This window comes from Mesocricetus auratus, unplaced genomic scaffold (assembly GCF_017639785.1).
Source record: "Mesocricetus auratus isolate SY011 unplaced genomic scaffold, BCM_Maur_2.0 Super-Scaffold_6723, whole genome shotgun sequence".
Classification (NCBI taxonomy): domain Eukaryota; kingdom Metazoa; phylum Chordata; class Mammalia; order Rodentia; family Cricetidae; genus Mesocricetus; species Mesocricetus auratus.
In genome coordinates, this window is record NW_024429183.1 from 11,719,093 (window position 1) to 11,791,181 (window position 72,089).

Here is a 72,089-nt window from a genome sequence, read left to right on the forward strand (position 1 = left end):
TAACTTGATTACTTCTTTAGGGATTCTTTAAGGATACTGTCGCAGTTGGAGAGATGGGTCTATAGATACAGTGCTTGCAGGGACGTGAGTTCAGATCATCAGAACCCATGTAAAAGCTGGACACAGCCAACCTGTGAAGCTCATTGACAACCAGCCTAGCTAGTCAACAATCTTCAGGCTCAATGAGAGGCCCAACCTCAAAAGAAAAAAAAAGGGGTAGAGAGTGATGGAGGAAGACATCCCAATGTCAACCTCTGGCCAACCTGCATGCACATGTGTACACACAGCAAACATGAACACATACATGCACACTAAATAAATAAATAAATAAATATGCTGTCTCTACCTGCAGTCATATTCTGAGATACTGGGATTAGGATTTCAACATGTGGACTTGAGGAACACTCTTTAGGCCCCAACCCTGTGTCTTGTCACTCATGGGAACACTGACCCCTCTGTCCTATTCTGAGAGCACTGAATGTTGGAAAGCTAAGTTACCAATCTATAGGATTCACATTTCTCCCAAGCTACATGAGTGACTTAAAAAGCTGATGATTATCTGCCTGAAGCACTTGGAACAGTCATATAGGGAGAAGAGGATTTCAAAAACAACAACAACAAAAATAGATGAGAATCCCTGTTTTCAAACTCATGTGACATGAATGTCAATTGAGAAAATATCCCAAAGTGTATCTATCCATCATAATAGCAATAGAAATGGCACTTATTTCTGGGAATTCTGCTAGGCAAGAAAGAGCTCAGAGGCTAGCAGTCTGGGAATAAGTAGGAAAAGGCAGCCTCACTCCCTAGAAATATTTAAAATTCATGGTCCTCTTAATTGGGCATACAAATGTCGGAATAATTGTAGCTTTACTCACATGTCCCCAAATACACGCCTAATAGAGACATGTTGATCACTAGCACATACTTTTTTTTCTTATTGTTAGTGATTCTTTTCACCATTCATAACATATTTCCAAATGTGTAAGACCACAAATGAATTCTAAATTAATCTTATAATTTTTCCATTAAAAATATGTTTGAAGATTTATTTTCTTTTATGTGTATGCCTACTTGTACATATATGCACCATGTGTGTGCAATGCTCAAAGAGGCCAAGAGAGGGCACTAGGTCCACCAGAACTAGAGACACAGACCATGGTGAGCTGCCAATGGGAATGCTGGACACTGAACCTTGGTCCTTGAATGAGTGGCAAGTGGAGCTGTCTTTCCAGTCCCTAAAAGATGGTTTTTATGGCACTTTCCTTCATTTGCTTCCTAACCTTTTTTTCTCTCATAGGCAATACCATCAACCATTTCCTAACATAAAGCCAGTATTTGCCAATTTTTATTATTAAATATGTACTCAGAAAACCATCTCTTTCATTACACAATTTTCTGATATCCAATCCTCTTAAACAAATGTAATTGTCAGACATATGGGTTTCTTATGTTCAATGTGGCTGATGCACCAGGCAGTTCCAGAAGTCCTGGAAGGGTCCTCTCTTTTAGTAGGGCCATACACAGTGACTTCAGTAGTCACAGTATGTTTTGATTGTCTGGGATAATTCTTTCCACGTTCAAAGTGCCTTTACAGGGTTCCTAAAATAGCTGCAAACTCTGGTCCTATTATTCTTTTCAAAACTAATGGACAGCCTTAAATTTTCAGTAACAATTATAGAAACTAAAAATGGAGTCTCAAGAGATGACTCAGTGGTTAGGAGCACAGGCTGCTCTTCCAGAGGACCCAGATTCAATTCTCAGCATCCACAGGAAAGGTTCACAGCTGTCCACTAACTCCAGTTCCGTGAAATCCAACACCCTCTTCTGGATGCCTCAGGTACTGCACACATGTGGTGCACAGGCATACATGTGGACAAAACACCCATATACGTAAAATAAATATAAGTTATAATTGTCGAAACATTAAAACTAAAAATGGTCTGCTCTTATCATATTTCTTTTTTACTCCAAGATTCATAGTCAGCTGCCTTCAAAGAAGCCCTGAATCTTTCACTAAAGAATATAAGGAAGCAAGACATAGTCGCATATGGCTGTAATCCTAGCACTAGAAAGGCTGAGATAGGATTGCTAGTTCAAAACCAGCCTGGGACATACATAAAAATCATCCTGTTTCAAAAGTAGGGGCCAGGAAAGGACACAGTCAGAAAGACGAAAAGGCAGCCCACAGAATGGGAAAAAATATTCACTAACCCCACATTTGACAGAGGGTTGATCTCCAAAATTTATAAAGAACTCAAGAAACAAGTCCCCAAAACACCAAAGGATCCAATTAAAAAGTGGGCTACAGAACTAAATAGATAATTTTCAATAGAGGAGTCTAAACTGGCTGAGAGGCACTTGAGAAAGTGCTCAACATCCTTAGCCATCCGGGAAATGCAAATCAAAACAACTCTGAGATACCATCTCACTCCTGTCAGAATGTCTAAAATCAAAAACACCAACGACAATTTATGCTGAAGAGGATGTGGTAAAAAGGGGAACACTCCTCCATTGCTGGTGGGAGTGCCAACTGGTTCAGCCACTTTGGAAATCAGTATGGCGATTCCTCAGAAAAATGGGAATAAACCTACCACAAGACCCAGCAACTACACTCTTAGGCATATATCCAAAAGATGCCCATTCATACAACAAGGATGTCTGTTCCACTATGTTCATAGCAGCATTATTTGTAATAGCCAGAACTTGGAAGCAACCTAGATGCCCCTCAACCAAAGAGTGGATAGAGAAAATGTGGTACATTTACACAATGGAGTACTATTCAGCAGAAAAAAAAAACAATGGAATCATGAGATTTGCAGGCAAATGGATGACACTAGAAGAAACCATCCTGAGTGAGGTAACACAGTCACAAAAAGAGAAACATGGCATGTACTTTCAAATAAATGGATTTTAGACATAGATCTGGAGAGTGCCAGCCTACAATCCCATGGCCGGAGAGTCTGGGAAACAGAACCTTCATTCAGTGGCTGATGGAAGAAGAGGCAGACTCCCATGGCTAAGCACTGAGCTGAACTCAAGAAATCCAGTGACAGAGAGGGAAGACTGATGACCAAAGGCATTAAGACTGGGCTGGTTTAACCCCCAGAAACAGCTGACCTGACAAGGATTAACTCTTGAATCCCAGGCTGATGCCTGGGAATCCAGCATGGGACTGATCAAGACCCCCTGAATGTGGGTGTCAGTGAAGAGGCCTAGATAATCTACTGAGCCTTGGGCAGTAGATCAGTATTTATCCCGAGTATACAAATGGACTTTGGACTCCCACCGAACAATGAGAGATACACTCTCACCCTGAACTCTTGGGGGAGGGTCCAGGCCCTGTTCTGGATGAAATGACAGACTATGGACACCCCCAAGGAGGACCTCACCCTCCCTGGGGAAATGAGGGGATATTGGGGGACTTGGGGAGAGGGCACAGGAGGAGGGGAGGGAAATGGAGAGGGACCTGGAACTGACTTGTGAAGCAACCTTGTTTCTAATCTAAATCTAAGCTTAAAAATAAATAATTAAAAATTTTTAAAGAGAGTTCTTAAAAAGTAAATAAATAATAAATAAAGTAGGGGCCAGGAAGATGGCTCAGTGTGTAAGAGCACTTGCTGTATCTAATATGAAGACCTGAGTGGCCACAAAAAGCCAAGTATAAACACATACACATATACCACAACACACACTGTACACCATACACAATACACAATTTTAATTGATTTTTCTTTTAATAATAAATCCTGGAGATCATTTCACAGTAGTGTTTAAGATGCACAATACACAATTTTTTATAGGAGAAGGGAATGGTCTTTGGTATGGTCTATGCCCATGAAATGGATGGCATTGTTTCAATGGTATGTTTGTATCTTTGCTGTGTGTGCCACGGTGCACATATGAAAGTCAAGAGAGCCATTTTCAGAGCTCAGTTCTCTCCTTCCTGGGGTCCTGAGACTTGAGGTCAAGTTGGTGATGAGTAGCTTTATCCACTGAGCTGTCTCACCTGGCCCATTTCATTGGCGTTTGATCTAAGTGTCACAAAGGGGATCTCTTGGCCTTTGTGACATCATAGGGTCAGGCATGATGTCACAGAATCAGGCAATGATACCACAGGGTCAGCCTTTGGTTCTTACTTTAACCACAACTGTCCTCTGCCTGGCCAGGGCTGCTTCCATGTCAATGTGAATTCCCTTTTTGCTCTTTTTTCTTTACTCTGTGTGTATGGGTGCTTGCCTGCATGTATGTCTGTGCACCACGTGTATACCTTCATGGTGCCCACCAAGGCTAGAAGAGAACATCAGGTCTTCTGGGACTGAGTTACAGATGGTTGTGAGTCACCTTGCAGGTGCCTCAAGTCAAGCCCAGGGCCTCTGGAAGAGCAGCCTGTACTCTTAAATGCTAAGCCATTGCTCAACTGTATCCCTCCGCACCTTGACCTCCAATCCCATCCTAAAGAGAATGATGGGCCATGCAATATGTTCTCAAACCAAACAACTCATTTCAAGCATGTTGGCCAGAGTGTTGGAATAGTAGTCATATGTTTTCTCTTTGTCCTTCAGCTCGGGATGGATGGCCTTCAGACCCAGTTTTAATGGTCCTCCCTGTCTATATTACTTGAATATAGCGCCAAAATGTTTCTTGTTAAAGGAACACATTATTCTTACCACAAAAGGAACACTGATAGAGACAGGATATATGTCATTATTGTTGTAAATAGATGCTGCATACATTTAACACTTGTGATAAAAGGAAAATGTAACACAATGTTTGAATATCCTGATGGTAATGATTATACTTTATCAAAATTAAAAATGCATATTAATAAAAATGCACACAACATTCATATCGCCAAAATTTCCACGCTTGCTCATGGGCACTCACACAGTGTGATGTGAAGTGCTTGCCCTCAGAAATGAGACCTTGAAATGATAGAACGAGATAGGTTCCTGTCTATGTCAGAGATGCAGATGAGAAAAAAGAAAAGGAGCATGTTATCCTGGGAAGTCTAAGCCTCAAGAAAGAAGGAAGAGGTGGGAGGGTGTCAGGAAGGATTTGTGTAAATGACAACATTTCTTTGGAGAAAGAGAACTATTCAACCAGGAAACCTGAATGCATTTCACGCATGATGCCAGCCTACTGCTGCTTCTACAAGTGAAGTTTTAGCCACAAATGAATAATGCAGGATATACTAAAATACAATGTCTCTCCCAGTTCCTATTGGCCAGCACAGTTGTGTGGTGGTAGTAATGAGCCCTGAGTGGAGTGGGGTTCACCCTCCAGGAGACCTTCCTATACCAGCCTGGGTGGCTACATGCTGCACAAACATCTCCCCTCTCCCTCCTCCCCCATCCACCTTTCCCCTCCACCCTCCCTATCCAGGGACCACCTCCAAGGACAAGATAAATTATATCAGATGAACAGTAGCTCAATTAGAATATACATCTAGTGTGTGCAAACTCTTGCGTCCAGTCCCCGGCACTGCATTAAGCAGGAGCAGTGGGGCACACTTGAAATCACAGCAATCAGAAGGTGGAGGCAGGAGGTTCAGAAATTCAAGGCCAGCCTCTACTACTTAACAAGTGTGAGGTCAGCCCAGGACACATGAGACCGTATCTGGGGATTAGGAGGGGGGGGGAGAAAGAGAGACGGAGTGGGGGGAGCTAAAAATGAATTCTACTAAAACATATTGAATACAAGGAACAAGACTTCTATACACACATGTGTGCACACATCTGTGTGTGAGTATGGGTCTGTATGTTCAACAGGCATATGTGGAGGACAGACTACAACATCCAGTCTCAATCCCTGCAGAACTACTGTATTCCTGATTTTCCGTTGAGTTAGTAAAGACAAGAGATTCACATAAGAATTATATCCTTGAATCCATCTTTGTGCCCCAAGGGAAAAAATTACTGAGTTTTGGGGTCAGCCTGGTCTCCATGAGACTTTGTTTTGTTTAGGTTTTTGTTTTTGTTGTTGTTGCTGTCATTTTGTTTTTCTTTTTTTTTTTTTTTTTTGGTTTTTTTGGTTTTTTTACTCAAGCTTTCTTTGAGAATTTGTCATGATGACTCACTATTCACAGACTTAATTCTCTCACTGCCTCTTGAAATAGAAAACCAAACACCCTAGCAAGTTGACTGAGGACTTCACAGGGGAGAAAAGGCCTGGGACACTGTCCTTCTCAGTCTGGCTGATTGGCTTAACATAGCGATTTCCAGTTCCACACATTTTTTAGCAAATATGATTTTCTTCTTTTAATCTTTTTACATTTATTTACTCTGTGTGTGTGTGAGCTTGTAGGGGGGTGTCCATGTGTGTGTGTATGTGTGTGTGTATGTGTGTCTGTGTGCTCACCCACAGACATATAACACAGCACATATGTGAAGGTCAGAAGAAAACTTGGAGGATTCATCTCTCCTTCCACTCTAAGGATCCTGGAGATGAAAATCAAATCATTAGCATTGGCAGTAGTCATTCTTACCCACTGAGATATCCTACCAGCCCCAATTTTGTTTCTCCTTATAGCTAAATAATATGTCACTATGTGTATACACCATATTTTTCATCCATTTGTCTGCTTCTATAACTTGGCTATTGTAGACATTAGCATAATAAACACTGTGTAGATATCTCTATTGTATCTAGCCTTGGATTCCTTTGCAGCCAGGCTGAAAAGTGGTATAGCTAGACCCTACAGTGTTCTATTTTTAGGTTTTTTAGGGCCCTTCATATCGGTTTCTCTGCTGTCTGCACCAGTTTGCATTCCCACCAGCACTATATAAGTGTTCCTTTCCCCCCTCATCCTCTCCAGCATCCATGTTTGTTTTCTCGATGACCACCATGCAGACTCAGCTGAAGGAGGATCTCAACATAGCTTGATTTGCATTTCCCTGGTGGCTAAAGGTGTGAAATTTTTCATGCATTTTTTGGCCACTTGCACGTCTTTTGAGAAGTGTCTGTGTGGTTCACTCACCAGCCAACTGAGTCCTGGAGGTTGTTCACACTCAGTCTCTCTCTGTACACGGTGCTGTTGGTTTGGTGCTTCCTAGATGTGAAAGCCAAGTCAGGATCAGTGGCCCTGCTGTTCGCTGAGGCACATTCCTGTGTCATATGGAGAGAAGCAGAAGGTAGGGACTGCTTCAGAATATGAACCAGGACCACAATTGTGAAAGCAAAGACTAAAGGAAGAGCCTGACCCACGGCATGGCTTTGCAAGAGCCAAGCAGAACTATGATCAAAAGCTGCTTGATACAGGAACAACCTGTTTTGGGAAAAATATGGAATGACACCAGATTCATCACCATGCTCAGCCATGGATGAGAAGCAGCCTGGGGATACCTGGTCCAGCATGAGTGAGGAGTCAGGGCAGCTGGTGCTGTCAGCCAAGCATGCTCTCAACAGTTGGTTCTTTTATGTAGGTCTTAGCAGGATTCTTCCAGAGTCCCTCTATCATCACAGAAGACATATGTGAAAATGTCATGGAAACTCTGGAGCAAATGCTGTCCTTTGCTTTGACATCTCAAACATGACAAGAGAATAATAAAAATTTGTAAAATATATTAGCTGAGCTGCTTTCTTAAATGGACTATGCAGAACATAATTTAGCATTTGATAGCTTCTTCAGTGCCTCTGTTGTAGGATTAATTATGAGACCCAGGGCTTCAATGATAATGCCCTCCAGGACTTTGTCATGTGTGTCAAATCTTCTGTCAAATAATGTAAATCTAACAAAGCTGTTGGAAACATTTTAGTCATTTTGTAGTTTTGTGACCACCACCCGCTACATTATCAGAAGACCACCTACCATTGATTTCTACCATTAACTACTCCTACCTCTACAAAAGAGTTTATTTTTAAAAATCATTATTGACTTAACAAGCAGAAAGAATGGCATGAATGAATGATTTCTGTACAACCACACAATTACTGCCATAATGATTCACTGATAGTCCACCCACATCCCTCAACTATAAGATTAGAATAAATTCCTAGACATCATGCTAATTCATCTTCAAATATTTCAGTTTGTCTTTTCTTAAAATTAACATCATGACTAGAAAGGAACCATGTTATGGAATATTATTTTAACTGGGAAAAGATGTGTTACATTTGTTTATGCTGCAGAATGTTACTTTAACTGTGTAAAAGTGTCTTACTTTTCTCTATGATACATTTATTTAATTATGTAAAGATGTGTTGCATTTGTTTCACCTTGACTGCCTAAGGCATTTTATTGGTCTAATAAAAGGCTGAATGGCCAATAGGAGGAAAAGGGTAGGCAGGGCTGGTGAGCAGAGAAAATAAATAGGAGGAGAAGTCTAGGTTAGAGAGGAGGAAACAGAAGGAGGAGGAGGAGAGAACAAGAGCGATTCCCTGGGGCAAGAAGCCAGGCAGACACCAGACAGAGAGACATACAGAAACAGTAAAAGTAAGCTATACAAAAAGAAGAAAGGTAAGAAGCCCCAAAGCAAAAGGCAGATAAAGAGAAACAGGTTAAGTTAAAAGAGCTAGCGAGAAATGTGCCTAAGCTAGGCCAAGCATTCAAAATTAATAACAAATCTCTGTGTCATGATTTGGGAGCTGGTTGGTAGCCTAAAAGAAAAAAGCCTGGTACAGCACTACAATGATATCATCAAGTATTTGCAATCATTCACTATCAAATATCCAGTCAATATCCCCTTTTGTTCAGTAGGTTCATAAACTATACATTTGCTTTCTCAACAAGGAGCTGAATCGCCCTTATATTCCAAGTCTATTGTGTAGCACTTTCCTCCTGTTTTAAAACCCTCTGACTTAGAGTGAAACTCATATGACGGGGATATTAGAAAGGAAGTAAAACAATACAGTGTTTTAAGTGGAGTTGAAACATCTACTCTGCAGGGAAGTTCTTCAAGCTCAGGAAGTGAATGGCTCAAAGGCTTCAGGAAGTCCCTGAAACAGACCAGATTCACTAAGCCCCTCCCTTTCTCTCCAAGCATATATAAGCAGGAAAGACTGATGAAAGACACTCTCAGAGAAGTCCAGCTGTCTACAATAAGTAGAGACTAGCTAGGCATCTGGAAGAAGCTCTGACCAACAGAGCTACCTGGAAAGGACACTTTCCAAACCACTGAGCTACCTGGAGGCTGTGCAGTCCACTCCAGTATTGGTTACTCATGCCAATCTACCATAGGATCCAGCTCTCTGACGACTGAGTGTAGCCCAGAAAATGAAATCAGCATTTCATAGAGACACCTTCATATCCATATTGCTGCAACACTGTGCATGATAAAACAGATATGGAACCAACTCCCATCAGGAGATAAAGGGAAAAAGAAATGCAATATTGAGACACAACAGAACACTATTTGTCCATCAAAAAGAATGCATCCTACAACTTGCTGTAAAGTAAATGGGGTTGGAGGGCATTGTGCTAAGTGAAAAAAAAAAGACAAGAAAGACATATAGTACATGTTCCATCTATATGTGGGTGCTTTCTGTTAAAAGGTCAGTCTGAATGTAGACTATTAACTGGAGTGTTGGAGGAGGAATGTAGAGGAAGACTAGATAACAAGTACAAAAGCACAGCGAGAAGGACAGTAAGATGACTCAGTCGAGAAACGCGCCAGCTGCCAAGCCTAACACATCAGTTTGATCACCAGGACCCTGTGTGGTAGAAAAAGGGAACTGACTGCAGCAGGTTGTCCCCTGACCTCCACACACATGCCATCACACATGTATACTTACACACATACACACTAAATAAAAATAAATAAAGCACATCTAGATAGGAGTAATAGCAAAATAAGGTGAGCACACTTCCTGGAAACTTGCTATATATTATGCATAGCTAGAATAAAAGAATTCTCAAATGCTTCAAAACTAAAAACATATAAAAATGTTAATTTTTCTGACCGGATCAGTCCACATATATACTGAAATGTCATACTGTAGTTCATACATATATAAAATGACCACATTGATTAAAACAGTTTTCAGTGCTTAAGGAGACAGAAATGTTCATGACTCCAACTTAATCATTATGTTCTCTATCCAGGTACAAAATGATCACTCTGAGCAAACCGGAGCCTGGTGATGCAGACATTTGCAGGTAGAATTGGATGGTGTTTAGAAATGATGTAGATGCAGAGTGGAGGCTGTGTGTGATCGTGGTAAAGGGGAAGAGGCATGCGTGATGACCTTTGGATTTCGGAATAGCCAGGACTGTGTCTGTCTTCTTCTACTCGGTTGTCAAGAAAACAACAGGAATAAATGAAGAAAACAAACTATCCTCCAGTGAAGCTCAAAGGGAAGAGGCAAGTGAAGACTGAGGGGGGCTATAGGCAGATGGGAAACGTTTGTTATGGACAGACAAGAACCATGGTTGGACACTAGGAACATGTGAAGAAACAAAGTCATAGGCAGAGCACTAAAGTGTGGGTCTGGGGAGATCCCTCAAAACTATGTGAAAGACTTTCTGATTCCTGAAGCCTTTCAAAGGTGGGGCCTAGTGGGAGGGTTTAGTTCCCTGGGAACAGGCCCCTGAAGGAGACTGTGGGACCCTGGACTCTGGTGCTCATCTGCATCCCAGGCATGAAATGAATGGTTTTGTTATGTGTTGTCACCAGCTGTGTCATCAACAGACCTAAAGCAATGTACCAGAACCTCCAAGACAGTGAGCAGAACTAAACCTTTCTTCCCTACATGCTGGTCTTCTCACCTATGCATTACAGTGACAGAAAGCTGACTGACTCCCAGAGCAGAGGGGAGGCTCTGGAAGAGCAGGCGAAGAGGGAAGAGAGCTGGGTCAAAAACATGGGCAATGGGATTTGGGTCACACGCACTCAGGAAACTGTTTCTTTTCCTGAGATGGGAATCAGTAAGGACGCTGATCCTCTCCGGTGTGACAAGCATCACAGGCAGCATCCGCATACTCTGCTCTCTAATCTTCACAAGACAATGTCTCTGACAATATTGATATCTACACTTTGCCCATGTACATGTTCTAAAATTCTTAATCACTCTTAACTTGAACAGTAACTGCCATGCCCCAATCTCTCATCTCCAAAACAAACAGTTAAGAAGTGTTAAGGTTTCCTCATGAAAAATGTTTCGTAAGTAAATAGACTGAAATATTTATGAGTAATGTATAAGGTCCACCATTTCTTGTGTGTCTGTGTGTACATGCATATGCATGCTTGCTGTGTGCACATGCATGTGTGTAGGCCAGAGGTCAACCTCAACTGCCATTCCTTCTGCACCATCCACCTTGTGTGCCTTTATTTGCCTTTCTTCCTCCCCTTCTTCCTTCCTTCCTTCCTTCCTCCCTTCTTCCTCCCTTCCATTTTTCCTTCCTCCCCTTCTTCCCTCCTTCCTCCCCTTCTTCCTTTCTTCCTCCCCTTCTTCCTTCCTTCCTTCCTTTCTTCCCTCCCTTCTTTCTTCCTTCCTCCCCTTCTTCATTCCTCCCCTTCTTCCTTTCTTCCTCCCCTTCTTCCTTACTTCCTTTTTCCTTTCTTTCTTTCTTCCTTTCTTCCCCTCTTTCTTTCTTCCTTCTTTTTTCCTTCCTTCCCTTCTTCCTTTCTTTCTTCCTTCCATCCTGCCTTCCTTCCTTCTTTCCATCCTTACTTCCTTTCTTCCTTCTTTCCTTCCTTCCCTTCTTCCTTTCTTTCTTTCCTCCATCCTGCCTTCCTTTCTTCCTTCTTTCCATCCTTATTTTCTTTCTTCCTTCTTTCCTTCCTTCCTTAGTTGAGACAGGGTCTATCAATGGCCTAGAGCTCACCAAGTGGGCCCTGACTGGTCAGTGAATGCCAGAGTCCCACCTGTGTCCCCGCTCCTGAACTGGGGCTATCAGCATGTATTACCATCCTGGCTCTTTCATGTGGATTCTGGAAACAGAACTAGAGTCCATGCTTGCAAGGCAACCACCTCATTGACTGGACTAAATCTCTAGACCCTGACATTTTCTTTTTAAAGTCAGTGAAACAGGACTGGACACCAGTTGAAGCTGCTTAATAGAACTTGAAAACTCAGCATCTACTGTCTCTATATTTGTATGGGTTAATGTTTTTCTCAACTAAACAGGTTGTTTTTGGTTTTTCGAGACAGGGTTTCTCTGTATTGTTTTGGAGGCTGTCCTGGAACTCACTCTGTAGACCAGGCTGGCCTCAAACTCACAGAGATCCAGCTGTCTCTGCCTCCTGAGTTCTGAGATTAAAGGCATGCAGCACCAATGCCCGGCTACTAAACAGTTTTTAAATAGTTTAAGGAAAATAACTCTCTAATAAGTGTGCTCATTCATAAGCTATATGTGGCTTCCACCTGAGGTTGAAAAGACTCTAGTGTAGGAATTCCAATTATGCTATTATCACCACCAAATCTTATTATTATTATAAAATAAAGTGTTTATTTTTATAAAAGACTAAAAATTCAGAGGTTAGTGAGATAGCTCAACAAATAAAAGCATGCTCCAACAAGCTTAATGTTCTGCATCTGATGTCCAGAACCCACATAAAAAACCTAACGTACAGGCACACATCTGTAATCCCAGCACTCCCACAAGTCAGGAGATGAGGACTACATAATCACCCAGAGGTTCGCAGGCCAGCTGTGGAGAGTTGAGTGAGAAATGTCTCCATAGACTCAGGTAACTGAACACTTGGTTTCCAGTTGGCAGTGCTGTTTGAGAAAGCGATACAGTCTTGCTGGAAGAAGGATGAATCTAGAGGCGGCTTTGAGTGTTTGTAGGTTTGGTCTACTTTCAGTTCTTGCAGTTGAAGATGTGATCTCTCGGCTTCCTGCTACTATGCCTTCTTTTCCATGATGGACTCTCTCTCTCTGGAACCATAAACCAAACTAAACAATTCCTTCTGAAAGCTGCCTCATCATGGTGTTCTACCACAGCAACAGACGATAACTGAGAGCCAGCTGGCCAGGAATAGATGGTACAGTAGAAACAAGAGAGATCTCAGGGTTTAAGGCCAGAGCCAACTCATAAAAGCTTGTCCTCTGACCTCCACACATTGTCACAGTACACACACACACACAACACACACACGCCACATACTGATAATAAGCATTTTTAAAGACTAAAAGTTCACTGCTGACACCATATTAGAGTTGAGAAAGTCATTTTTATCACCCAGAAATTTCAGTAGTAAATTTGCTAAAGACTGATTTTACTTTACTAAGAAGCCTCATCACCAAAAGTTACTAAAACATTTTTATTAAGACTTTCAGCTTCTTACTCAGGATTTGTGTATGTGCTCACACACACACACACACACACACACACACACACACACACGCACGCGCGCTTTGTTCTATGATTTAACACTTTTCTAGATTTTACCCAAAGAAATTCCTCCTTATCATGCTTACAGATAAGTCTATCAAAATTTAAATGAATATATGTTGTTATCAAAACCAGCAAGAACATGTTACAGAACTTTTCTAAAACTCCTACAACAACTAAACCCCACGTGTAGCAAGAAGCAGAGATCTCTGAAGTCCAGCATCATCTAAAACAAATCTTAAACGATGAGGCTAGGGCCGTGAGCGGGCAGCCAACCATGCACACAACTCGCTTGGAGAGGTTCCGGTTTGAAAAGAGCGTTGTCAGGCTGACAGAGCATTTGTCTCAGTAAATATTCTTCTTCATCCCGGTGCCACTGGAGCATGAGAAGGTGAACACAGACAGCAATCGGAAAGTCTCTACTGAGTACTTGTATCATGTGGGCTGGAAAACTCTGGTCTTCGTGGGAAACTCGGGCTGAAGAGAAGGGGCTAACATGAGGAAGAAGCCTCTACTTCCAACCACAATGGGCGGATGTGCAGCAAATTGAACCTCTCATCCAGGAAAATCTTTGGAAAATGGATTAAGTACAGGAAATGTATGGGGAAGATCTAGAAAGATAGCTAGGGCTCAAAGACATGGTTAGTGATGCGACGCCCGGAAGTGAAATCAACTACGGGGGCCATGTTCCACTCAAGCATGTGGTAATTCATAAGCTACACAGGTAAAGGGGATGGTGTAGGTGCATGCGCACTGTAGACCCAAGACCTCCCCATTCTAGACACACATTTTTTCAGTGAGCTACACCTCAGGCCCCAAAGTATTTCTTTTTTAATATCCGAAATAAAAGGGAAGCGTGTGCCAATTTGTTTAATGAGGCCAGGCTAACTTTCCTATTAAAACTTGAAATGGATCTTGCAAGAAAAGTGAGTTAAGAACTAATAATCATCAGGAACATAATGACAAAACTGATTTCAATATAATTTAACTTTTATTTTTAAAAAGATAATATGTTGCAGCCAAGTGGAATTTATCTCAGGATTCAAGGTTGACTCCATGTTGGGGGATGAGAAATTAATCAATATTTTTAAAGTAAAATAAAAATATAATAACCTTTGAATAAGTTCCAGAAAAAGCATTGAAAATTCACTGTAAAAACTTTTGACACAGAAGAAATAGGAAAATTTTGCTTTGATTTGATGTTGAGATTCTACAAAATATCTGTATAAAAAATTACATAACGGTGAAGTATAGAAACCTTATTCACAAGGGACCCACCACTGCTGCTTCTGTGCCTTATTGTAATCTAGGTAAGAAAACTGCCAAAGTAGAAGAATGAAAAACACAAACCTGTGACTAGTCAGACATAGCATTCTATGGTGCCGATCCAAATAGAATCCACAGAAACACTCTTTAAGTGAATCAAGTGAGATTTCTCAGTTAAGTCAATATGAAAAGCTCGTATTGTTATTTATCAGAAAAAAATACAAATGAACTTTTGCCTGTGTACTTGTGCATGGGGTGTGTGTGTGTGTTTACACATGTGTGGGGACACGTGTGGCGTGCATGTGTACCTGTGGGTGCTCACATGTGGGCGGCACTCAACACCTTAGATATTGAAGCAGGGTCTCTTGATCCTGGAGCTTGTTGGTCTATAGTCTATCCAGCCTGCTCCAGAAATCTGCCACCACTTCTCAGTTACAGGTGAGCTGCCACGCCTACTTGGCACCTACATGGATGCTGGGAATGTGAGCATTCATTCATTCTCTGGCTCACCCAGCAAGGGTTTTACCCACTGATCCATCTCCTAGACCCCTGGAAATTAATTTTTGTAATCATACTCACAAAAACATAAAGAACATGTAGGTACTGAATATTTTTAGTACTAGCCAAATTGAGTACGTTCAGTTCTTCACAAAACACTGAACATATCACTGAGAGAAAATACTAGAAATGCAAACAACCAATATTCATGTCTATGAATTCCCAAGCAAAATATTGTGGAGATAATATTTCCCTTGAAACCCATACAAGTACTTAGTAAAATCTGAATTAAAATCTTCATCTGAATTCTTATATTGTGGGAGTCGAGATGCTGATAGTAAACTGTATAAGGGAGTGTAGAAGTCCACAAATACCCAAGACAATTTTGCGAATGAATAGAGCTGAAGACTTCACACAACTAGGTATTGAAACCTTTATTCTAAAAGCACAGTAATTAAGATAATGTGGCATGGCTCAAGGATGGAAAAATGAGTCCAGCTCAGAAGAGAGTCCCAAAGCAGAACTTCACTGACAGGCACATGTGGATTCTAACAAAGGTGATGCTTCAGGGATGAGCAAGAAAGAATGGGCATTTCAATAAAAGGTGCCACGTCCCTCTGGATTTCAGTGTGGGGGAAAAAATGATGTGTGACCTTTCCTTGCACAATACACAAAGGGTGTTCAGAGATTTTGAAGATCCAAATAGCAATGGTAAAAATAATAAAACTTTTATGATAAAACTTGGGAGAAAATATTCATGACTTCAGGGAAGCAATCACAAATGATTTGTATGCAGAACAGTTCTAGCTAAATGTGCACATAACTGCTAAAAAATGGACAACACAATAAAAGTGCTTTTTACCTAAAACAGATATGCAAATGTTTAAAAAATTAATAGACGTTGAACCTCACCAGTCATCAAGAACAAAGGGGCTAGAGATGGTTCAGCAGTTAAGAGCATTAGTTTGAGCCGGGCGTTGGTGGCGCACGCCTTTAATCCCAGCACTCGGGAGGCAGAGGCAGGCGGATCTCTGTAAGTTCGAGACCAGTCTGGACTACCAAGCGAGTTCCAAGACAGCCTCCAAAGCCACAGAGAAACCCTGTCTCGAAAAACCAAAAAAAAAAAAAAAAGAGCACTAGTTCGTTCTTGCAGAGGACCTGAGTTGGGTTCCCAGCATGCATATGGCAGCTGAAACTGCCTGTAACCCCAGTTCTAGAGGATCCAATGCTCTCTTCTAGCATCTAGGACATGAGGTACACATGTGATACACATGCATGCATACAGCAAATATACATAAAAGAAATAAAGCTTTTTTAAATAACACACAAAAGGTAAAATGTTAATACATCACTTTGCCAAGAGACTAGAATGGCAACACCCCACACTGATGGAGGGACTCGTGATTCGTGTAAATACTCTGGAAAACTCTTTGACAGTATCAGATAAACTAAAATCCTTGTGTGTATTATTGCCCCAAACAAATAAGTAATATAAGTCTTGGGAATTGTGTTTCTTACTATAAAAGATATGAGAAACATGACGTTAGAGAGATGGTTAGTGGTTAAAAGCGCTTCCTTCTCTTGCAGAGTATCTGAGTTTAGTTCCCAACACCTACATGGCAGTCCAAAAGCATCTGTAATACCAGTTCCAGGGGATCTGATGCCCTCTTCTAACCTCTGTGAACAGCAGGTACACACATAGTATATACACATACAGACAAGCAAAACACTCATACACATATGGCAAATAAATAGAAACGTGAAAGAAACAGGTGATCCTGAGTGGTTGCACTGAAATTAGAAGTTAAAAGAAAAATGTATTAGTGGTAGTGTTAACTATCAGCTTGACAGACTCTAGAATGACCTATGAGAAGCACCTCTGGACATTATACAAATTGTGCTCTGACTGCAGACACAATGTGACCAGCTGCTTCAGGCTCCTGTTACCTTGATTTTTCTGCCATGATGGCCTGGACCCTGGAACTGTGGGCTAAGATGAACCCTTTCTCCCTTAAGCTGCAACAGAAAAATAAACTAAAGCAGTGTGATGGGGGATGTCCTTCTGTATATGTTTCTCTTATTGGTTCATGAATGAAACACTGATTGGTCAGAAGACAGACAGGAAGGATAGGTGGGGTTACAAGATGAGGAGAATGCTGGGGAGAGGACACAGAGAAGGGCCACCAAGAGACGCCATGCTGCCGAAGGAGCAACATGCTGGGTTACAGATAAGCCACAACCTCGTGGAAATACATAGAATAATAGTTATAGGTTAATAAATAAGAGAGTGTCAGTCATTGTGGGATGGGCACCCAAAGTCAAGAGATGTACTCTCACCCTGGACTCTTGGGGGAGGGTCTAGGCCCTGCCCTGGATGAAATGACAGACTATGGACACCACATGGAGGGCCTCACCCTCCCTGGGGAAATGAAGGGATATTGGGGAAGTAGGTGGGAGGGTGTGGGAGGAGGGGAGGGAAAGGGAGAGGGACCTGGGATTGACATGTTTCTCATTTAAATTTAAATTTAAAAATAAAAAAATAAAAAAGAGAGAGTCAGTCAATAAGAAGCCTGAGTCATTGGTCAAACAGCTTAAAAATTAATATGTCTCTTTGTGTTTATTTGGGGCTGAAGAGTCTCGGGACCTGGCAAGACAAAAACTCAGAGTACAGCAGTGTGCTTTCAGGATCTACCATTAAAAAGATGCAGAAGTCATGTATTTTCATAGACGAGATCCTAGGTCCTAGTTCTTAAGTTTCATTCACCTCTCAACAGATATGAGTTTCCCTGGGAGAATGACATAGTACTTACCACATAACATAAGAATGTCTTACATTGCCAAAAATCACACCGTGCCTCAAAAAATGATGGAGACATGTTCGTGGGATCCAGAAGCTTAAAGTATCTTCTGTTGTCCAAATCTTGGGTACTTTGAACATCAAATAAATTAAGAATGTAAGAGGTTATGACCGAGAGAGTTCAGTAAGAATCATAAACTCTTTCTGAGGACACAGAAGCTCTGTGTGTGTGTGTGTGTATGTGTGTGTCCAGCTTAAATCTATTGAAAACATTTTGAGACTTAAATTTAAGTTGCAATGGAAAGTAGGATGCTTACCCAGTTGTTGTTTTTTTCTTTTTCAGTATACCCCCACTCCTTTTAATTACAAAATAAAATAAGCATGCAATGCGAAAAGCAGGTATGCAGGAGACCAAGACTAAATTCACAAAAATAGGCAAAGCCTCAACAAAAAGAACCACAATGTGCCAGACATGGTATAGCACATGCCTTTAATCCCAGCACTTCAGAGGCAGAGGCAGGTGGATCTCTGTCACTTTGAAACCAACCTGGTCTACAAAGGGAGTTCCAGGAAAGCTGGGGCTACACAGAAAAACCCTGTCTCAAAAAACAAAAGAAGAAGAACCACCATGTACTACCTTGAAATTATATCTCAGTTGTGATTGTCAAAATGCTTAGGTAGTATCCCAAATCATAATGCATAATCTTAATCCATGTGTGATGAAACATCACAGAAATACAAATTGAGGAATATGCTATAAAAATCTGTCCTGCTTCATTTTTTTAATGGAAAACAGTTAGGTTGAGAAGTAAGAGTTTCATTTGAGTTCTCTGGAAAGCATTGCTCCAGGCTGAGGTCCAACAAGACAATGCCCTGTGTCCTTGATTCAGTACTCCTCTAGGCATCACCCAGGCAGCAGGACATAGAACCCCTGCCTCTCCACCCCAGTTTGAGCCCCAGTTTTGTCATTTGTGAGTGGAGCAACCCCACACAAGTCAGTAAACACTTAAGAAATCTACTTTTTCTTTTGAAAATAAAGAGAACAGAATCGACTGGCTTATAGGATCTAAGTTTTTTTGCTCCCTAAAGTCAGTGCCTCAGGGTTTGCAAATTCAGTGATGGTGGGGACTTCATAACTACCACCAAAAATAAAAGAGAGAGAGGAAGGAAGGAAGGAAGGAAGGAAGGAAGGAAGGAAGGAAGGAAGGAAGGAAGGAAAAAACTATGATAAAGTACAGTCCAATTGTTAGCACAAACACAAATGATTGAATGCACAAGTACACAGAGAACAAGGAAGAAATTCCTGTGCAGAAACTCAAAAAATCTGTAGGTTCTCTTCCCTAAAGGAGATGAAGCCTAAATTTCTGCTTGTTATGTGACTTCTTCCCCAAAGTTTAGTACTGAATGGAGAAAGAAGAGTTAAAAACAAAGAGGACCAGTGAGATGGCTCAGTGGGTGAAGGCACCTGCCACCAAGCCTGATGCTCTGAGTTTCATCTCTGCAACCCACATGGTAGAAACTGACTCCTGAAAGTTTTCCTGACCTACACACACACACACACACACACACACACACACACACACACACACACAAATAAATAAAGCACTTGCTGTTCAATCATGAGGACCTGAGTTCAGATCCCAGCACCCACACCAGGCAGCTCACAGTTACTAATAACTCCAGATCCAAGGGATCTCATGCCCTCTCCTCCAATGGCACCTGAACATACAAGTAAACATACACAGACACATATACACACATACACACAGACAGACAGACAGACAGACAGACATACGATTAAATAAATCTTTGAAAGAAAAACAAACAGGACAGACAAATGGTGTGTGTGTGTGTGTGTGTGTGTGTGTGTGTGTGTGTGTGTGTGTGTGAACCTACATGCATATGTGTAAAGAAATACACATTTGGTTGAATCTGAAACTGAGGAGTCTACATTTAATAAAATATGGACCTTATGACTAAGAGACCAGCATGGGACTGATCCAGACCCCCTGAACTTGGGTGTCAGTGAGGAGGCCTTGGCAACCCATGGGGTCTTGGATAGTAGATCAGTATTTATCCCTGGCATACAAATGAACTTTGGGAGCCCATTCCACATGGAGGGATGCTCTCTCAGCCTGGACACATGGGGGAGGGCCTAGGCCCTGCCAGGGATGATATGACAAGATTTTGAAGATCCCCCATGGGTTGGGAGGGTTGATGGGAGGTGGGGGAGGATGGAAGGGAGAGGGAGCTGGGATTGACATGTGATGCAAGCTTGTTTCTAATTTAAATAAAATAAAATATGGATCTTAACCACAGTAAACCAATGTTAGCTCACTAATTATAACAAATGTTACATTTTAATGTAACAGAAGAAACAGAAGGTAGTTATACTAGCTTCTTGATTTTGTATAATCCTAGAACTTTTAAAAAATATTTTATTATAAAAATTACTTTCACAAAGAATTGTTTGTAGTTGACACATAAACACATAAGTTAAACAACCAACAGCAAAGTAGCCCCACCACTGTCTTCCTGGGGGACTCTTGTCTTATTTACACACATGCTTTTGAGATAGGGTCTCACACAGCGCAGGTTGGCCTTGTTCTCCTCCCACGCGTTTTCCGCCTCCCACGCGTTTTCCGCCTCCCACGCACTGGGATCCTAGGCTCACACCACCACACAGGGTTCTGCAGTTTTCCCTTCTCATGGAGTATGAAGACAGAAAAGTAGAGGGGGCTCTTGCTGCTCGCTCTCAGTCACGTCACCAACAGTCCACTTTCCTCTCCATCTCTAAGGCCCACCATCTTTACACACGGTGCTCACACTCCTGCTAAGAATTTAGCTGTTGCCGCTCTAGACATCACATCTGCGTTCTAAAGAAAGAAAAGAAAAGAAAACAGGGAAGATAGAAAAGTCCCATCTCTTTCTTTTAAAAGCATTTTGCTCTTAAATATGTGTCACACAGACTGGAGTAACTGCAGGAATTTAGGGGAATGAATTGTGTGCTGAAGTTAAGAGCAATTCTCACAGGATACAAAAAAATGAAAGGCTGGAGAACTGTTGGAGACAAGGCTGCAGGGTTGGGCATATGGCTCAGCTGATGGAGTGACTGACTGTTCAGCATATCAAAGGCTTGGGTTCCATCCCCAGCTTGCAGCCTCCAGAATGGAGGCTGAGTCTCACTGACTAGACTGAACTGCCCTAGGATGCCACTGTGTGAATTCTACAAGATTCCTAACACTAAAGTGAACCTGTCCAAAAGCAAACTCAGTGTTTAGCCCTAAATAGGACATCTATAGCACATACCTCCCCCCCAGAGTCCAGGGATCATTGTGGAAGGAAGGGCAGAAAGAATGTCAGAGCCAGAGATGACTCCCATGAAACAGTACTCTCCAGATACAACAGGACACTTGCACATACAAACTCATGGCGATTGTGACCGCTCGCACAAGATCTGCACAAACTCAAGCCACACAAAATCCCAGAATGAACAGCAGGGCAGGGAGCATGAAGTCCTACCCTTAGCTGAGGAGCTACTGGGATTTGGGAGCTGCTGGGAGAGAGTCGGTTTTCTTTACGTCTGTGACCCTAAAGAAGGTTGTCACGCAGGAGAGGCCGCCCACCCAGGAGTATTTGGGCAGCACAAGTTGGACTCTATTGGTACTTGCAAAAAGAGAAAGAGCGTGAAGTTAGTTGTGTATGGGGTAGATCTTGGGGAAGCTGAAGGCGGAGGGTGACTATAATCAAAGTAAGTTATATGAAATTCTAAGAGGCTTAATCAAAATAACGTTTTAAAACCCTGAGGGCTGGAGAGTTGTCTCGGTCTGTAAAGTGCTTGTCATGCAAGCATAAAGACATCAGTTCAGCCTCCTAGAACCCACTCAAGAGCCAGGTACAGTGGTCCTCACTTATAATCCCAGTGCAAGAGACAAAAACAGCATCCTGGAGGATGGCTATGCAGTCAGTCTAGCTAAACTGGTAGGCTTGAGGTTCAGTGAGAGACAGTGTGTTAATAGATAGAAAGTGATTATAGTGGGCACTTGACATTGACCTCTGGCCTCCACATGCATGGACACACACAGACACACACACACCTGGCATATAGATTTATAAAACATGAACCTAACAAAGGACTTATTTACAACTAGAACCTGCAAAGAACTATTACAGCTCAACAACACAAAGACAATTAAGGCTTCTTCAAAACTAAAAACATTTCTCAGCAAGAAGACTCTGTTGAGAGAATGAAAAAACAGCTACAGAAAACTAAAAAACAATATTTGCAAATACCACTTCCAGATTATATAAACAACTCTCAAGCCTCAACAATAAGAAGACAAGCAATGTGATTTTTTTTAAAATTGGCCAAAACACTGGCATAATATTTCACTAAAGAAAATGTACAAGCTCACCAAAATATATGCTGACCATTTTTACTATTCATTAAGGAAATGCAAATTCTATGGTTTTGCACAAGATACTATGAGGCACTCAGCAGAATGACTAAAGCCTTTCGATCTTTATCCTCTCAAGATTTGGCAAGGAAGAGAAAAGCTGACCTGAAATCTGGTATACTACAGGTAAGGATGTAAGTGGTGAAACCACACTGGAAAACATCTGGGCAATTTTTCAAAAGCCTTAACTACATTATCATATCCCATGCTTTTCTATTTTGAGGGATTTACCTTAGAGAAATGAAAGACAGTCGAGTGAGTAAAGTGCTTGCCTCACTACATGTGTAAAAGAAGTCAGGTGTGCCCCCTTTACCAGCTGCAACACTCAGGAAAGTGGGCCCTGCATCTCGCCTGGGTAGCACAGCAGAGCTACTCCTATTGACAGGGGTACAGGTGCACTGTCCCTAGCTGGGAGATCTGGCCCCACCCCTCATAGGCCATGTGATGGGGACGGGGAGAGGGCATCTCCTCCACTCCAGCCCCATCCATCCGCCCCTGTGGTGGGTGGGAGAGATGACCCTGAGGTCATAAGAGCAGGAGGACTGTCCCTGCCCCTGACCAACTGCAGCACTTGGGAGAGTGGCCCCTGCACCATCTCTGGGCAACACAATAGAGCTGGCCCTGATGGTCCAAGTGTGGAAAAGCCTACCCTGAGGGTGTGAAAAGCAGAACTGGCCCCACCCCTTGCTCATTGCTGCTAGTGGTGAACTGCCCCCCACCTCCACCACCACCATTACTCCCCCCCCCCTGCAATGCTGGAAAGCTCCCCCTGGTGATGAGAACAGGGGAGAGCTGGCAGGCTGGCCAACCTTGCAACTACCCAGGCCCAGAACCAGGGTTGTTAGTTGGCTCACCCTAACATCCACACAATCTATGGTCTGCTGGAGCACATGGAGGGACTTGACCCTCAGATCCAAATCTGTAGGATGCCCACAACTCAGGGCAATGTCAGGATAACCAGGAGGAGTCCCAGTGAGAGCCCAGCATTCATAGCGTAGCAAAAACCAGAGACCTCAAACCAGACCAATGACTCATTGTAATGAACACTTGCAAGTAAAGATGTATGAACAAAAGGATATACTGTGTGACTCACACTACAGCTTTCATGATATTTTTTTCTTTTCTTTTTCCTTTTTTCTCTTAAACTTCATTCTGTTGGCAGGGGATGTTTCAAGGACAAAGGGTGGAATACAAAGAGACAGGGACATGAATGGGATTGAAATGTGTGATGTGAAAGACACAAATAATAAATAAAAGCAAGTTTTTTTTAAAAAGCCAGGTGTGTGGCTGGTTTGCTATATCAGCCCTAGTAGGCAGAAGCGGGAGGACTCTGTAACCCGCTGGTGAGCCATCCCTGACCCTAAGAGGCAAAAAGAGGAAGACTCCATAGCCCACTGGTGAGCTATCCCTAGTCCTAGAGAGGCAGAGGCAGGAGGACTCTGGAGCTCACTGGTGAGTCATCCTAGCTTATTTGGTGAGTTTGAGACCAATTAGAGACTCAGTCTCAAAGACAAGGTGGATAGCTCCTGAAGAATGACACCTAAGGCTGACAACATCTGGAGTGTGCACTGATGCATGCGCGCATGCGAGCACACACACACACACACACACACACACACAGCATGCACTCACGGCACTCGCACATGCAGGTTGATGTTCAGAGAAGCTTTATTTGTCATTGTCCCAAATATCCATCAGCAGCATTCCCTAGATAAACAGTCTCTGAAGCCAGAACTCCCTGACGGGTGGTAGTGCCTATAAGTGTTGCCACTGCTCTTAATAGTGGCTGGAGTCTGGAGTGCACCCCAGCTTCCTGAGTAGCTAGATCCTGGCAGTCTCTTAGTGCTAGGGTTTGGGTGCCAAGCAGCTGGACCCCCCGCAGGAGAGCCAAGTTTCTGGGTGAACCTTTCCCAGAAGCCTGGCTAATTGGCAGCAGCTGGACAATGTTCCTCATTCACATCTGTCTGTTGATGGAGTCATATCATCACAGCATGGTGATATTGGGACTTTGTTCAGAATTATGTATTGGAAAAGCAGCCAGCCGCTGGGCAAATAGCTCAATTTGTAAAGTGCTTGCTTTGTACCATGAACGCCTGAGTTTAATCCCTAGAACTCATGTTCCTCTGAGGGTGTAGAGACAGGTTCCTGGGGCTCACTGGCCAATCTACTTCACAAGTTCCAAACTAGTAAGAGACACTTCAAAAAATAATTATGGTGTTGAAGAATGACACTGACATTGACCTCTGGCTACAGGAAGACTTTTCTTTCCTGCCTATCAGTTCCCAAATAACCGACACTAGACTCGACATTAATTATAAATGCTTGGTTGATAGCTCAGGCTTATTACTAACTAGCTCTTACAACTTAAGTTAACCCATTTCTATTCATCTACATATTGTCACACGGCTGGTGGCTTTATCTGTCCTCCAGCATGTCTTGCTCCCTCTTCATTTCCTGTTGACTCCAGAGACCCCGCCCTTCTTCTTTCCAGTGTCCTTAGTCTGGTTTTCCTGCTTAACCTATCCTGTAAAGCTATTGGCCAGCCAACTTCTTTATTAAACCAATCACAGCATAATTTGCACAGTGTACAGAAGGATCATTCCACAGCATCTGGCCTCTGCACATGTGTGCCCACACACATATATGTGCCCATTCCTACACACAAAAGACAATTAAATGGAAGGAAGAAAGGAAAGAAGGAAAAAGCAAAAGCAACCTATATTTTAGTATCCCAGTGGTTTCAAAGACCACCAGCAGAGCCTGATGGAAGGAGAGACCAACATAATGCCCCCATGTTATCTCACTCCTACTCATAACCCCCCACAATAAGACTCTATCTTGGGCAATAAGAGTACCAACCAGGTCCTATGGTGAAGGCTTAAGCTACCCATGTCATCCGGCATTCTCTGATCACAAATCAGTCCTTGGAGAGCACCCCAAGTTTTGTATAGTGGGTGAGAGCTGGCTTGCCCCTCACAAAGGTCTCATCACTAAGGAGAACGAGTACCTCAGAGTGGCAACAATACTCCACAAACTGAAGTACAGAGTGAAGAGTCAGCATAAAAACACCCACTACCAGCCCATTCTACCCCAACCAGATCCTCCCCGCTCCTCAGCAAAAGACCAGACTGTTAATTTACCTCCACAGCCTCACTTGGCCCAAATTCTAACCCATGGGCTCTTGAAGAAGAAACAGCAACAGAAACTTGCCAGATAGATGGAGACTCTGTGGACCAGGATCCCTCCAAAATTTTGATTCTGGGGGTTGTAACATCCGTTCCTCTGAAAGGAGCCCAGAAAGCCTTTCCCATGGATCTGGAGCATCCTCAAATCACCTGAGAGACTACAGAACCAGTGATTTCCATAGACCATCATCTCCAACCATGTGACTTACTGTGCTCATGGCCAGTGACCTCTAAGATGTTGGCTACCCCCGTGACACTCCTTTTTCCTTGGCTCTGACATGACAATGTGTGTGTAGCCGTGTGTGTGTGTGTGTGTGTGTGTGTGTGTGTGTGTGTGTGTGTGTGGTGATACAGATGGAACCCATAGTCTAACATATGCTAGGCAAATGGTATACCACTAAACTATACATCCCAACTTCTCTACAACATTGTATTTTAATTTTTTTGAAAAAGCTTGTAAACTGAGGTTTAATTGAAGATATAATTGATTTTTGAGCAACTTTAATTACTGCAAAGCTTGTTCTTGTAAAAGAGCCCATTTTGTACAGCTTTCAAATTAGACTTGACAATAATGGCAACGGTGAAGTCTGGGAACCTCTTGACCTGTTTTTGTATCAGTTACTCCAGACAAAAACTTGGATCATTGTTTATTATTAGGTGTTTATGCTACACCAAAACTCAGACTTCTTAACTCTTTACCATGACCAATTTGAGCAATGAAAAATCATGTGCAGACTCTTAAAAACAATGACTTCAGGAAATTTTCAAGCAAATGGATAGAACTAGAAAAATTCATCCTAAGTGAGGTAGCCCAGACCCAGAAAGACAAACATGATTAATGCCTAACCCAATTGTCATCAGAGAGGCTTCATCCAGCAACCGATGGAAACAGATGCAAAGACCCACAGCTAAACATCAGGCTAAGCTCTGAAAATCCCACTGGAGAGAGGAAGGAAGGATTGTGGGAGCTAGAGTGGGCAGAGACAACACAAGAAAACCCACAGAACCAACTGACCTGGGCTTATAGGCGCTCACAGTGCCTGAACTGATAACCAGGGAGCCTGTATAGGACTGACCCAGGCTGTCTGAATATATGGGACAGTTGTGTAGTGTGGTCTCCTTGTGGGATTGGGTTAAGACAGACTCTCATGGAGTTCAGACTTGCCCACAGACAAGCCACATGAATTTCCAGTCCACTTACCTTTATTTCCCAAAGGCTGGGAGTCCAGATCTGTCTCAGTTACTTTTCTCTTGCTGGAATAAAACACTGTCACCAAGACAACTTGCAGAAGAAAGGGTTTGTTTGGACTTACCCTGATAGAGGATTAAGAGTCAGTCATGCAACATCCTCAGTCATCAGGGAAATGCAAATCAAAACCATTCTCAGATACCATCTTAGACCTGTCAGAATGGCTAAAATCAAAAACATCAATGACAGTCTATGCTGGGGAGGGTGTGGAGAAAGAGGAACACTCCTCCATTGCTGGTGGGAGTGCAAACTTGTACAACCTCTATGGAAATCAGTATGGCAGTTTCTCAGGAAAATGGGAATCAGTCTACCACAAGATCCAGCAATTCCACTCTTAGGCATATACCCAAAGGATGCACATTCATACAACAAAGACATCTGTTCCACTATGTTCATAGCATCATTATTTGTAATAGCCAGATCCTGGAAGCAACCTAGATGCCCCACAACTGAAGAGTGGATAGAGAAAATGTGGTACATTTACACAATGGAGTACTACTCAGCAGGGAAAAAGCAATGAAATATTGAAATTGGAAGTCAAATGGATGGAACTAGAAGAAACCATCCTGAATGAGATAATCCAGACACAGAAAGACAAGCATAGTATATACTCACTCATATATGGATATTAAACATAGAGAAAAGGATTACCAGCCTACAATCCGCACCTCCAGGGAAGCTAGGAAACAAGGAAGACCCTAAGAAAGACATACATGATACCCTGAAGAAGAGAAAAGGGAGCCTGGGGGAGGGGGAGGGAGATAGGAGAGAGAGGAGAGGAGAGGAGAAGAGGAGCAGGGAGAAGAACATGAGGGATCAGGAAAACCAAGTTGGGAGAAGAATAGAGGAGAGAAAGACAAGAGATACCTTGGGAGAGGGAGCCATTATAGGTTTAAAGAGAAATTTGGCACTAGGGAAATGTCCAGAGATCTACAAGGATGATCCCAACTAGCAATCTAAGTAATAGTGAAAAGACTACCTTAAATGCCCTTCCCCATAATGAGATTGATGGATACAGTATATGCCATCCTAGAACCTTCATCTAGTAGCTGATAGAAGCAGAAGAAGAGATCCACAGCTAAGCACTGAGCCTAACTCCTGGAATCCAGTTGTAAAGAGGAAGGAGTGATTAACAAAGGGGTCAAGATCATTCTGGGGAAACCCACAGAGACAGCTGACCTGAGCAAGTGGGAGCTCACAGACCACGGTCTGACAGCTGGGGAACCAACATGGGACCAAACCAAGCCCCCTGAATGTGCGTATCAGTTAGGAGACCAGGGCAGTCTATGGGGCCTCTGGCAGTGGAACCAGTATTCACCCTTAATGCACGAATGGGCTTTGGAGCCCATTCCACATAGAGAGAAACTCTCTCAGCCTAGACACACAGGGGAGGGTCTAGGCCCTGCTCTAAATGATATGACAGATCTCAATGATCCCTCATGGAAGGCCTCACCCTCCCTGGGGAGTGGATGGGGGATGGGATGGGAGGTTGGTGGGGGGCATGGGAGGATGAGAGGGAGAGGGAACTGGGATTGATATGTAAAGCAAGATTGTTTCTAATTTAAATAAAAATTTATAATTAAAAAAGTCAGTCATGGCAGGGAGGCAAGCAGCGGGCATGGCAGCTAGAGCGGGACACTGAGACCTTTGCCATGAACATGGAACAGAAAGAAAACAGAAGTAGCTCAAAGATTTAATCCTCAAAGCACCCCTGACCCAGTGCTGCACTTCAGCAAGGTCACACCTCCTGAACATTCCCAGAAAGGACTATCATCAAAGAACCAAATGTTCAGATAAGAGACTATGACGGCCACTTCAAACAGGCTGCAGGCCACCGTGCTTAACAGCTTCATCTTATTATATTTTACGTGTATGGATGGGTTGTTTGTTGTTTGTTTGTTTGTTGTTTGTTTGTTTGTTTTGCCTGCATGTATATCTGTGACTCACATGCATACAGTGCCCCTCAGAGGCCAGAAGGGGGCATCAGATCTCCTGGAACATGAGTTACAGACAGTTGTGAGCTGCCACGCGTGCTAGGAATAAAACCCAGGTCCTCTGTAAACACAATATGTACTCCTAAATGTTGACACATCTCTCCATCCCCCTTCATATTTTTTCTGTTTAATGACATTCCTCCATTCTTTGTGTGTGAGAATTTGCAAATGCCATGGTGCACATGGGAGTCAGAGGACAACTTGCAGGAGTGAGTTCTCTCCTCTGCCATGTGGACTTGAGGATCAGGACCAGGATGTCCAGTTCGGCTGCAAGCAACCTCACCTACCAAACCACCTTACCAGCTAAAGCTTTGTAGTATTGTGCAATACATCCTACCAAGAGAAGAAATAAAGAAATTGCCCTTTATTTTTATTCATTGTGTATGTGTGTCCACTACTTTGAACACTGATTCAAATACTAGCTGTCTTTATCTGGAATCACATTTTTTGTCTGTACAAAATACTAAGTTTCTCATAGAGACTCCTGATAATCTAGAATTACCAGGGGAAAGGTCAGGAACTTGTGTCTCCCATTATCTCATATACTGAAATGACGGTCTCTACTTCTTTCCCAAATGTGAGGCGAGGGAGATACTACAGTTAATCTATAGACATCTTCAATGCCTGCAACATATGTGTGGACCTCAGAATAGATATCCTAAGTTGGAAAAGCATGAATTAAGGGCCATGTATGATAGGAATCTGCTTTTGTGACAAACATGGGCAAATCCCTAGAAACTAAAAGATTAGCAGTGGGAGTAGCTGGAAGAAGGGATTGAAATTTCAGTCTAAGACCAACTAACAGATACTAAGTTCTCTTTGGGATGCTGAGAATGTTTTAGAACTAGGAAATCCTATGGCTAAACAACACTGTGACACTGAATAACAAAATGATGCTGACTTATATAATTAGAAATGGTTCAAATGACAAATGTTCTGATGTATGTGTCTTAACCCATTTCTAAAAGAGTATGTGTTTTGTGATTGTATTTAATGACAGTTTAGAAAATCCAAACAAAACTGCAGTGATGTAAAATGGGTCCATTTTTACATGAGTGCACTGTGAAGTCTGTGGAACACAGTGGGACACTGGAGTTTTGGGTGTGATAAAATGGTCACTGGTTCTATTGTAACAATGGTTTCACTTACGTGCACTTGACACAACTCGACAAACTTTAGACTTCACCTTACATAGATTAAAACAAATGAGCAGTGTGGGGCTGGTGAGATAGCTCAGGGGTTAAAGATACTTGCCTCACAGCCTGATGACCTGAGTTTGGTACCCAGGACACATAGTGGGAGGAAAGAGCTGGCTCCCAAAAGATCTTCACATGCACTCTGTGGTGTACATGCACCCAAATTCACACATACACAGTAACAGGAAACAGAATAACTTTTAAAAGATTATTACAACATTGAGAACAGTCCAAGTGAAGATCCTATCCTAAGAAACAGACTTGTGATGAAGGAATGAAAAAGATGTATTTCAGAACCCATCACTCTCTGTTGTGGTGATATATTATTTATGATTTACTGAAGGATTCAGAAAGCAAAGTCAACCACAAGCCATAGAGGCCAGACACACACCTTCAATCCCAGCATCCAGAAGTTAGGATGTGGTGGTACACACTTTTAATCCTAGGACTCGGGATTAAGAGGTAGAAGGCTACCCAGTGATATATGAAATTGAATCTCTCTAAAAGAATAACAGATCACACGCCTTTAATCCCAGCACTAGAGGGGTATAAAAGATGGAAGCAGGGATTTCAGTAGTCAATAAAAGGCATTCATTCTCCAGTCATGCTGAGGAGAGGCAGCAGGATCAACCCATTCAGCCTGAGGTAGTGGTAAGAGCTACCTTGCTTTTCTGTACTTAGGCTTGAAGTTTGAACCCCAATATCTGTCTCTGGGTCATTTATTTTTCATTACATTCTGTCTCCAAGAATGTTCCACTGGTCTAAGCTACTATAATCTCAATTTGCATCATTGCAAGAATATCCCAAATTTTTCTCTGCTTCCATCTTTTCCCGTTCCCCTCACTATTTTACATAAGTCAAAAAGATCCCTCTAAAGCTCAAATCCAATCATTCCACTGTCTTGCTCCAAACCCTAAATGGCTTTTTGTCTCATTCCAAATAAAAGCAAAGTCTACACCATGACCTGTAAGGTCATATATGACCTGGTGCACCTCCTTATTTCTAAATATGTCTACTTTTTATCCTATTGACTTCTGCATTGATTCTAGAAGTTATTATGTGGTCTCCTTCCTTGAGTTTTACTCCATCAGCTTCTTGGGTAAGCTGTCCTAGTTTGCTGTCTGTTTCTGTAATAAACACCATTGAGAGGAAAAGGTTTATTTTTGTTTACACTTGAAGGTCATAATCCATCACTCAAGTCAGAGCAAGAACTGAAGCAGAAATCAGAGAGGAGAGCTGCTTACTAGCTTACTATCTAGCTTGTTCAGCTAGCTTTCTTATATAGCTCAGGTCTACCTGCCTAGGGATAGCACTGCCTACAGTGGACTAGGCTCTCTCAAATCACTCACTAAGACAGTTTCTCACTGACATGGCCACAGGTCAGTCTGATAGAGGCAATTCTTTAATCGAGGTTTCCTCTTCCCAGTTAACTCTAGGTTTTGTTTGTTTTGTTGTTTGTTTGTGTTTGGCTTTGGGTTTTATCTTGTTATTGTTCTTGGGGGGTTGGTTTGTTGTTGTTTTTATATTTATTATGCATATTGCTCTGCCTGCATATATGACTACAGAAGAGAGCATCAGATCTCATTATAAATGGTTGTGAGCCACCATGTGGTTGCTGGGAATTGAACTCTGGACCTGTGGAAGAGCAGTCAGTGCTCTTAACCTCTGAGTCATCTTTCCAACTGATTCTGATTCTCAGTTTTGTGAAGTTGACAATAAAAACCAATCAGGACATTGTCCTTGCCTGCCCTGGCTCTGCATTCAGGCTCTCGTGTCCTGCGGTGGTTTGAATAGGAATGGTACTCATAGACTCATAGATTTGAATGTGTGGTCAACAGGAAGTGGATTAGGAGATATAGTCTTGTTGGAGTGAGTGTGGCCATGTTGGAGGAAGAGTGTCACTGGGGGTGAGCTTTGAGATTTCAGAAGCTCAAACCAGGCCCAGTTTCTCCTTTCTGCCTGTTGCCTTCAGAACAGGATGTAGAACTCTCAGCTACCTCTCCAGCATCATGTCTGCACCCATGCTTCTCAACTATGACAATGGACTAAATTGATGAGCTATAAGCCAGCCCCAATTAAATGTTTTCCTTTGTAAGAGTCACCATGACCAGAAGCCTGGCTGGATCTAGGGACAAAAGGTAAGACATGACCCACCACCAGTTAATACTCCTTAAAGCCCACCCAAAACCCCACATTGCTCTGCTTCCTACTCCTGCCTGGCCACACACTCTGGCCCACAACCCCAGCAGTTTTACTGGAGACCAAATGGAAAATAGGGACCACAGTTAATTCTGGTGTAGGCAGGCATAGTTATTCTAAAATCTAATGAAATAGACTTTAAACCAAAATTAACCAAAAGATATAAAGACATTTCATACTCATCAAAGGAAAATCCACCAAGAGGACAATTCTTAACATCTGTGCCCCAAACACAAGGGCACTCATATCCTAAAAGAAACATTACTAAAGCTTAAATTGCACATTAATTATGGGAGACTTCGATACTCCACTCCCACCAATGGACAGGTCATCCAGACAAAAACTAAAAAGAAACAACACAGTTAACAGATGTTGAGTTTTTCCTCACAGTAATGGGAAAAGTAACTCAGCCATGGTTTTGAGTAAATAATAAGACATTCTAACTTTTGTTCCTTATTTAATATTTGAGAGCCTGCACATGTGTAGAAGTCAGAGAACACTTGAAGATTTTGTTTCTCCTCTTCCACCATGTGGGTCCCAGGGATTCAACTAAGGTTGTCAGCCATCTTTCTGGTGCACATTGTAGTTTGTATATTTATAGCAAAGGAAATGAATGAAGGAATCAAAGAAGAGTCGATATCCTGGCTCGAGACATGATGATAGTTGTGAAGCCACAATCAGGAAGGACATTGTCAAAACTATATGCCGTTGGGACCACTGAGAGACGATGCTTTAGGAATGAAGATAGGTCCTCTAAGGACAAAGGACGGTGCCAGATGCTGCCTGTCGATGGGGGTGGGGACATAGGCCAAGAAAGATCCACTGCATTTAGTGACATGGAAGTCACAGCCAACCTCAGCAGTCAGGGAGAAGCATTAAGGCCACCCACAGAAGACAGGATCTCAGGAAACCAACCCCAGAACACATGGGAAATCAATAATGTGGATAACTTAGCTTTGAGAAAAGATAGCACTAGTTTTAAATCATGGGTATATTGATCTCATGGGGAGGTGGGGAAAGAAAGAGCTGGCACAGCAAGACCCAGTCCCTTCCGATGTCACCTTACAAACAAGCCTTGGTACAACTGGACTTGATCTAGGCAAAAATGCCCTTGAGAGTTGGGGAATAGGTTGGCCTTCCCTAAGTAACTCACTCTTTTGTTTAACCTTGGCTTTCCTAACTAATGCCCTCAAATCCCAGGTAAATCCCCCACACCGCAGGCTATTTTAGTACCGTAATCTGCTCTCGATGCTGCCTCCAACCATCTCTTCAAACGAGACTCAAGTTTTGTTGTGCATTAAACATAAAAGTCAAAATAAGTGTCTAAAGGGTAATTGTATATGGTTCAATTTCTTCATGGTTGACTTTGAAGGCCCACCTAAACCAGCATTTATCATGTCTTTGTAATGTTGCCTGGCACGGCTTGTCGCTTGTTAATTGCTGTGTCTCCAATATTCTTCTTGTAAATGTTCTGTACCTGACTCCTCGTCTCTCCTGAAGGTTATGCACAGGTGTGCTATCTTAAATAACCACCGAATCATCTCCTCGGAGTTCTGACGTTACCAAAATTACAGTATTCCTGACTGTAGCAGCAGCAAATCCACAACAAACAATCACAAAAGTCTCCATGACAGTGCTCAGTGAAGCCCAGTTTTTTCTTTACTGCACATATGTTTTATGCTAGAGTTATTACTTCCGGGTTTTCCTATGTAAGGAGCCTCGACTAATTAGTTGATCTCCCGATTAGAAGGCTCAATCATGTGAAAAGAAGATATTCTCAGTACTTAATTTCACGCATATCTGTAGCAGGCCCCAGACGTTAACACAACTGACACTGCAGTAGAAACCCATTAAGACCTTGGAAGCCAGCAATGGCTGCCAAAATGAGAACAAATACCCAGTCCACAGCCAAAGCAGGAACAAGGGCTAAGTCAGCAGTCCCAGGACACAGCTGGGAAAGTCCCTGAATGCTCTAACCTTGCTTTTTTGGCTTCTGTTGTTCCATTTCTTGCTAACTGTTCTTGTTAACTGAAATGTGTCAACCCAGGATGTGCTCTTTCTGCTTTAAAAGACAAGAATGGCAAGGCTCGGGGCTGCATGACTTGAGTGAGTTACCCATGCAGCTACTGGCTGGCTATAGAGACTTTGTTTGGCTTTTAAGAGTCCTTGCATCCTCTGAAGGATGTCCTTCACAACACGTCCTTTTCCTATTTTCTTCATTGTTGAAGCTGGCACATAGTAGAAATCTTATTTAAACCTAGTAGATTGGCTGGTGAGATGGATCAGCAGGTAAAGGCACTTACTTTCTGTACAAACCTGAAGACCTGAGTTGGATTCCAGGACTCCACAATGAAAGGAGAGAACTAGAGAACTGACTCCCAAATTCACCCCCTACAAGGATTCAGTTCCCAGAAACCACATGGTGGACCCACACCCATCTATAACTGCAGTCCCAGAGGATGTGACACTCTCTGCTGGCCTCCAAAAGCACTGCATGTACATGATGCACAGGCATACCTGCAAGCAAGACACACACACACACACTAATATTCATAACAACAAAAATATACGAAACCTACCAGTACTAGTAAAAATTAAAGCTCTTGACTCAAGGAATAGTTTCAAACGAGCTACGTGCAATGTTGAGACTACTTAAATGAAGTTAAGCCCTCATCAACAATCCATGTACTGCAAAGAACCCAAAAACAGTAACAAACCTTGCCAAGATCAGGAACCCTGTGTGTCTGCTGATCTGACCCCTAACCTGCCCCCGCCCAAGTTGTCCTGCAGGTTGGGCCAGAATGAGAATTCCTGTATTAAACATTGTTCAAACTAATTTGAAATGTAATTACATAGTCACATCAATATAATCAAGGAAATGTGTTTTTTACAAGGTATAATCATTTTCTAATTACTAATTAAGAACTCTCCACAGTTTATGAGAAAATTCTACCTTAGAATTGTTTGGTGATATACAGTGTGTGAATTAACCCAATTGCTTTCTGGGAGTCCTCGGGTGACAGAAACATAAATAATTCATTGTGAAGCTGGATGCTTTTCATGCTCTCAGCTAACCTGGAATTCCAGTACGGGAGCAGCAAGTGAGTGACCCTGCCTTCATGAGAAATGAAGAGGGGCCATGTATGGTGTGTACTCACAGAGTCTTTCTCATACTTCTATTCTCTGGTGGATAGTCTAATGTCTAACTGTCTGACCTGCTACCAGGGGCCTCTCACATGAGCAACTCGTCCACACTGGCAGATGCCCGCGTGGTAACTGTCTGACCCACACTCGGTTTATTCGACTTCACCACCTCTAGTGGTAGGTGCCTAACCTTTCCTTCTTCCCCACCAACCAGATAAGACCCACCTGGGACAGCCCCTAGTTCCCTAGTTCATTGAATAAAAGGCTCAAGTGCAATAAGTCTCCAAGTAATTTTTTTACTTAAAGATTCTGAACAAAGAAAACCAGTACATCAGGAGGACACGCCACTGTACCTGGGCTAAGGAAACAGGAATAATGAACCAGAGGGAGAGGCGAGAGAGGGATGGAGGAAGAGAGACTGGCAGTAGATATAAAGGGTGGGGTGGGGTCACCAAATTCAGAGGTGGGTGCTTAAGTAAGTTTTTCACAAGGCAACCTGAAAGCTTACGCCGCTAGGGGGAGAGAGACTTGACTATCTGAGTAAAATACAACTGAAATTCACATGTAGGTGACTGAGCCCAGCCTCTGGTGTAAGAAAGAGCTCATGCACATAGCAGATGCTGAGACAACATAAAACTGTAAGCTCTCACTACATCCTGACTCTAATTAGTATTCTGAAAACAAACCCCACATCCCCACGCTTCGCACCTTCTCGTCCTCACTATGGGTTTATTTAATCCAAGTTCCAGAGGAGAGAGGTATTGATTCCAGGAGCTCGGAGAAGCAGCTTTGCTGTAATTGCCAGGGAAGGAAAGGCCAAGCTTTGTAGATTCCTCTTCTTCAAACATGGTCTATCTATATACAGTGAAGTTTAAAATCCACCTTAAGATTCCTTAAGTATACAGCTAAGACAGTTGCCTGTGTTTGTACAATCCACGAGCATCAGGAAAGCCAGAAGAGCACCTGGATTCTGCCTCCCGTCCCTGGACCTGTCACTCATCCTGTCTGGGTTGGGTTGGGTTTGGCTTCGATTTTATTGTTTGCATGTTGGATTTTTCACAGTGCTGGGAACTAAACTTAGGACCTTACCCACCCTGCACAAGCTTCAACCATTAAACTAGTTTCCTCATTTACCTGTGATGACTAATCTTAATTGTCAACAGGACCTGATTTATAATTGCCATGGAAACACACATCTGGGTATGTCTGTGAGGGTATTTCCAGGAAAGTGTAGTAGGAAGCACACTCAATGTGGGCTACAGGATGGAGTCCCAGACTGGACCAAAAGGACAAAGTGAGCCGAACAGCAGCACTCATCTCTCTGTTTCCTAGCTGTGGACACAATGTATGAGGCCAGCTGCCGCATACTTCTCCTAGGCTTTCCCCACCTTAGTGGATTGTAGCCCCTCTAAGTATAAGTCAACAAAGACTCTTTTCTACCTTCAGTGGCTTTTCTTAGGCATTTTGTCACAGCAATGAGAAAATTAACTAATACACTAATGAAGAACAACATATTCCCCAAGGTTAGAAGGGCAAACAAGTTAAAATAACACAGAGAAGTGATCTGTAAAGTAAATCATGCAGAATTGAAAGTTTGGGATATTTTTCAGGCAGAGCTTTATATATACAATGGCATAAGTCCTTCTTCTGAAAGAACTAGAATACTAGAATACTAGGTGGAAATTATGAATACTCATTGACATCTTTCTTTTTTAAGAGCTTAAGATTTTTTTTAAGTATATGTGCTTCTGAGTGTGGGTATGCAGGCCAGAAGAGGGCATCAGATCCCCTAAGGCTGGAGTTTACAGGCTGTAGTGAGCTACCTGACATGGGTGTGGGGAACTGAACTTGGGTCCTCTGCAAGAGCAGTATGTGATCTTAACCTCTGAGCCTCTCTCCAGCCCCTCACTGCCATCTTTTTGTGTACAAAATCTAGTTCCAGATGCAGATAATCATTGCATCTCTTGCCTCCACTTTTGAAAGTCTCATAATTTACATAGAGTAAGTTCAAACTTGAGATGCTGCCTCACCCAACATCTGTTATGGCATAAATGTTATATCTATCCTGTTGAAAGGAGTTTTCTATATTTGCATATCCCCCTATGAAAAGAAATTTTTGTTCCAAAAAATTATTTTAAAATATATTTTCACATATGCAAATCAATTAAAAATATGTTGTCCTATATTTAAATACAGCTTATTCCTCCATGTATAGACTATACTGTGAGGCTGGTATGTTCTTGTATTCATTAATTCAATAAGCATTTAATTATATAAGCATAAAATTATATATAAGCTAGGGCTTGCAGCTAGCACCTTAATCATTTTCTGTTTATCTCATTTTTATGTTCTTTTTTTTACTCTTCTGAATTAATTAAGTTGTATTATTCCATCACTTCATTTATTTGTTGGGGGCACCCACATGCCATGGTGCACCTGGGGTAATCAGAGGACAATTTTGAGAGTCAGTGTCTCCCTCCACCATGCTGAAGAAGTACCACTCTTGTCAAGCTGCATACTAGGGGTAGCTGGCCCAGAAGCTTCTAGCTGGTGCTCTTACCTCTGTTTTCCATCTTGCCATAAGACATGCTGGGGTTCCAGATGCACACCAGCACATCCGTGCTTTTTTTTTTTTTTTTTTTTTTTTTGGTTTTTACGAGACAGGGTTTCTCTGTATTGTTTTGGAGGCTGTCGGTCCAGCCTGGCCTCGAACTCACAGAGATCCGTCTGCCTCTGCCTCCCGAGTGCTGGGATTAAAGGCGTGCGCCACCACTGCCCGGCTCCACATCTGGCTTTTTCATGTAAGTTTCAGACGTCAAACTCAGGTCATCGGGCTTGCGCAACAAGTAAGCCGCCCCCCTCACACTGTCCAGTTCTTTCCTGTCTATCTGTTCCATAGAAACTATTCCGGGCTATTTCCAAGTTATTGCTGGACGTCAGCACCCATGCTTTCCTTAGTGCCATGTGACACAAATCTGTACTTTCCCGTAACACTTTAAAATTCTTCATGTCTTTTACTCCATTGTTTTCATTCTGCCAGCAATAACATCTACAAGTTATTGGTTTCTTGCTCTGTGCTGTCAATATATACATCTATATTTCCCTGTAGACTTGGCTCATCTCTTCTGTCTGAGCTCATGCTCCTTTTGCTTGTGGAATTTCTGTTATTGGTTATTTTATGTATTTAAACTTCTAACAACAGATACTCTCAGTCTTCGTTTGTCTAGAAATTTCTTTATCAAGCCTTCTTTTTTTAAAATGAAAATTTCTCTAGAGTGAATTGATTCTAGGCTGGTAGTTATTTTCATTTCCTACTTCAAGTTGTTCCCCCCCCCCTTTATCTTGAGCTTGTCACATCTGTTAAGTTGTTTGTGAATTGTGTTGCTGCCTTTGAAGTACCTAATCATCTACGGCTTTTTGCTGTGACCCTTTTTCTATAGTTTCATGTATATGGAAACCGTGTGTCTCACAGAACCCAGAGCTCACCATGTCAGGATGTCCCAAGAATTCTCTGTCTCCAACTCCCACATGCTGGGAATAACAGGTGGACCACCACTCCCACCCAGGTTTTATATGTGTTCTGGGGATCTGAACTCCAGTACTCATACTGCACAGCAAAGAGTTTACCTGCTAAGCCATCTCACAAGCCCCAAACATTCAACAAATGCTTATGTTTTTTAAGATTTATTTTTATTTTTATTCATGTGCCTGTATCTGTATAAGTATATGCAACATGTATGTGGGTACCTGTGGAAGCCAGAAGAGAACATATGGACCTTTTTTTTTTTTTTTTTTAGATAACGTCTTACTGTGTAGCCTTGGCTAGCCTAAAACTTACTATGTAGACCAGAATAGCCTTGAACTCGCAGAGGTCTATCTGCCTCTGCACTCAAAATGCTGGGCTGGATTTTTAATTATGTATTAGACATTGTTTATATATAGCCCATTCATAGTTTATATATTATCCCCACACGAATCAGATTCACCTTTCTTGATAAGGTAAGCACTGGGGTTAATCCAATTATTAATGTACCTGTGCTGTGGCTGGCTAAAGCCCTCGACCTTTGGCTCCTGTGAGTTGCTGAGGCATGGGTTTCCAAGCTTTGCACTGATAGCCTGGGGTGTCTCCATTCTCAGTCATAACAAACCCTAGGAGAGACCCATCTACTCACCAGAATTTCAAGCTTCTGATCTCCCAATCCCAATAGTTTCCTACTCTTTCTTGCTGGAAAGGCCAGCGTGGTGTTTTCTCTCAGGTGGGTCTTCTATCCCTCAAACACTTCTAGGTTGTAGGGCGTTTCATCTGCTTCTCAATACATCTTGACTTAAATTGCAGGTTTTCGTCCTATACAAAGACCAATACTATATCCTATTTCTGTGGTTATTCCATCCATACATGACCAAAGGTTCAAAGTTCGCTTCCCCAAATCGGTAAATGCCCTCCTCCAAGTGAAAATAATGCACACCTCTCCTCTCTAGAATTTTGATTCATCTTATCTATGTCACATCCACAGTTCTCTAGTAACTTTCAGCTTTGTTTTCACTAACTTTTTGTTCATAATCTTTTTCATCTTTTTCTATTGTTTGAAAATTTAATACATGCATATGATAAATTTTGATCAGAACTATGCCCCAATCTTTTCCTTTCAGTGCCTCCACTATACTCTCATCACCACCATGGAGTCTTTTGCAGTCCAAGTTGGCCTCACTACTATGTAGCCAAAGGTGACATTGAACTTCTGGTCTTTCCACTTCTACCTCCCCATTGCCAGAATTACAAACATATACCCACGACCTTTGCTGGAGATCAAACCCAGGGCCTCATGCATGCTTGGTAAGCATACTACCAACAGAACTATACCTAAGCTTTTTTATTTCACAGAGGACGCAGTCTCTTGCTATGGTTCATTACATTATACTTGGAAATGAAGGTCATGTTGACTTCTCTTTAGTTCTGTCCAGTACATTTTATGTGTGTTCTTTAAGTCAGTTTTTAAATTAAAACTTGGTTTTATTTAAACTTTGGAGTCCAATTTAATAATGAATGGTATATTTAACCTTGACTTCTAGTTGGCGATGTTTTATTTAGTTTTTATTATTGTTATTATTTCAGCATATTCTCTAGTACAGAGAATTGATAGCAATACTATTTGGTTTTGTTCTTATAACCTAGAGAAAGGCCACTCCTGGGGTCACCTAAAAAATTCTTTTCAACATTGCCTTAAGCAAATATTATCACAGAAGTATGTTAAGATTATGGTGTTATATCTATCAAAAATAAAACAGGATCAAACAAATCATGTATGCATCATTTAAAATGATGGGACCAGGGAGATGGCTATTGGGTAAAGGTACTTGCCACCAAGCCTGACAGCCTGAGTTGGATCCCTAGGACCTACTTGACTCCTGCAAGTTGTCCTCTGCCTTCCTTGTGATACCATGACAAGCTCATGTCACACCACACACACACACACACACACACACACACACACACACACGCGCGCGGTAATAGTCCTCTGCCTCTGATAAAGAAATGTAAAAACTAAGTGGTAAAGGACAGAGTATAGAATTAAATAGTAGAAATTATTTTTTAATTAATTAACCTGAATTTCAAGGATTGTCCTTTTTAGGACTGATTAGCACTTTAAGTTGACCCAGTAGCTGTCTCCTTCAAGAACAACAACCCACTCACTGTCATTCATAACTAATATGTGCTAATCATCTGTAGTTATTCTGTCTCTAGAGTGTGAGTTAGCATCAGCTTTGGCCCATCCAACTGTTTATTCCCCAAATTCCAACTATGATCCACAAAGGGAAAGAGAAGAGACAAGTGCATGTGTGATCTCTGAAGTGATAAGAGATGAGCATACACCTGATAAGACCAACCAAGCTGGGTCTGCAGGCCTCTCATCCCAACAGCTGCTTAGGACACCAAGGCTTTTGAATTGACAACTAAAGCCTACTTGAGCTACAATGAGATCAAGGCCATCTTAGACCACTTAGAGAGACCCCCAACTCGAAATAAAAAGTAGAAGTGTTGGCAAAGTTGGAAAGATGGCTCAGCAGGTGCAAGCACTTGCTGTGCAAGCCCGATGCCCTGAGTCGATTTCCATGAAGAGATGAATGCACTGGTCTGAATCTGCAATTCCAGAACTCAAGATGGGAGGTGGAGATGGGAGAATGGTGTAGATGCTCACAATATGAAATGCAGAAGAAGTGAGAGAGACTCTGCCTCAAAAACCAGGTGAAAGGAGAAAACTAACTCCTCTTCTAAAAGGTGTGTTCTGACTTCCACATGCATGCTGTGGCGCACACGCAAGCCCACACTCACACATATATCGTTCGTTCATACACACATAATAACAATAATATATTTAATAAGTAGTACTGGCAATATAGCTCAGTGGTAGGGCACTTGCCTAGCATATACAAGTTCTGGATATTAGATTAAATTCCCGGTACTGAAAAAAAAACAGCATAAACAAAAAAGACTATTCATGATGCTAGGATTGGGGCCGGAAATGTAGCTCATTGGCAGAGCCCTTGCCTAGTACACACAATTCCCTTGAGAAGAAAAGCTGGGGAGTTAGAGAGGAAGATATAGTTCCATGGTAGAGTGCTCATCCATTATCCACAGGGCCCTTGGTCTAACCTCCCGCACCGAGAAAGCAACGATAATAAAGTAATACAGACCAACTGAGGACAATTAAACGGTGAGAATCTCCTCTCTTTAGGGCTGTGAATGTATCTGAGAAATTCCCAAATGAATCGTACAAGCTGCTTGATAGGCATTCATGAAGGAGAAACTCAAACACCTGAAGACTCACAGGTGACCCAGAGCACTGTTTGAGCAGCTCTCCTCAGTTCAACTGTTTGTTTAATGAGATAAAATAAATTTCAGGTTATGATTTTCTTACGCTAATCTTCTTCACTTTGTGTTATCTAGGAAACTGCTTGTGGCAACACTACACAGGCAGACTGGATAACAGGGGTTTTCGTTCTGGCTTTGTCAGTAGCTGGGCAAGTATGGGTTCTGTGTAGTCTTTATTCATTTGTTTGTCAAATAGAGATCACATACACATTCCCCACTTACTGTGGGAGATGCAAAGGAGGTCGTTATCTATGAAACTTGGATTGCATGATTCACAGCCCGTAAAAAGCAAGTTAGTGTAGGAGAGAGTACTTATTTTCACAGAACTCCAGAGCCATTTTTATTGATGTTGATTCTTTTTCTTAATCAGCACTACAAATACTTAAGTGAGAATATACAAGAAAGAATTAAATCAAACGGGACACTGAGATTTTCAGTGGGTTAGTCACTCCAACCAATTCCTCATTGCATTGAACGAACAGGATGTGGCCTCAAAACAATTTGTGTGTGAGAATCCTGAGCTCCAGTGTGACAGTATGAAAGGTGGGGTCTCGGGGTCATGAGATGGGACCCTCATTAATGGGATTAGTGCACTGATGAATGGAATCCTAGAGAACTCTCTCACCCTTTTCCTACCATGTACGAAGAAGGTCAACAGTCTGCAACCCAGAAAAGGGTCTTCCCTAGAGTCCCTGGTGTTGGGACTTGAAGCTGCCTGGTCTGAGACAGGCAAGCTTAGGAAAAGCTTGTCACCTGAGGCTCTGTTATGAGAAAGTAGTTATTTTTGTTTACAGTTTCCCAGTACTCAGTTCTATTTAAGTTCTGTTGTTGTTGTTGTTTACAGGGTTAGTTAATTAGGTTAGCTGGGTTTTGTGTAATTTTGATTTTTGAAACAGGGTCTCATGTATACCAGTTTGACACTGAACTCCATACATGGCTGAGGATGACCTTACACTGCCTAATCCCCCTGCCTCCACCTTTCTGGTGCTGGGATTACACATTCATACCACTGTGCCTGATTTACTACTCCACAATGGGGGTTTACCACAGCTATTCTTGGTTGCCAAGCTGACAACTGGAATAAACTAAAACCGAAAAATAGAGGGCACACCAGTGAGGGGTTTTTGCTTAATTTGAAGTAGGAAGAGCCACGTCTAATCTGGATCTGGAGTTGGGAAGATACGCCTTTAAAAATCCACCTCTAATCCAAACCAAACCTTCTGCTGGAGGTCTATATAACAGTGGTCCTCAACCTTCAGCTCTAAAGCCAGGAGCACATGGCCAAAGCTGCCAACTTCTGCTGCTTACTGGGACTGGTACATGGCCCTCCATTCAATTATATCTTCACCAGATTTCTGGCTTTCACTGCCTAAATCTAGCTGTCCTGAAACTGAATCTCTAGAACAGGCTGGCCTTGAACTCAGAGATCCACAAGCCTCTGCTTCTGGAGAGCTGGGATTAAAGACATGCACCAACACACCCAGTTCTCAGCTTTTCTTTAGTTCCTTTTCACAAGCTGGAAAATTATCTGGGTGGGATCTTGCCCTGAGGTCACCACTCCCTTTATTCCATTTCTTAATCTGTTCATCTCCTTGAACACAGGATTTAGCTCTTATTCCAGTTTGTGGTCCCCTTTTCTCAATCTGTACATTTTGTATTTTTGTTTGTTCAGCTTGCTCCCTTTTCATTATAAATCTTCATTAGAGTTGTTACTAATATCCACACAACAGAGTCTATACTAGGCTGTTTCGAGATTTCCTCTGCCAACAGAATTAATCCAAAACTCTTCACTTTAACCTCAGACAGATTCTTTAGACAAGGGCAAAAAGCGATTACATTCTTTACCAAAGTATCACAATAATGATCTCTAGGCAACATACTAAAATTTTTCTCCTCTGAAACCCCTTAGCACCACTGTCTCCCATGCTCCTGCTAGTCTTACCCATTAAGCAGTATTTAAGGCATTCTACTGCTTCCTAACAAAAACTCCCAAAGTCTGTATTATTCTAAACAATAGCAAGGTCTGTTGCCTATCACAATATCCCAGCCCTGGTACCAGCTTCTGTTTTAGTTAGCGTTCCTATTGCTGTGAAGAAACACCATGACCACAGCATCTCTTATAAGGAAAATATTTAATTAGGGTGGCTCATGTTGTGGAATATTAGTTTAAGCTGTGTTACATTCTTTTATGCTGATATTTGCATAATGATGCAAAGATGTGTTGCATTCTGTTATGTCGCATTTGTTTAACTCTGTGAAGCTGTGTTACTTTGCCTGTCTAAAACACCTGATTGGTCTAATAAAGAGCTGAACAGCCAATAGGTAGGCAGGAGAGAGAAATAGGCAGGGCTGGCAGGCAGAGGGAACAAATAAGAAAAGATGGAGGGGAGAGAAAATAAGAATGAGAGGACGCTAGGGGCCAGCCACCCAGCCACACAATCAGCCACGGAGTAAGAAGGAAAGAGGTGTATAGAATAGAAAAAAGGTAAAAGCCCAGAGCCAGAAGGTGGGCAGGATAATTTAAGAAAAACTGGCTAGAAACAAGCCATGTCTTTGTTTGGTTGCTGGGTGGTGGGCATCCAAAGAGTCAAAGAGTTAAAAACAACCATCTACAGGCTCACTTACAGTTTCCGAGGTTCAGTCCGTCATCATCACCGCAGGGAGCATGGCAGTGTTGTGCAGGCAGACATCTTGATCAGAAGGCAAAGGAAATGGCTGTGACACTGAGCAAAGCTTAAAAGCAAAAGAGACCTCACAGCCTGACCCCACAGTGACACAGTTCCTTCAACAAGGCCACGCCTACTCCAACAAAGCCACGCCTCCTAGTAGTGCCACTCCCTATGAGCTTATGGGGCCAATCACATTCAAACGACCATAGCGGTTTAAGAGCTCTTGCTGCTCTTGCAGAAGACCTGAGTTTGGTTCCCGCACCCACGTTGAGTGGCTCACAGCTGTCTGTAACTCCAGTCCCAGTGTATCTGACACCCTTGTCTGGCTTCCACAGACGCTGCATGTATGCAGTACACTTACATACATACATGTGAAAAAAAAACTCCTAGACATAAAAACAAAAATAATCCTTTTAAATTTTTAAAGAAGGACTGGAAAGATGGCTAAATGATTTTAGAGCACTGGATGCTCTTCTAAAGGTCCCAGGTTCAATTCCCAGAACCCACATGGCAGCTCATAATCTTCTATAACTGCAGTTTCAGGGTATCTGACGCCTTCTGGCCTCCACAGGCACCAGGTCCACAAGTGGTGCATAGACATGCGTGCAGGCAAACACCTATACAAATAAAAAGTAAATAAGTGGGTAAATCTTTTTGTTAAAATAAGACTTTTGAGAAAACAAAAGTCAAATAGTTGTCAGGTGCTACTTCAAAACAACCAAGGTTCAACCTTATGCTTGCACAGCATACACAAGTCTCTGGGTTCAAGAGTCAAGGCCCTGCTGCCACCTAGGACCATGGTGATATCTGGGCACCAGCTACTGCCAAGGGCCACGTCTGGCTCCATGGTCCTGCTGCAGGTAGGTCTGTGTTGATGCCCGTGGCCTGTGTTACCACCAGAAGCCATGCTATCCATGTGAACCATGCCTATTGAAAACTGAGAGTCATGCTGAGCCAGCCCTGCCCTTCACTGGCCCTGGGAGATCTGGCCCTAGCCCTCGCTGGCTCCTGCAGCAGCAGTAATGGCTTTACCCCACATGAGAGAGCCAGCTCCGATGATCCCAGCCATGGGAAAGCGGGACCCACCCCTCAACACAGGTGCAGGAGAGCTGACCTTAATGGCATGGGCAGAGGAGAGTTGGCTAAAGTTGAACCAGAACTTTAGGATCTCCATGATTTGGGGCAACATCAGGATACCTGAGAGGAGTCTTGGTGAGGATTCAGTATTGGTGGTGTACCAAAAGCCGGAAGCCTTTAACCAGACCAACAACTCATTACAATGAACAATTGCAAGTAAAGCTGTTTGGACAAAAGTGTGTACTGTGTGACATGCCAGAGCTCCCCCGGCCACTGAGATGAGTGATGAGGCGGTGGAGAGGTAGGAAAGGAGGCGCGAAGTGGTTTGAATTTTTTTGGTTTTTGTTATTAGTATTTTTATTTTTATTTTTTTACTTTCTTTTGTGGCGGGCACTGCAAAGGTAAAGGACAGATATGGGAGGACTGGGAAATGAGTAGGTTGGGGTGCATGATGTGAAATTCCCAAAGAATTTATTTTAAAAATGTTTAAATAGAAAAAAATAAAGAGTCAAGCCCAATACTGCAAAAAGAATAGTGAGGCCTTAGACAGACATTTCCACAATAAGAGCTGGGGGCCAGCCATTCAGGGTTTCACTGTTAAGTTCTGCTAACAACCAACATGAATTACTTTAGGGCAAAGTTCAAGCCATAGAAACACATAATACATTATGACCCTTGAATAGGACTGTTGACACTTTACTAAAGGCTTTTTAGATAACCCACTCTTGTGTCGCTGTGACCAAAACTCCGTTCATAAACACCTTAAGGCAGGAAAGATGAGACTTTAACCATGGTTTCAGGGGGTTGCAGTTCTCCACAGCAGGGAAGGCAGAGGCCAGCGGCTCAGTCTGTGGTATCAGGAGCATGTAGCAGGAAAGCTCTTGCAGCAATAGAACAAGAAACAGAAAGTGAGAACAGAACCAACGGCCATCCCTAGTGACCTACTTCTGCCAGGTAGGCCCCACCTCCTACAGGTACACAGCCTCCCTAAATAGCGACACCAGACAGAAGACATGCTTCAAAATATGGGCTTGTGGCAGATATGTCAGATTCATCCGTAACATTTAGCACATTCCTAGTATGCCGCAGCCTGTCTTTAGAGACTCAGATATACCCAGGTATACATACATTTTATTCAAGAAAAAATATTTGGGGCTGCAGGCATAGTTCAGTGGTTCTTAGCACTTGCCTCATGTGTGCAAGACCCGGGATTTATCCCTCAAACTAAAACATAAATAAAAGGAGAGGAAGGTAGGGAAAAGAAAGGAAAATTGTTTTGATATTATGTAAGGAGCTGGAGATGGGAGTCAGTAGTTAGGAACCCTTGCTATTCTTGCAGAAGACTCAGGTTCAGTTCCCATGTATCCGCATGATGGCTCTCAGTCATCTGTAATTCCAGTTCCAGAAGATCCTGCATGCTTTACTAGCCTCTGTAGATACCAGGCACATACATGGTACACAGACACACACAGACAAAACACCTGCACACATAAAAATTAATTCTAAAAAAAATTTAAAGATGATAGAAAGTAAATTCAGCCATGCAGCTTGACTGGGTTATAAATCACCCAGGTGACATACTTTCTGGCATGTCTGGAAGGATGTTTCCAGAGAGGTTTGACTGGGGTGTCTAACTCCTTTCTCTCATCTTTCTCCTCCAATCTTTAGAAACTGAACTTGGCCTTCTGGCTTTGTTTGAGATGAGAGTGTGTAACTTCCTCCTGAAAGAACTTAACCACTCATGCTCAACTCTTTCGCATAGTCTCCCTTCCCTCTCCCCTCCTCCTCCTGAGCAGTGGAGGAGCCTGGATGAACCATGACAGGAAGGGTAGTCGACCTGAAGCCACACACATCTACAGTGATCTTTGTATGAGGGAAAAATAAAAGCAGTTTGTTTTATTCTTTTAATTATGGGGGTCGTGCATCTGCAAGCAGGTGTCTGCAGAGGACAGTTAAAAGGTGTTTGATTTCCCCATGGAGCTGGAGTTACAGACAGTTGTGAGCCGCCTGACATGGGTGCTGGGAACAGAACTTGAGATCTTCTGCAAGAGCAACAAGAGTGCTTAACTTTGAAGCCATCTCTCCAGCCAAAAATGTTGTCTCTTTTTAAAAAAAAAATCTTGTCTCTTAGGCCACTGGGATTTGGGGGCTTCCTAGCATGTGATTGGTCCTCAAAGGGCCTCAAGTAAAATCTAAATCTGATCAATAAGTGAGTGGTAAAGAAGGTTGCCCTACAAGCTGTGGAGATGGAAAGCTATAATATAACACAGCATTTAGTAAACAACTGTGCCTTATATCTGATACCATTTGCAGCAGAGTGGGCAAGGTCTCACTCTGTAGCCCAAGTTGACCTCAAACTCATGGTAATCCTCCTGTTTGGGCCTGAGATTATAGGCATGTGCCACCACACTCTTGGCTGGTGCCTAATATCTTTCGAAGACACTTCTTGTCTGATCAGATTATAGCTTGATCAGAATACATTGGAAAATAGAATGCTAACTGTACAGGCTTATTATTAGATAGATTTGACAACATACTTCAGGAGACATCAGTTCTGAAAAGAATTTTCATTTGCAGACAGGAATAAAAGAGAATAGAGAAAGTCTAAAAAAATTCTAGGATTTTGCGAAATCAGACAGTCGAAAGCATTTCAGCCCCAGCTAGAGGAAGATTAAAGGAAACAGCCTGTCTTCTCGTCATTCCTGTCATAATCTGTTTTCTCTCACACTGGTCTAACAGTGACATTTGTCACACTTTTTGGTCTGAGTCCAGATCACCCTCATTCCAGCCCCTCCCACTTCGCTGCTCCCTTGTCTCCATAACATTGCCGTTCAGACCTCTGAACCCTGGGGGCCTCCAGGCTTCGTCCAAGGACGCTTTCAAAATGTATGTATCCCCTCACTCCTTGGAGATCTCATGACTCTCATGCTATGTGTGCTGATAAATCCCTAACTCTGGTCAAAATTCTAGCTATGTAGGCATGGTAGGATGTGCTCGTAGTCCCGGCTACTCAGAGTCTGGGATGAAACAATCGCTTGAGTCTGTAAGATACAAAGCAGCCCAGACAACACAGGGAGACATCTCAAAAGGAAAGAAGAAGTTACAGTTTCATCTTAAAATGGTTGTCTCAACCCTCTGAATTGAATAGAAAATTGGATGCATGTGCCTCTCCCATTGCTGCTCTTCCAGGGGGCTTCCTGATTTCAGTAAATGGAAATCCCATCTTTCCAGTTTCAGCACTATTATTTTGGTGTCCCCATTTGTACCTTCTCCACATCCAACCTGTTATCAACTCCTGTCACTCTGTTTTATGGACCTGTGGAGAATCTGAACCCTTCTCACTAACTTTCTGGTATAATATTACACCCCCAACTCCTCTCCCGACTTCCTCACTAGCTGGTCACCTAGACGCTATGTTAAAAATTAGCAGCCAGTGTTTCATTTCAAACAAGGCTGACCCTAGTCACTTTCTCAGTCTCAGTTCAACTAGAGCTGGGAAGATAGCTCAGGGGTTAAACCACTGACTGCCCTTGCAGAGGATCCAAGTTCAATTCCTAACACCCATATCAGGTAGCTCACAGCTGAATGTGTGAGTGTCACCCTCTCCCGGCCTCTACACTCATGTCCACATACCTATAAACAGATGGATATGCATATACATAATTTCATAATAAATGTTTTAAAAAAACAAGAACCACAGACAGTGAGTTTTGGCTTCTCATGACCAGAAAATAACTTTTTTTTTGCCTTTTTAAAATTAATTTAATTTTTACATTCCAATCCCTGTTCCCCCTCCCTCCTCTCTTCCCTCTCCACCCCCCACCTCCCATCTGCTCCTGGGAGAGGGTAAGGCCTCCCCTAGTAAGTCTACTAAGCCTTTCCCATCATCTGGTTGAGGCAGGGTCAAGGCACCTCCCCACCCACCACACCCCTGTGTCTAGGTTGGGCATGGTGTCTTGATATAGAATGGGCTCCATTAAGGCAATTTGTACATTAGAGTTAGGTCTTGGACCCACTGCCAGTAGCGTCATAAATTGTCCCAGTCACCTATATTAAGGGATTCTAGTTCGATCTTATGCAGGTTCCCCATTTGTCAGACCTGAGTCAGGGATCTGTCACTAGCTAGGGTCAGCTGGTTCTGTGGGTTTCCCCATCGTGGTTTTGACTCCTTTGTTCATATCATCACTCCTCCCTCACTTTGATTGTACTCCAGGAGCTTGGCCCATTGCTTAGTTATGGATTTCTGTATCTGCTTCCCAGATGATAACTTATTTCTACTCTTAGCCTCTGCAGAGGATACAACAAAATACATGTCATCTAAGGAACAGAGAACATCTCTTATCAGACATCGTTTGCTGGCATCTGCATTTGAATGCCCAGCTTCCAGAACAGTGAAATGAAGTTTCTGGGATTGGTGAGTGGTTGTCACAGCATCTAGGTTACCTCAGTGCTAGAGCTCAGACAAAGATCCCATGGTTGATGATACAGTAGCATCACTGATCACATGGTCTGCCTGGAGCTAATGGTGAAGACTAGAGTAAAATAATTATATGCAGGGGGCGCATGAGGTGGATCCCAAGGTTGCACAGTGTTTGTGGGTAAAAAACAATGCAAGAGCTCTGCCCTGGAAACTGGGACCCTGAATTCTTTGCATTCCATTCAAAGTTGTTCACTTTACACACACAGATTTACTCGAGTGTGTGTGTGTGTGTGTGTGTGTGTGTGTGTGTGTGTGTGTGTGTGTTACTGTTGAAATGCCTTACAGAGCCAGTGAGATGGCTCAGTGGGTAACACCTATTGCCAAGTCTGACAACTTGAGTTTGACTTCTAGGACCACATGGAAGGTGAGAACCAAATCCTGTAATCCTATAAGTTGTTGTCAAATCTCCTCGTGAGTGCCATGGTACAAATGCATCCACACCCAAACACTGATGATAGAAGGAAGGAAGGAAGGAAGGAAGGAAGGAAGGAAGGAAGGAAGGAAGGAAGGAAGGAAGGAAGGAAGGAAGGAAGGAAGGAAGAGAGAGAGAGAGAGAGAGAGAGAGAGAAAGAAAGAAAGAAAGAAAGAAAGAAAGAAAGAAAGAAAGAAAGAAAGAAAGAAAGAAAGAAAGAAAGGAGAGGACAGATAGACATAACACAAGATTTTAACATTTAGATGTCTTAAGAATCAACTTGCCCTGTGTGACCCTGGGACAATAGACAAGAACCTCTCCAGATATTTGGTTTCTTTATAAACCCAATATAGAGACTAGAATCAATAATACCTAAAAATACCTAATTTCCCTTCTAAGACTGAAGCACAAATTATCTGTTTTATATTCAAGCAATGTCTTTGGAGTTCAATACAGAGACAGACATTTGCACCCTTAAGCAAATACCCCTCTCTAGAGCAGCTTACACATGCCAGGATGCCAGGAGGCTTGCTCTGGGCTCAGCAAATCAGCCACTAACGACCCCTCTCTTCCCATGCTATCTTCTCTTGACACTCAGAAAATTATTCTTCAAAGTTTTCAAGACTTCCCTACACCCATCTTTTAAGATGTTTTTGCAAATTGGCCTGCACTGCTTTTAAGATTAGATTTTTTTTCATTTCAGAATTCATGCTTCAGTTTAACGAAAACCAAATCCTCTTACAAAGCATGTGTCGACAACCCAAATACCACCATGGCTGAATGGAACCAACTCAGATAAGCCAGTATCAGCTCCCAGAGCTTAGAAAATAGGCCCCAGCATCTCTTAGATGATATGTTCTCATGGACGGGTGCTTAACATTACTTGGAAGATCTCTGCCTTAAGTCTTATCTTGGCTAATAAATTCCCTCACGATAAAACAGGATACAGAATCCAGTACCAAAGGAGACATTTTATCACTCCTTCTCTGGCTGCTCCTAACACTATCTTCTACTGAATAGACAACTTGGTGGACATTTTAGTTTAGTACATTTGAGGTCAGCAATTCCAAACTAAAATTCATTTCTCACTAGGCAGGAGTCTACCTGGAGACCAGTAGGCATCCTTTATCGTTAGCCACCTGAGTAGATCCAGAAATCCATTCAATGACACCTCCCAATTTGTGTGTAAAGTTCCCTCTAAATACAGGCTAGATACGCTGTTCTCCACGCACACAGCAGAGCTGGAGTCAGTGACCTAGAAAGGCAGACCCATCGCGAGAAGGCTGGAAGAAGCAATCCTCACTTGCACCCTGTAGTTGTTATGGTTCCATGTGCCCAATATTCTCAGCACCTACCAAGAAAATGGCATGCGTATGCCCATTTATCCCAATTCTGGGCTCAATTAGGATAATTATAAATCAGTACCCCTAGTGTGAGTCGAGTACATGTTGTTCAAAATGACACTCATTTGGAGGAACAATTATATTCATTTTATAACCACCCAGTCCCCAAAACATCCTCCTTTTCCTTAGTTTAGGAAACAGTCACCAAACTCCCTCTCCAGTTAAACTATTAGAAGTGTTTTACTCTAAATCTCTGTCTTGGTGTTTATAGCTTTAAAAGCTTAAATGTTTTCCTTTCTGTGCACTCATCCTTGCTGCCATCTGCCTCCTTGTGTGTGGGGTCACGGCAGCTAACCTTTTAAACATTCTCTATAGAGATGCCACCAGTCAAGACCTACCGATCCGGCTAGTAAACAGGTTGAGAAATCCATTTACTGTTAGGGAGTAAAATCCATGCCGTCCTCGGTGCTCTCTTACTACCCTTCATCACTCACTCTGCATATCAAACCTGAACCGGTCTGCTGCATCTCTCAGAAGGAGAGTAAAGTGCAGGTTACAACTGCATTCATTGCCTTCCTGTGTCTCTAATGTTTGATTCCAGGAGCAGCAGCTCTGGGATTTTTACTAAATGTAGCCCTGTGGGATAGAGAAACAGCTTGGTGGTTAAGAGCACTTTCTGCTCTATCTGGAGGACTGGGGTTCAGGTTCCAGCACCTATAACTCTAGTTCCAAGGAATCTGATGCCTTATTTTTATAAAAACACATCTATATATGCTGCACAAGTGTGAACATGCACACAAATGAAATAAAATATTTCATGTACTCCTGAAAGGAACCCTCACCCACGGCATTTCTGAGGTTTGTTTTATAAGAAAGGTATCCCTCCCATCCACCCCCCAAAAAAATCTTCCTTCGGTGAGCTTTTTCTGTGACTTCTATGTGGCACAGTCACAGTGTAAAATCAAGCAACCCTTGGTTTCTGAGCTTGAACACAGAGCTTCACTCTATTGAAAACATGGGTTCTATAAGAAGGTGGGTTGAGCAAGCCATGGGAAGCAAGCCAGCAAACAGCTCCCCTCCACAGCCTCTGCATCAGCTCCTGACTCTGGGATCCTGCCCTGTCTGAGTTCCTATCCTGACTTCCTTCGGTGATAACCAGCAATGCTTTAAGTGTGAGCTGAATAAACCCTTTTCTCCCCAACTTGAGTTTTAGTCATGGTGTTTCAACACAACAATAGAAACCATAACTAAGACACTTACCTAGGATTTCTTGACGAGTTTTCAATGCAAAGAAATGGGAAGGAGATAAAGTATGGACAAAATGAAGGAAGAAATAAGCAAATGAGAGCACAAAAGTGTGTCTTGATGTCTATGGTGTTTCTGCTTCTCCTCTTCTTCAAGGAATGCTCAATTTCTTTACTCACTGGTTTCCAAGTCAGAGGAAGCCTAACCCAAACAGCTTGAAGTTCAAAGAGAAAATCATATGAACATAGTAGATCAGGATACAAACACAGGAGTGAGGGAAAGATGGCAATGAAACTGTTTCTTGGGCCAACAAGATGATTCAGTGGGTTAAAACACTTGCTGCATAAGCCTGATGGTCTAAATTCCATCCCTGGAGCCCATGAGAAGTCCTAATGTGATGACTCCCACCTGTAATCCCAACACCCCAATAGTGAGATGGAGGCAGAGACAGGAGAATCAGCCTCAAAGTTCATGGTCCAGCTAACCTGAAGTATGACAAGAGATAGGAAAAGAGAACCTGCCTCAACAAGGTGGGAGAAGAAAATTGACTCCCAAAAGTTGTCCTCTCACCTCTATACCCACAGCATGACAGTCGCAAGCCTGCATTCCCATACACAAACATAACGCGCACACCCACAAATTGTTATTATTATACAATGATAATTTTTAAAAGAAAGGAGTTTTATAAGCTGAACATAGTGACACACATCTACAAACCCAGAATTGAGGAAGCTGAGGAAGGAGGATCATGAGTTCAAGACCAGCCTGAGCTACACAGAGAGAACTTATATTGGGGAAGAAAGGTTTCCATAAGAATTTTATTATGTGTGAGTAGCACTCACTAACCTTTCTGTGCTCAAATCATTTTAGGGACATACTAGTTAAAGGTCACAGTGTCACCTGTTTAGACTAGCAATAACTAGCCAGAGATTTGTCATATGGAGCAAGCACTGAGATCTCAGCCACCATGGTCTAGGAGCCAGTTTGAGAGTTCCCATTTCCAGAATTTTATCCCAGTCAATCAAAGACTGTGTCTTACAAGAGTCAAGCCATGAGGGAAAACATACTTCTGTTCTGCATGTGTCAAAACAAGATCCAGAGTTCTGGAGCAATAAGAAAAAGATAAAGTGCTCTGTCAACCAGGTGAGAAAACTTCAGACATTTTTATTCTCAAGCAAATCTGGAAGGCTGTTTGCTTCAAATGTAAAGAAAGGAATATAGAATAAATTGTTGATTTTACAGCACAGATTAACTACTCCATAAGAGCAATAACACATAAACTTCCAAATGCCTGGTGTCCCCCCTGCCACGTAATAACCCCGCTTAAAGTTGCTGTCTTTGATTTTTTAATTTTTTCTTAGAGATAAAATAACATGAACTCGACAAATAAATAGCCAAATTAAGATGAATTGAATGTGTTTGGAATGTTGAGAATCTATTTACATTTTAATAAGATATTTCCCCAGTGTAGGTCTGAGATAAATCTCCCTAGAGAAGGGGCTGGGACAGAGAATTAAGAAGAAAGACGTGCCCTTGACGATTTGGAGGAAAGGAAAGATAAGCAGAGGGGCGTTTAATAGAAACAGATGTGGATGTAATCCCTTCAGGAAGAAAAATGCTGTACAAATGCAACATGAGAGGGGGAAATGGCTTTAGACAGGGATAATGGGGAAACCTGGTGCTTTGAGAACTCACACTAAGGTGTGTGTGACTCAGACTCCCCTCCACATCAGAGCCCAGCCATGGGTGTGTTGGGTGGTAGATTAAAGACGGGCAAGATGTTACGCACAATGTGTTACTTATGAGAAAGATTAACAGGAGTTTCTGAAAGTGACAAGAGAAGACTGAAAAGAATAATGCATGGGCCCAAAAGTGTATAGAAAATATCAATAACAATGGACTTCAGTCTATAGTAAAAGATAGTAATTATTTATTTGTGGGGGGTATGCATACCTGTGAGCAAAAATAGAGGTCAGAATAAGGTGTTGAGAGCCCTCCTCTGTCACTCTTCCCTATTCCTTTGAAGCAGGGTCTCTCCCTGAACTCAGGACTCATGTCTCAGCTAGGCTGGAAGTCAACAAGCACCAATACTCTTTGTGGAGCTGAGGTCACAGGTGTCTGGGGAGACACAGCTTTTTATGTGGATTCTTGGATCTGAACTCCGATCCTCAGGATTGTGGAACAAAATTTCTTACCCATTGCTCTAGACACTTGTTTTCTATCCTAGTCTAACCTTAAGGAAACCCTGTTAGTTAATTTTGGGCATTAAAATATATCAATGGATGTCATGGAATTCTATTCACTACATTTTCGCAATGAATACTTTGTATTTCTGCAAAGCTTTGTATAGCTTGCAGGAATATCAAACAGCCCTACAGCTACTATTGCATGAGTCATACCATGATGACTGATTAATGGTTACATGACAAGGAGAAAGATGGATAAGGTTGGTTAGGAGACTATGTCTCTCCCTTACACTAAGAACAGCACCCCCTCATACTTCTGGGATACCCTTTCTACCTCCAAAAAAAGATCCCCTCTACTTGCAAGGTTGTTACGTTTGGTTGGATTCGGGGGTGTTGTTTGTTAGTGTGTGTGTGTGTGTGTGTGTGTGTGTGTGTGTGTATGTATGTATGTGTGTAGTTCATTGGTTATTTTGACAATACTAGGGATTGAACCTAGGGCCTTTCATTGAGTTATATCTCCAGCCCTGGTTTATATTTTTCTCAGGTATAAAGACTGGAAACTGTGTGACTCAAGTCCTCCACCTTTCTCTATGTAGGAAAACAGATGAACAGAGCTTATGATTGCAAGGGGAAAAAGAAACATTGTCTTCAGTGGTGTAGCCACTGGCTAGGTGTCCATACTCCCAATGATCTGTCGCCCAGACTCTTAGAAGCAACCCTAATCAAACTCATTAGGTGGGCCAGTAAGATGGCTGTTTACTGCCAAGTTCAACAACCTGAGTTCAATCCCTAGGGCCCACATGGTGGAAAGAGAGAATCAACTCCTACAAGTTAACCTGGGAACTACACACACACACACACACACACACACACACACACACATACACATACACACATGCACATGTACTTACACTATGTATAACTAATATATGCTAATAAAAAAGAAAATAAAAAAGATGAGCAGAGAAACATCCAGGAAAACCTGTTCCTGGAGAGATCTGAGGGTTCCATGGTGCAAATCTCTCCTAAAAATAATGAATAGAGCCAAGCATTGTATGAACACCTTTCATCCCAGCACTCTGCAGGCAGAGGCAGGCTGATCTATGTGACTACAAGGCCAGCCTGATCTACTTAGTTTCAGGTAGGCCAGTAATATATAATGAGATTCTGCCTCAAAACAAAGAAAAGAACAAAAATTAACAATTCAGCAGGATTTTTCCCAGCATGTGTAAGTCCTAGGTCTCATCCCTAGCACCATCCAAAAAGAACATGAAGAAAAGCTCTGATTTTTCTACATCCTTGGCACATTTACCTGCCTCTCGGTTTAAAACTTGAACAGAACTCTAAGTCACATATCAAGGCTGAACTTCATCGTTGGTGTTATACAAGAAACCATGAACAAAGAACAAACTGATCCCAGAAAATCAACTAATCCAAGGATGGGACTCTAGTTCTAACTAATGCAAGAGTATTACTCCATCTAGTGAGTTTTCTCGCTATTCCTTAAGAAAACCATGTTTGCTCTGCTCCAAAATAAATTTTTAGAAAAGCGAGAAAGTTAAGCAAGATGTTTCCGTCAATAAATTGTGTCTCCATAGATCTGTTCCTACTGTGATTCAAAGCAAAAACCTTCAGCGAGCACAACTGTAAGAAAAGTGGCGGAACGGAACAGTGAGGGGTTCGTTCTCCATCTGAACCCACCAGCAAGCCTGCTTACTTTGCTGCCTCTTAATGCAGCACAGCTGGCAAGGATTCTTCATGGGAGAAAGACAATCCCAAAGCCAAAGCCCTTAGTTTGCCAGACTGCATGGAGCATGCACAGAACAAGCAAAGGGAGGGATGACAAAGTAGTTGGGCAGATAAGGGCGCTCACCACCAAGCTCCAAAGCTTGGAGTTTGAGTTCCAGGAGCCCACGGGATAGAGAACCAGCTTCTGCAAGTTGTGTACACATATGTGCACGTGCACACCACACACTCACATGTGCGTGTGCACACACTGTCACAAATAATTTTTAAGTATTCTTTTCATTCAGCTTAATTTCAAGAACACAGAGATTGACTATTGCTATTAGCATCCCAGCAGAAAGTTCAGAAAAACAAGTAATTATTTCAATGGTTCCATAAATCTTGAATTTTTAACTTCAGCCTTGCCTTTTAAACAAAGAAGTATCAAAACATGGCTTCAGTTTGAAGAAAAGAACAGGTTGACTAATGATTTCCATTAGTATGTTAAAGGAGAGATTCTTTCTGTGCTTTAGAATTTTTTCTTTCAATATACTAAGTTGCTTTGAACAGATATTTGCATTTGAAGCTTCAATTCCTTGATGGGCTGAAAACACCAAGCCATCAGTCTAAGACAGTGGTTCATGACCAATGAATGGGTCATGACTCCTTTGAGGGTCCAACAGCCAACCTTTTCACAGGTGTCACCTAAGACAATCAGAAAACAAAGATACTTACATTATAACTCATAACAGTGGCAAAATTACAGTTATGAAGTAGCAACGAAAATAATTTTATGGTCGGAGGTCACCACAACATAAGGAACTGTCATAAAGGGTGGCAGCATTAGGTAGGTTGAGAACCATTGGGCTAAGAAGTCTCTGCAAAAGGAGAACACAGGAGGTCAGGAAAGCTGCAGCCTGGCTGGTTTGTTATCACAGAAAGTGAAACATCACAGCATTGACCCCACTACAGAAAGAATTTCCCCTGTAGTAATGCAATCCAAGGAACTCGAAGATTTAACACTTGAGTGTGCCTCTACAACATAAGGACCTTGGGTTATCTTATTCTGGAAGCTATCATCTCCATTCTGCCTTTTTCCACTCCCTTTTCTCCCTTTCCAGTCATGGCCTCACTATGAATCTTATCCCTCAGAACTAGAGCAGTATCTAAGACTTGCTCGGTTCATATCCAACTATCCACCCCACTCGATTGCTTGTGAGATAGTGTGACAGTTTTAACTGTCAACTTGACACTATAATAACCTGTAAAGAGACTCACAATGAGGGATTCTATGCATCTGGTTGATATTCACACAGACATGTCTTTGGGATATTGTCCTGAGTGTGTTAACTGGCATGAGAAGATCTGCCCACTGTGGGCGAACCATTCCCTGCTGTATTAAGACTATATTGAGAGTAAAAAGGAGGAGATGAGCATAAGCATGAATGCATTAATTTGTTATTACCTGCTCTTGATTATGGATGTGGCTGTTTCAGGCTCCTTCTGCCTTGGTTTCCCCAAAGTGATAGACACCTGTAATCGTGAACATTTCTCCCCTACGTTGCTTTTGTCAGGATATTTTATCATAGCAACAGGAAATGAAACTAAGATAGGTAGTGTCCTAGTTTGCTTTCTGTTGCTGTGACAAGGAACCATGACCAAAAGTAACTTGGGGAAGAAAGGGTTTATTTGGCTTACAGATTACAGTGAACCATCAGAGGAAGCCAAGGCAGGAACTCGAGCAGTGCAGGAACCTGGAGACAAGAACTGAAGCAGAGGCCATAGAGTGTAACACTGCTTATTAGCTTGTTCCCTCTGGATTGATTAGTTTCTCTCAACTATACCCAGGACCATCCCATTCTTTTCTTAATGTTTTACTTATTCTTATCATGTGTGTGTGTCTATGTCTATGTAATATTGTAGACATATATTCTACAGCCATATGTGAAGGTCAGAGGACAACTTTGTGGCGTTTGTTCTCTCCTTCCATTTTTATATGGCTTCTAAGAGTCCTGGGGCTTAAGCAGCAAGAACCTTTACCTGAGAGCCAACTCACAGCCCCTCTGTTTCTTTCTCTCGGTCTTTTAAGTGGTTAATATAGACCCAAGCTATGTGTCTCTGTAGATTCTGCTAGGAAGTACAAAGGGACATAGCAAGGAGAGTAGTTGGTCCATTTTCTGTAGGGCCTCTAAAGATACAGAACCTGAAAGATAGAAACAGCAATTTGAACTGTAATTGCTGAACCACTTTCTCTTGCCAGACAGAGAGTCCCTGCACACAGCAAGAGAAATCTCTGATGAGTGGTGGCTGAACTGGAATGTGTGAAGACCAGCACTCAGAGATCTGTACTTACCTTCTTCTGAAAAGGTGCCAAGATGGAGACCTCTAGATGCTGTGATGTCTCTGACCCGTTTGATTATCTCCACTTCCATATTTAACAGCATACCCTAAAAACTGCTTTGCCTTCTATACAGATGAGTCAACAAAGAAGAAATTCTTTTAGCTTTCATCTCAAACAGAGTCTCAAAAACCCTAGCAGAAAGCTTTCCAGTTCTCCGAAATCTATAAGAAATGTGGTTTCAATTCATTAGGACTTCTTTCTACCACACTTAAGTTTAAGGAGTCATTGATCGTGTTTTGGAAACAAAGGACCAGTCTCCTTTCAAAGTGCCTGTAGAAACGGCCTTCTTATGTTTCTATGTATTATGGAAATACAGACCTGAGACTCTGGCAGATTCAAGTAGGAGGCTCAGTGTCTCGCTTTCTTTATAGTACAATCCTGCAAGTTTCCACTTCCTTCCTGAAGACAGGACTCACGTCTGGCAGACCTCACATTGGCAACTGATGGACACCTTCAAAGAGCTACTTGACAACTTTGACAGATAGATCATCCCAACCCTTTGGCAGAGACAGGGAGAGCCAGTCTAGTGGCAGAATGCTGGCTATTTTGATCAGGGGACTTTCCGTTTGATCTCTGCGTGTGTCTGCATGGATCTGAAGAGGAGAAAGTATACTATGAGAGGCACAGTAGAACAAAGGTCCCTGAATCATGACAGAATTTTTCAATTATCAGCAGACTATATTTTTAAACTGAGAATTATAAAGATGTTAGATTAAGAAGATAAAACTTCACAAGAGAAGTGCAATTCTTCCCAGCATCCCTCTATGTCCAGCTGAGACTCCGTTAACTCTGTGGCATCCAAAATTGCGGACAGAAGCCTTTATGAATTAGGAATGCTATACAATATTTAAAATATGGCATTAGCTGGAGAGATGGTTCAGTGGTTAAGAGCACTGACTGCTCTTCCAGAGGACCCTGGTTCAATCGCCAGCACCCACATGGAAGCTCACAACTGTCTCTAACTCCAGTTCTGGATCTGGCACCTTCACACAGCCACACAGGTAGGCAGAACACCAATGTACATAAAGTAAAAATAAATGAATTTTTTACTTAAGTTTTAAAGCAATGTATTATTGTTAACATATAGTTTATTTTTAAAAATACATGTTTATATGCCTGCAGGATTCAAAAGAAGACCCTGAGCTCCCTGGGGCTGGAGTTGCATGTGATTGTGAATTGCCTGGCATGGATTCTGAGAACCAAACTTATCTCCTTTTGTGAACCATCTTGTTGTTCTTATTTTATTAAGCTAGTCCTTTGGCAGTTTTAAACACACACATAATATACTCTAGTTACTCTCTCTTAAATTTGGTTTTGATCTGACATGCCATATTCCAAGGTAGATATGGTGTAGGACGGACACCTAAATCCTCTCTCTGTACACCATTATGGGTGAGTTTTTCCTTGAAATTGCTAGTTAGCTTAAGCACCACAACACCTTCCACTGAGGACTATAGAGAGTTTTTATTACACTCATATAAAAAGATGGACAGTCAATGATTGCTCTCCTTTTGAATGCCCTGGGAGAAATGTGAGCATTTATGTGCAAAAAGGAAGATCAGCCCTGAGTGGGAGCACGATTGCCCATCTCACAACACACTTCATGGGTATCAATCAGGGGACATCGTGGGGAGGGTTTGTGATGGAGCTGTACGTAAGTATAGATACACACCACACTGTTTCTGGCCACTCTTAGGTGGCTTCTGATTGGGGCCTTATCCCAGAGCTTCAGAGGGAACTGAAGATCACTGGGGTCTTTCAATACTTGCAAAAGCATTTTTGAAAGTAAGTTTTCTCGGCGCTTATGAGGTTTAACTCATCATTAGATTAGACACTTAATGATTCACAAGACTCCATTGTTCAGTGCTGCCAACAGGTAAAACTCAATTGCACTGATTCCTTTCTTTCAAAAACAATTGCTTTATTCTTTAAATCACTACATAAAAACAGGAAAAAGCATATGTATTTATAGGCTTCTGTGTGATGTTTGGTATATGAATATATTATGCAATGTCTAAATCGTGTTGAGCACACCCTCCACTGTTTGTCATTCACTTACAGTGAAAACAGCCAAAGTCATTTCTCCTAGCTTTCAGAATGTGCAGTATATTGTTGTTATCTGTAGTCACTCCTCTGAGGGAAAGCACACCAAGTTTCCCACTTCTCCCTGAATACAATTTAGCAGCTCCGGATGCTCTCCCATGCCCCTCCCCTTCTACTCTATCCAGGCTCTTCGTAGCCACTACTCTATTCTCAGCTTCCTAGAAATTAGTTAAATGGTTAACTAATAGTCTCCCACATGAGTGAAATCACGTGGCCTTGCTTTTCTTTTATATTTTTAAGTGCTATTTCATTTATTTTCATGCATATTGTGCACATGCAGATGGAAGCCTGAGGTTAGCATCAGTAGTGGTTTCTGCCACTCTCACCTATTCACTGAAGTAGGGTCTCTTGGTTGAAACCAGGGCTCTCCCATACAGTTAGTCTGCTTAGCCAGCTTGCTCTTGGGATCCCTTGTGAGCACTGGAATTATAGCAGACCGCTATACCCCCTGGCATGCATGTAGGTTCGGGGGATCTGAACTGTGATCCTCACCCTTGGGTAGCAAGTGTGCTAGCCACTAACCCGTCTCCCCATCCCTTGTTTTTTTTTTAAAGAATTATTTGTTTTGATTTTATGTCTATGAGTGTTTGCCTGCTTGTATGTATGTTCATCGTGTGCATGCAGCACCCACAGGGGCCAGAAGAGGGCATCAGCCAGATCCCATGGAACTGGAGTTCCAGGCAGTAGTGAGAGGCCCTGTAGGTGCTGTGAACTGAACTTGGCTCTTCAGTGGGAGCAGTATATACTCTTAGTTGCTACTCCTCTCTAGGATCCCTAATTTTTTTTAAGATTTGTTTTTTCCATGTGTGTCTGTGTGATGTGTGTTGGGGGGTTGATATGAGGTCAGAAGAGGGTGCTGGGATCCTCTGGAGCTACCCAGTATGGGTGCTTGGAACTCAGGTCCTCAATAAGAGCAGTACTTAACCACTGAGTCATCTCACCAGCCCCACCTCCACCCCGAAGTCCCCCCTCCCCTCTTTTGAGGCAGAGTCTCTCATCGTCTGGCATAGAATTCACTATATAGACCAGGCTGACCTCTAACTCACCAATATCCACCTGCCTCTGCCTCCCAAGTACTGGTATTAAAGGCTTGGACCACCGCGCTGGGTTGCAACCCTCAAACTATTGATTTAAAATAGTTTGAAATACAGAATCTCAATGTGTAGCCCACCCAGCTGTATAAACCAGGTGACCTTGAGTTCACAGCAGTCTTCCTGTCACTGTTTCCCAAGTGCTGTGATTTCAGGCATTTGAGGTCATACCTGGCTCGAGGTGTTTTTCATTTTATTATTCTTTTGGGGTGTGGGAGGGTTCGAGACAGGGTTTCTCTGTGTAGCAGTCCTGGAACTGTACCTGTCTTGGAACTTACTTTGTAGACCATGCTGGCCTTGAACCCACAGAGTTCCACTTGCTTCTGTCTCCTGGGTGCTAAGATTAAAGGTGTGCACCACCTGGCTTTTTTTCTTTCTTTCTTTCTTTCTTTTCTTTTCTTTTTTTTTTTTTTTTTTTTTTTTTTTTTTTGGTGTTTTGAGACAAGGTTTCTCTGTGGTTTTGGAGAATGTCCTGGAAGTAGCTCTTGTAGACCAGGCTGGTCTCACAGAGATCCGCCTGCCTCTGCCTCCCAAGTGCTGGGATTAAAGGTGTGAGCCACCACCGCCTGACTCATTTACTTTTTAAGATATAATTTCATGTAACCCAGACTGACCTGAGACTCTCTCTGTAGCTAACAATGACATTGAACTCTTGATCTTCCTGCCTTTACTCACCCTCAGCCCCCTAGGACTATGGAGTACATTACAACTTCCAGTCTATGTGGCTCTGAGATCTGAACCCAGGACCTTGAACGTGCTGGGCAAGCACTCTACCAACTGAGCTTCATCCCCAGTCCTGAAGGCTCCCTTGTGTCCACATCCTTGCCATCATCTGTAGCAAGTCTTTTGACAATACCAATGCTAGAATGATGTGGTAATTTATTTTGGACCTGCATTTCCCCACTGTTTAGTGATGACGGCCATTCTCACATCTTCTGAGAAACATCTGTCTAGATCAATTGCCCATTTAAAATTTGGTGGGGGCAGCTTTTGGAGGTGTGTGTATATGCTGGGTACCAACCCCTTGTTGGATATATAGTTTGCAAATACTCTTTTTCCATTTCATAGGTGTCTCCACCGTTTCCTTTTGTCCCTTTGCTAAATAGAAGGCTTATAGCTCAAAATAATCTCATTTGCTTTCATTGCCTGTTTTGGGAGGGTTTTAATGTCCTTATTTATTTCCCTTATGTTTTATTTTCTAGTAGTTCTACACCTTACATTAAGTCGCTGATCCATCTTGAGGTTTGTTGGTTTGTTTGTTTGTTTGTTTTAGTTGGTGGGAGATAAAAGTTTAGTTTGGCTCTTCTACGTGTAGACATTCAACTTCCTACCATGACTTACTAAAAGCACCATTCTTTCTTCACAGTGTATTCTTAGTAACTTTGTCAAAAAAAAATACACAGCTGTGTGGGTTAATGGGTAGCTCAGCAGGTAAAGGCAATCAAAAGCCCAACAGCCTGAGTTCAATCCCCCAGACCTAATTGCCAGGAGAGAAATGACTCCTGCAGACTCTCCTCTAATCACACCTGCACTGTGGCATGCAAGTGACCACTTGAACACGAATGCATACACACACACACACACACACACACACACACACACACACACACACACAAACACACTTAGTTGGCTCTAGCTCCACGGGTTTACTTTTAGGTTCTGAATTTTGTTCTCTTAGCCCTTGTGTCTGCCAATTTCGTAAATGATTTCCTTAAATTGCTTAAGTATAATTATAATTTGATCTTTGGTTTAGGATAAAACTCATTATTCCATTCTCTGTGGCTAATATATTTGCTATACTTAAAAAGGGGCCTGTTCTTTTAATGGCTATTTTAGAGATTATGACGTCTAATCTTCAGCTTATTACCATCTAATATACATTCTTATACCTAATAATGTGAGACATAGGACACTGAATGACATGTATATTACCTGCTATTTTTTGCATTATTTTGATCATACATTTAAAAATTACATATAGAAGCTACAGGAATGGCTTAGCAGTTAAGAGTACTCGCCGATCTTTTAGGACAGGAATTTGGTTCCAGGCACCCAAATTAGATGCATCACATTCACTTTTAATTCCGACTCTAGGGGAATCTGACACCCTCTTCTGGCATCTGTGGACAGCAGGCACACAAGTTATACACATGCATACATTAAGGCAAAATGCTCATACACATAAAATGAAATAAATCTTTTTTAATGAAAAAGGTTAACTTATTAATAAAAATAACATCATAAGCAAGTCCATGGCAACATGATAAAGTTGAGATTGAAGGTGATTTTATACTAGAAATCAATAAATTACTTCTATCCAGTAGAGCTTGGTAAGAAAAGATTTTATACAGAGGCTATTCAGTCCTTGAAATGAGAATAGTAAAACTATGAGAGCAACTGTTATTTTCTTTAAGAACTTTTATTACATTTATTTATTTATGTGTGGGGGCGGCAAACAGCTTCTGGAAGTCCGTTCTCTCCCTCCACCACGTGGGTCTTGGGACTCAAACCCAGCTCATCAGTCTTGGCAACAAATATCTTTACCTGCTGTGCCATCTGGCCAGCCCATGAATTTTATTTTTAATTAATAGTTATTTAAATTTAAATGTCTACATATAACTGCCATACCGGACAATACAGCTTAGAGTGGGAAACATTAAGACAGTAATGAATGCCTGTGATAATTAAGTGTTTTGAGTCCTGGTTATTTACAAATAATTATATGAGAGCTGAAATAGGCTAGCAGTGGTGACATTCCTTTTCCTAAAGTTGTCATAGCATAGACTCTATAAAATAGTCCATAATTATCTAATTTTAGACTATCAACCAAGAAACCTGTGCTCTACAAACATTTTAAATCCTTGACAATTCGATATGATTTCAGTATCCCAGTGGCCCCTTTCCATTCCTGACTTACTCTGCTTAGATCATATTAATGCCAGGCTCTTTATCTTATTCATTGGCCCTTGGTATACACAGTGGGTATAATTAGATATAAGCTGAATACTTGTAAGCATGTTCATAATTAGTCTATACTTCTTTAAGATAGGCAGCCCGAAGTCTGCGCTGAATATCTAATATCTGTAACTTTATTAAATATTAATATCTGTATACATGTATTATCCTCTCCCAAAACTTTCACTCCCACTTTTATACCAATCAGAAAAGTGTGACTCTCTCCTCTCTTGTTGACTTCCTGGTTTAGAAATCTGTGTGTTAAATGTTAAATTTATTGCCAAGAGCAACGAGTTTTCTACTCTTGGAAGAGAAGGAAATTTTATAAAATGAATTTATAGGAAATCTAAGGAAATGCACATATTTTAAAATATTATGTGGCTCCCAAATCGCCTTTACACGGAAACCAAAGCAACCTGCCCGCCATTGCACTGATCACGCCTTAGAGAGGCTAATGTTTACCTGATCGTAGTTTGCTTTGTGCTTGGCATATCTGCATAGAAAGGGTTGTGGTTTTTTGTTTTTGTTTTGTTTTTTAAGAAGGCTATTTCTTGAGGTGGTGTTTTGGGTTAGTGGAACTCTCAGAAGTATGAAGTTATTGGCTTTAGCCTTATGGAACTGTGGATCAAGAACATCAGTTTATGTCAGGTCTGCTGAGAGGATTTGCTGAAAATGGCTTCAGAAAGAAACTGTCTGAATTCTTACAGGATTACTTTCCTCCTGCCCAGTGTGGTGTTTCTGAGAGTTGGGGGGGAGAGTCACCAGGACAGTGCCATCTGTACCAGTCTGTGGAATGAGTCAGTTCTGCAGGCTTCAGTTTTGATTCTTGTCCCTTTGTGTCCCTGTCTCCTTTAAAGAAATCTTGCCTGTGCAAGTGGTGTCTGCCTGGCAACTTCTGTGATTGGCCTACAGACTGTGCCCTGCTGCTTTGTGGAACATTTCGCCTCTCCTTAGTCACAGGACATGGCTATGTTGTCCAAGTGCCCTTCAGAGTTGCTTAGCAACATGGCACTCACTCAGGTCTCCACTGTGCAAGGGCACCAGGCTGGGAGGGGACAAAGGCACAGAGAGCTAGACCACAGAGACTACATTGAAATCAAAGGTCCCTTTCCTCACGAACATCACTGCTTGCTAAGAGCAACTAATTTCTGAGGAAAGATGAATATGAATTAAGAATGCTGGCTTAAGTGTTTCTCTAGAGCAAGAAAAGATTTCTTGGTAAAAACCTGGTGGGGGCTAGAGATGTAGCTTAGTTGGTAGAGTGCTTGCCTAGCATACGTAAGATTCTGGGTTTGAGTCCCTGAACTGTGAAAGCAGGCGAGGCGGCATACATCTGTTATCCCACCATTTGGGAGGTGGAGGCCAGAAGCTCAGAAATTCAAGGCTATCCTTAGCTACATAGGGAATCCAAGGGTAGCTTGGGCCTATGTGAGACCCTGTTCTATTCCCCTTCTTAAATAAATAAATAAATAAATAAATAAATAAATAAATAATCCCATAACTTGTAACTACTAAATTGGAAATTTTTGTCATGGTTCTATATAGTATGTGATAATTTCCATCAGGACTTTCACTAAACATCAGTCATTCTGGTCACTACTTGCTCTGGCTAGTTTTTTGTCTACTTGGCACAAGATAGAGTCATCTGAAAAGAGGGAACCTCAATTGAGAGAATGCCTCCAACAGACTGGCCTGTGTGCAAGACTGTGCGGGCATTTTCTTGAGTAATGGTTGATGTGGGATTGGTCCAGCTTACTATGGGCAGCATAACTTCCAGGCAGGTAGTCCTGGATGGTATAAGAAAGCAGGCTGGGGAAGCCATGGGGAGCCATGGGAAGCCATGGGGAGCAAGCCAGTGAGCAGTACCCCTCCATGGCTTCTACATAAGCTCCTAACTCCAGGTACCTGCCCTGTTTGAGTCTCTGGCCTGACTTCCCTCAATGTGGACTGTGATATGGAATGAAAGCTAAAATAAACCCTTTCTCCCTAAGTTGTTTTTGGTCATGGTGTTTCACCATAGCAATAGAACCCCTAAGACAGTCATAGTGTTTTGTCACAGCTATAGAAAGCAAACTAAAACAAAGAGGGGGACAGTCAACGGTGCTGCAGCATGTCGACTCAGCACCCACTACAGGGAGTCCCTCATGGTTTACAACAATATAGTTCACAGAATTTCTGTGACCAGAGGTAAGTGTGTTTCATCTCCATGTAGCTCAATGCAACAGGCCTATTACTTACTTAGAAACCAAGACACATTATACACTATGATTACAAAAATGTAGAGATGCCTACAGTATGATTATACAAGTCCACATATACCCCTAGGCTAGAATTTCTTCTTGAAATGTATACCCCGCTTCATACTTGTATCCCAGAATTCTCTGATCCGGTTCTCTGGTGATGAAGAGAGACTCTAAAGATCATGCCACATCCAAGAACACAGGAAAATGCAGGTTACATTCACACGCGACAGCAGCACAGAGTCATACCATCATTGTTTGAAGCCCGCCATTTCTCTTTCAGTAACTGAACATCAGGTGTGTTCTGTCAGAGAAGAAGGGAGACTCTTACTAGACGCCTGTCTGGTCAGTGGATCCCACATACATTTATCGATTTGCCTCTGACAATGCGCCAGCCACTGTTGCTGGTGCAGTCACTTGTGGTAAATTAGTCTATCTCTGTAACATGTTATTTGGAGGCAAATTGGCGCTATTCACAAGCAACTTCGGGTTTAATTAGCATCTAAAAATGTTAAACAGCCGTAATTGTATATGGTCAGAACCATTACCCATGGTTAATTTGCATGTTGTTCCTATTGTCCCTGTGACGAGGACACTGAACAATCACTACTTTATGCCTCATGATGCTGCACACTAAACCGACGGCAAAGATCACTCCAAACTGATGAAAGTCGGCACAGAGGACTTTTAGGGTCATGATGAACCACCAGACAGTTTGGCACCCTTGTATCTCATACATACTACTTCTCCCTGTAGAGCTGTGCCCTGCCTAAGTGCTTGCAGCTTCCTCCCGCAGCTGTCTGGCTTGGTTATCTTCGTCTTGGGAGGCTATTAGCAAAATCACACTTCAGAGGTTCCAAGGGCTCATGGGTTATCCATCAGGCCAAATTCATTTCCAACAGAAAACTATCTCATATGCTCTGACCAACTGACATTTTCTCCCTTCCTACATATCAGTAGCACAAAAGACGTAACTCTCTCCATCTTGGGATTCTGAGCTTCCTAGTCCTTTGTAATGGGATTTTCACCAAATTTTTTTCGGGCTCATTGGCTGCTTCTATTAAAAGTATTCTGCTTCCCTTTTAGTTCTTTTTACTTTTTAATTTTGAATAAATTAGCTATTCAAACATCAACCCTAAGACATTTTAAAAGTGTCTTAACTCTGTATCATACATACACCAAACAAAAAGGAATAAATGAATGGATGAATGAATTCAGGCTCTACAGGGGGGAAATGGAATTCAACAGAAAGACTTGTGTTGTCTATACATGAACAGAGTTAACATTCTTTTTGCTTGGTTGGTTTCAGCGTCTTGTTTTGATGTAAGAGGGTTTTGCTCCATAGTCCAGGCTGATCTTCAACTCACAATCCTCCCGCTCCCTCCTCACAGGTGCATAGATTAGATTATAGGCCTGGGCCACCATCCTGGCTAGGATTAAAATTCTATAGGAGCTATTTTATATCTCTATAAGTCATAAACTACTGATAGCAATGAAAAATAACTCCTTTCTATAGAAATACAAATTCTAAGAGAAAATAGGTTTATATCCCCCAGGGTAGAGAAACCAGGGTCCTCTTTGTGATTTTTAAGATGCATTAATTTCTTGTAGGGCAGTATTGGCGTACACCTTTAATCCCAGTACTTGGGAGACAGAGGCAGGAGGATCTCTGTGAGTTCAAAGTCAGCCTGATCTACAAAGCGAGTTCCAGGACAGCCAGGGAGAAATCCTGTCTCAAAAAGAATCTTAAAGATATATTTGTGTATGTGCACTGCACATATATGTATGTATGTACACAGCACCACACACACATCTGATGCTCACAGAGGCCAGAAGAGCGCATGAGACACCTTGGATCTGGAGTTGCAAGTGGTTGCAAGCCACCATGTTGGTGCTAGGAACCAAACCTGGGTTCTCTGCAGAAGCAGCCAGTGCTCTTAACCACTGAGCCGTCTCTCCAGACCATCCGTTGCACTTTTTAAACATCTACTAATTCCCTTATTGACTGACCAGCTAAATAAAGACCTCATTTTATATTTCTATAGGACTTTTTTTCTCATTTAACTACTGCAAATGGAGAAGGAGTAATAACCAAGGTACTGGTAAGGAAAACTATAAAAATGAGAGGAAGACAGAGCTAGATCAACAAGAGGAAATTGTAGGCGTGGAAATCGGCATTCACTAGACTCAGTATAAGTGAAGTGGAGTTTATTGTGGGGGGAAGAACTTGCACAGGAAACAAGTGACTGTCGCGGTTGCGGACTCCCTCTCCAAAGATGCAGACCCTGTCTCCCCCCCCCACCCCCTGCCATGCTCCCCAGGACCTGAAGAAGGGGCTTCCCAGCCCTAATTCTTTTCCTTTTAACATGTCACATCCACACCTGTGACCACGCCCAAAGGGGCGTGGTTAGTGCTACAAGTGTGGAGGTAGCTATCACTACAGGAAATCAGCCTTGGTCTCCAATGTTCTCCTAAGCCTACATGCCACAATTCCTCTGAAATTATGAAGTTATTCAGTAATTTTCTGTAATTATCATCTCCACTTTCGTATCGGAATCTGGACAGGAATGATTGAAGAAGAACCTGGTATGATGGCACACAGCTGTAACCCCAGAATTTAGAAGGCTGTGGCAGAGGATTTAAAGTCAAGACCAGGTTATATGGGAGCTTGCCTCAAAAACAAAATGACTAAAGGCTGGTGGTAACTGTGTGGAGCTCCTGGCAAGGCAGAACATCAGGAACAAAGTTGAACTAGGAAGGAAAATTAAGCTCAAGGCTGTTGAAATAAGGAAGACAGACCAATCTTAACTCCAATGAAACAGTGAGTAAATAGAAGAGCTTTTAAAACCCTGAGTTGCCAGGGCTGCAGAGATGACAGCTCGCTATTTAAGAGCACTCCCTGCACTTTGAAAGGACCTGAATTCACTTCCCAGCACCCATGTCTGATGGCTCACGGCCACCTGTAATTCCACCTCCAGGGAAGCTTCTTCTGGCTGCCTCAGCTTCCCTGACTTATGTGCACATCATTTTTTCCTGAAACATTTGGTTTTTAATCTTAAAAGGGCAGCATTAAAGTTGCATTTGGAAGTATAAACACCATTGCACTCTAGACTCTGTAATGTTTGGAAAAAACACATTGAAATAGTTGCTAGATTCAAGACTTCAATGACATTATTTTAATAAAGATTTTAGCTTAGCTGTTATTTTCACTACAAATTTCTCTCGCTATTGTCCAATTCTGAATAATATGGTGTGTTTTCACATAAAGTTCAAGAATAAAACTGTAGACACAATCTGAACCCCATTTTCCTTTTCAAATACAGTTGTCCTTAGTATGGCATCTAAGAATCCTAATATCGTCAGAGTACATTGCAAAACTGAGCAAAATCCAATACCTTTGAGATCTAAGAACAATTTGCAATGCTATCACTATGCTCTATACTCTGATTACAAGTTTTCTCTTTCAAATCAGTTTCTCATTGTATCAGAAGTCTATGATATTCCAAATCCAAGCTGAAGCTACATACCATATCACAGATGTCCTAGTTTCTGTTGCTGTAACAAAACATCATCTCCAAAAGCCATATGAGAGAAAATGGTTTATATGCTTGCATATACCAGGTCTCAGTTCTTTGAAAGAAGTCAAGGCATGAACCTGAGTGTTGAAACTAATTCAGAGTCTATGAAAAATTCCTCTTACTTCCTTGTTCTCTATAGTGTCTACAGTCCTCTTTCCTATGTCACCCAAAACATGGTGCCCAGAGGAACCACTTTCCACAGAGAGCTGGGCAGTTGCCCATCAACAATTCATTCAGAACTGCCCTATACAAATGCCTACAGTTCAAGGTGATGGAGGTCATTCCTCCATTGAGATATCCTATTTCCATTTGTCTAGGTTGTGCAAACTGAAAAAATATCAAGTAATACAGCTTATTCTAGAAATATTAATAGTTTCTCCCACACTACGTAATTGTTACAAGAAGAAAGAAATATAAATGAAACTGATATATGTCACAACTTAGTGATTGGT

At 42.1% G+C, this 72,089-nt stretch overlaps 1 long non-coding RNA gene across 2 annotated transcripts; it reads right to left on the reverse strand.

Moving 5' to 3' along the window:
* Positions 1-6,001: 6,001 nt before the first annotated feature.
* Positions 6,002-44,953, reverse strand: LOC110341436. 2 transcript variants are annotated; one of them, XR_005873446.1, is made up of 4 exons: positions 44,758-44,953; positions 39,434-39,606; positions 6,980-7,107; positions 6,002-6,440 (listed from the first exon to the last, which is right to left on the reverse strand). It is a non-coding gene; the product is annotated as an uncharacterized LOC110341436 (long non-coding RNA). The 2 variants fall into 2 exon arrangements; XR_002383388.2 differs by lacking the exon at positions 39,434-39,606.
* Positions 44,954-72,089: the final 27,136 nt, after the last annotated feature.